Here is a 60401-nt window from a genome sequence, read left to right as displayed (position 1 = left end):
CATCATTACATTTGTGAAATCAGAATTTATGGCAGAGTGTTGTGATGTACTGCATCACATGTTTAAAGTGTTCGTAACAGAGTTCTCAGAGTATTTTCTTTGTCACGTGTTTGAACAAAGGACTACCAAGCACACACACAGTGATGTAATGGCTTGTGCTTTAGGCCCACAGTTACCTGTGTTTCAATTCCAGTCCAGGACCTGTTTGTGGAGTTTGGATATTCTCCCCTTGCCTGGGTTTCCTTCCACAGTCTCAAACATGCACTTCAGGTCATCTGTTTATTGTAAATTAACCGTAGTTGTGATTGTGAACGTGTGCAATCGTCTGTCTGTTTAATGTGTAACCTGCCTTCACTTATATATAACTAGTTAACTGGGATTGGCTTCTGCGCTTCTTGACCCTAAATTAGATAAAGTGGTGTAGAAGATGGATGGGTGGATGATGCCACTAAGCATGCATTATGTGAGAATCATGTATACAGAAAGAAGCAAAAAAAAAACCCACAGCAAATGGAGTCTTGAAGAAATCCTCCATGTAAGAAAATACAACCGTGTATTTTTACATTTTAACTGCTTTTTTTTTTTACCAGGGGTTGAAATAGCAAATTGCATACATTTGTGTTACTATAATTCATTTGTATTTTGAACATTTGTTTTTAATAAGATAAGTTTATAAACTACTTTTAAAATACTGAGACTGCTCGGAATGAGAATTTCTTTTTCATCCACGTTTTGTAGCCAATATGCTTTTATTCCATGAAGTTGCTATTTTAAATCCACATTTGTTCTCCATGCAAATATACACGCCGTTTTCTACACTGAGGAATGTACTTTGAAGTAGATATTTCACACTGCGAAATGAAACAGAATATCTACTTTGACCTGCAAATGAATGCTGTCAACTGTGCTTTACACTCTGTTCATTTTAACAAACGTGCTTTTACATGTAGGAGTGAAATTTAACCAATTGTTCAATTTCCATTGCTCCTCTGGAATGTGTAAGGGAAGATAGGGGAAATTAGTAATTAATCACAGATGGCTACAGACTGCAGGCTTCACCTGCAGGAATTGGCTGAGGTGACAAGTTAATTATCTGCAGGAAGTGAACTGTGGCAGGTTTACCACTTTTCTGCTTGAGCAGGTTAATATAAATAATAGAAAGCAAAGGAGATTTTTATCTAATCATTATACTAGGTGTGTTAACTCCCATCTAGAATATCCTCCTGGAAAGGCAAGTCCCTATAAAAACCCACATATTCTAAAATGTTTATGCTGGGATCAGTTTTACTGGAGTGTTCTTTTAAATAGGGGATCGTTGAAGGTTACAGCTGAAATACTGCGTAATACAATGACATCTGTTCACACACAGGAAGGTGCTGGATGACTAAACTTTCATCAGGGCGCTATAATCGAACTGCAGCAACAGTAAACAAATGTGACCTATAATAAAAAAGAAGCCTGTGATAAATAGGCTGCCAGCAGAGGTGCTTGGAGTCTCTCCCAGGAAGAAGGAAGAAAAAAAGATAACAAGTACTTGATTATACTTTCAGTTTCGATAGATAGCCATGCGACATGTTGTTGTTTTTTATTTTCTTTTTCATACATCATGGCAATTAGTTGAAGTGAAAATAATTTCATCTCCTGTCCCAGCAGCAGTGGGCGTTCAGCCAGCACGAACCAAACAAGTCTATCGAGGGGGAGTCGCAGGATTATACCAAGTCAAAAAAACTCACTGGGTGCACGGTAGGTCAGTGCTAAAATTAGACGCTGCTGCTTCTTCCGCTACTGCGGCCAAACTGCGATGCATAAAGTCATGCAAAACCAGGGGGATACACATATCACAAGGGCTGGCAGCGAAGGCAGGCTTCCCATGGCTGACATTTAACGCCACGCGCTGTCGGGGAAGAGAAGCTCCGTGCGTAACGCGGGGACGTAGCGCTGGATGAACATTGCGCGCAGCATGAGTGTTTGGTAGTGAGATTCTTTTGGAGACGCCATATGCACGCGCTGCAGCGCACGGCTCCGTTTGTGCAAAAATGTCCTTTCTAACCATCCCGGGCCAAGAGGGCCTCTTTCGCACGATCAAAACCGGCAAGTCAGGCGAGGAGGCGGAGGGCAGGTCACCGGTGGAGAACGACGATGACGACGAGGAGGATGACACCGAGAACGTGCGCCTCATCCCGCGGTGCTCGCCGGTGCCCAGGAAGAGAGGCCAGTCCATCATCGACGAGAACGCAGAGTACATCCGGAGCCACTTGGGCATCGCGGCCGGGAAGAAGGTGCTATTTGCCGACACAACAGGTGGGGACCTGGTGGATGTGAAGGAATTTGTAGCCTTCGACTCGGATGATGAAGAGGTGAGCGCCAGGTGGGAGGAAGAGGAGGCAAAGTACAGGAAACCCGAGCGGGAGCCGACCTACACTGTGCTCCCAGAGTTCCGTGCGCCCACCGACAGTGCCCTGCTGCAGGCTGTGCAGGCTCGCCAAGTGGAGGTCGAGCAGATGTCTGCCGTAGAGAACGAGCCACTGGCAGTGAGTGGGTTAATACGGGTCCTAAACGTCTCCTTCCACAAATCAGTTTACATCAGATCCACCATGGACGGCTGGGTGACTTACTTTGACCACCCAGCAGAGTATGTCCAGGGATCCCATGATGGGAGCACTGACCAGTTCTCCTTCAAGCTGTCCTTCGCACCACCTTACATCACGCACGGCTCTCGCATTGAGTTTGTGGTCCGCTATGAAACCTCCGATGGCGATTACTGGGCCAATAACTCCTCTATGAATTACGTGGTAACTCTGCTCCTGTCCTATGAAGATGACACAGCTCAGACTAAAGTGGACACGCAGCACATAAGAGGCATCCTGAAACCTCCCAAAAGTTACAGGTACATCACACCTACAACACTTAACTTGTGTGTGCAGTGTGTTTTCTGTCTGACAAAGATTTGATAACTCACTGGTAACTGCAGACAGGCCAGCTTTTTTATTGTTGGTCAAACTTAAGCCAACACAATGCAAGCTGTTTGTACTTAGATGGACTTTAGGATGCTCAGATTTGGCTCCAAAGTAGGAGATAAAATAAATTGCAACCTGATGCCATCATGGTCACGGGTAAAATGAGTGACATTGATTATTTCTTTAGCATGACAGCTGTTAGTGGAATGTGTTATTCATAAAATAAATATTTTGTCTTTAAAGTTCACGTAAAAATAAGGTTTGAGCAGAAGGTTAGAAGAATCTACCAAATTGCAGTTGAACGTGGCGACGGAGCTCCATCAAAAGCGGTTAACTGGCAGCCTGGGCTGATTGATGCATGTAGCCCAATAGACACTTCACCTTCCAATTTACAACAGGACTTAAAGGATTTTCTGTTCATGTCTTGGTACCAGATGTGACGGCACACCTCCAGCTGTCTAGTGTCGTCCATACCTCAGTGGAGTAAGGCTGCTCTGGAAGACAAAGATGGGGGAGGGATACACACGATCAGACAGGAGGTTGAAATGTAAAGGCTGATGGGGGGGGGGGGGATCAGAATGGTCTCATTATGGGGGTAAGTTTCACATTGAACTCATAGGAGACAGAGATAGATGTAACTGAGACACAGAAGCGGCGCAGCAGCCACAGAGCTATACTTGCCTACTAATTCTCTGTGAGGTTTTGTGTCTGAAATAAAGATTTGGCTTCATTCAGCGGTTCTGCCCGGATACTGCAGTGAGCGCAGCAGGAACTCCAGTCTGAGGTGTTCCTGAGCAGAGTTACACAGTCTGTGGCAAGATTGAGACATGAGGGTAGTGTCAAAAGCTGTTTAGTTGGCGTAGGTTTTCTATGACTGCCTCCGCTCTGCACAATCTGTTGTGAGCAGCTTCTGCAGCGAGATATGGGACAGGTCTTTTTTAGAGAGAGTGCACGCCCCACGCAGAATGCCAATCTCCCAGTGGTGTGTGAGACGATCAAAATAGTCAAAGGGCAGGTGTCATTTTCAGCCCTGTCGTTTCCCCCCCCCCCGCACTAAGATCTAACTCTGACCTTTCCTATCGCGGTCACAAGGGAGGCCAAAGTAATTTCAAAGAAATAAATTGGCTTCTGTCCCTTGTGTAATTAGAGGAACGACACACGGGCTACTTTGCATTCTTCTGTACTCTATTAAAGTCGGCTAATCCCACGATTTATCATAGCATCATCATGAAAGTGTGCGATGAGTCTCGCAATGCTCTGTAATGGAGAGAGAAGATAGTGAGCAAAGGTCCCCGAGCTTGACGGGCTCTATAAAAGGAGTAAACCAGGCATAAAGCAATGCAGTTGTCATGTAGGCCTTCGCTGCTGCAGCTGTTTGGAAGTAGGAAAGGGGGCAGGCAGGTGGGCAGTTTGGATGGATGAGTCACTGATTGCAAATGAGAAGTTTGAAGAGCAGAGAGTGTACGAGTGTCTCCATAACAGCCATTACAGATTGATTAGGTACTTTTTAACATATAAATAAGACAGCCAGTGGGTGGAAAGGTAATCACGGCATGAAGGCACGTCTAGACGCTAAATTGTATTTAACGTCTCTTTATATTAATTACACGCAAGGTAGTTTGTGCTGATTGGGTTTAGTTAAAACATAGTCACACCAAGTAAATGCAGATATAACAGAATAAAGTGGTGCAGTCACTATTAAATGTACTGACATCAAGCACAGCTGTCTATTTCAATGCAGTGTAGGCTCATCACTATAAACTGCTCGGTCCTGGATCCTTTTCAGCTATTTACATGTCAATTTGCACATGCTGGAGTCTAGTTATTTATTGTTATCTGGACCATATTGAGATCAAGGCTAAGTAAAGTTTAGAATAGAATAGAAATTACGGTATTGATTGATATTCTTGTAAGTTTGGAGAATAACTTGCATCCGAGCAGATTATAGGTGAAGGCAGAGGACATCCTGAGAGGGAGAGTCACCACACTCGTATCTACTCATACAGTCTGGGAATCACCACGTAACCTGAAATGCATGTTTTTGGTCGGCATGTAAAGGGAGAACATGTGAATGTAACACGTGTCTTGTTGTGATGTCAGAGTGCATGCAGATCTGCAGAATAGCTTATGTTAGCTGTGTCTCTATTAAACTTAAAACTCTCGCGTTTGTCCTAATCGTACACCGGAAGCTCTGTTTTTGGTGGCGAGTGTGTCCTGTCTTGGAAGGATGACGGAGCGCTTTGATGTGAACACAGCAACAGGAAAAATAAGTTTCTCTGCATGATCTTTTTTTTTTCTTTTTAATTCTCAGGCAGAAATTAAGATAAAATTATTAATATCTTATATTCAATTTAACGGAAGTGCAATGATGCGTTGTTGAAATTATAGACCAGAAGTTTAACACTTAAAACAGTTGCAGACTACGTATGAAGACTTTGCAAATTTAAAGAGTAGCGCGCTTTATGACAAGAGCTGTTGGCAGTAATACCTCACAATGGGGAAAAACATGAGGAATTCTCCAACCCAAATAATTTCGAGCTGCTGTGAGACGTCTCCAACACGTCTGTACTGGAGCCCTAGCGTTTAATTATCACTGTCAATACCTCACTGTGCGGGTGACGACAAAGGTCAAATGCCTCGTGAAGTGACCGGGCTGTGCTTTCCAAAAGGCTTTCACATCACCAAGTGCAAACATCTGTATCAAAACATGGTCTGTTTTTAATTCTGCCCCTTTGATATGAAGGTGGAAGTGCACGAAGCACGAGCAGCACAAATAGCTTCAGTAGCTCTTGTCACATGCTAATCACGCCTCTTGACCTTTACTTTCTTTGGCATCCTTCACGGGACTCTTGGCAATGTTGCATAATCCCCCTTTCGACAGACGTACCTCCTCACTGTGATCCATCATCATTTTAAGCTCCTGCCATTAATGTCAGAGGGGCCCTGATCATGTAACCAGGAAAGGTATTTACAATAGTGATCTTACTCCGGGAATTAATTTCTCCATTGTTCCGTTTTACACTTAAAAACTTTCCATTAGGAAAATATGAAGCTGCTGCTTGCTTAAATTGTTGTGCCTCCATTTAGCCTTAGTCAACAAAATCTTGCTTGGCAATTTGCCACCTCGCCTTTAACGAACAATCCAATGAAACGGGTCATTGCTGAGGCTTTTGGTTTTAAAAGACAAGCCTGACTAGACAGGCTGTGCAGCATTTACAATAGCAACAATAATTGTTTAAAAAAAAATAAAAAGGAGGAGGAGTGATGTTTGATTCAAAACAACTCGCTCAGCACATCAGCAGCTGAACAGCAATGGCGATTAATAGGTGTAATTATCCCAAACAGGTGGTGACCCATACCGCAAATATTTCTTTCCTTTTATAATTTGCACCTTTTCAACTCGCAATTCTTTTTTTTTTTAGCTGAAAATGGTGGAGCCAGACTTCTTTTCACAGATAAAACACCACTGCGTCGGTCAGCCGGCTCAAATTTGGCTTTTAAAGCACAAAATGAGATGAAAACACCAAACTGTCGGAGAACTAAAAGATGAGGCTATAAATTCACCCTCCCGCTGTTCAGCCTCGTCTCACTTTACCGTCTTTCTTTAATAGGCCTCACCTCGCGCACCTCCCCACGGTTCATTCAGATCAGCACTGTTTACTCGCTCTGCATTTTCAATGCGCGTTATGGAGCCTCGGTTGTCACATCATTATCACAGTGTTGGTATCTGTACATACGGTCTCGGCGTGTGCAGTCATGTCATGCATTCTTAGGTGTGTACTATTATTAAATGGTTTTGTTGTGATATTTCCTCTTAACTCAAATGTCTTTGACTTTCTTTCAGCATGCAATTTGACACAGATTCAGAGGAAGAGCCAGAAAAGGAACAAGGTACAAAATAAAAGCTTTTGTACAAAAGAATCCCCATGGTCGTATAATTTTACCACCTGAACAAAGGAAGCCCTAAAGTAATATTAATATAATGGGCCCTTATACGCGGTGTTAAGATGTGTAGTTGATGAGTTCAGTTGAAGGGCGCCCAGGAGATTTAGTTGTACACATTTATAAAGTTCAAGGACTTGCTAAGAGAGGCAGATTAAATCCACGACGGTTCAAAGTGGTGGAACAGATTCTAATTTATGTCATCGGCTAAACTCCAAAAGTGCAGTTACCATAGTCCCATGTAATTACCATTTACTGTAGATGCCCACAATTCCAGTGTGTAGATGACTGCAATGATAATTTGAAGTCTGCCATCACGTTAATTCAACCAACCAACCATCCAACACAAGATGTAGTTAATAAAGAAAGGAGATAAACTGATAACTGCACAATAAAGGATCTCAGGTTTACCATTTTTTTTAATTTGTGTCATGAACGTGAGGAAACATGAAGACAAGTTAAAAGAATAAGTATGTTTTTAGGGAGTGTGAGTAAAGTATCTAATTTATATCGTACAATCTGAAGTGTGCATCATCGACCAACTCCAGTTTGTCATCTACCAAGTAAACTCTGCTTAAGTTGCTTATTTTATTGACACATAAGGCAATAAAACCACCAAATAAAAGATGCTCAAACACATTTCAATACACAAAATATAAAGTTGCATAAATCACTGAGACGTCAAAAGTATTCCTGTTCAGGTGGTTTTATATTATTTAGATGGGAACAAAATGCTGCCAGTGTTTTCTTATTCTCTTTTCAAACTAATCAGGATTTCACTGCTTATGTTTCCCCATTTTAACATTTTCAGAACAAGCCGAGCGCTCCAACGAGGGACTGATCCGGCCCAAAGCTGTGTGTCCAGTCATCATACAACCAGAGATCGATGTCGAGGTGAGAGTAAATCATAAGCGACTCGGTGGCCTGGTGAACTTTCTGTTCTGTAGAAAACTTGAAATGGTGCTTCATGATTTGGATTACTCTCCCGTGAATTGAAATGCCAAATGATGACGCGCATCTAGAAAATTCACCCATTGGGTTCGGCTCAAATCGAAATCTGCATGCGGTTGTTGACGTGTAACAGGTAAGCAGACTCGGCGCTTCCTCCCCGTCACACGAGTCACGAACCCAAGAAACGTGAGAAATGTTCCTGTTGGACTTTTAAAGCTTATCATTATTGGCTTGGTTCTTTATATTGTTCACAGCTCATTGAAGCTTCGGCAACAACTTAGGTAATGTCTCGCTTCTCCACGTTGTAGCACGAGCACTGTACGTGACGTACTTCCTCTGTCAGCATCTCGTTGTTTTCATCTCATAACGCATGCTGGTCAAGTTTGTGCACTTCAAGTCACAATGTCCTTTTTTTTTTTTTAAAGTTTTTAAGTAATTCTGAACACTAATATATTTCACACCATGTGTAGTCTCGTCTGATGCCTTGTATGTTCTCAATTTTTGGGGGAATTAATGTTTATGTTGTATTTTTATGAAATTGTTACTGAGACTCATTCAGTGTTGCTATCACAGTGTAGAAAGTAAAACAAAACAAAACGGTTACATTACAGTAAATCTGCTTCTATCTTGATGGACAAAATCAACTTTTCTGTAAATCTCCCCATTTGTGTTTGTCAGGGGAAAAAATTTGCTAAAAAAGTTGAACAACCGTTTGAAATGTTGAATTTGCATAAATGAATAAACTAGTTTTTGTGATTGCAGCACTCCCTGTGACTCTGTAAGAGGCCAGAATGTAGTGAGGATTGAAAGACATGATTTTATTAACGGACATGACCTTAATGAACGATCGAACATGTCTGGTGATAATAATTGGGGGGGAAAAAAGCACTACATTCTCTGCTACAGTCTGGCGCCTTGTTTTCTTTCTTCAGGCGTCTCGCAATTAGGATAATGAGTGTTATCACATCGAGGTTACATGTGTTTGATGCAGCACTGACACAACTACCTCAGACGACCCAGAGTCTGTCTCATACGATGTTTTACGTCTTAACATGACGATGTCACTGATGCATGAATGTATCTGTCAGGCAGGCTCTTATCCATGTTTATGTCATGTCAGGAATCAGATGCATCCGTTTTCCTCTTGGTAGAGTATTAATATTAAAGGTGAAAGAAGTAACTACTGACGGCGAAAGCGGTTTTCTCTACCGTAAAGGTTTAATTGACTTCATGTAGTCAAATTGTATTTTTTTTGGGGGGGGGGCATAATTCAGGGGCAAACGCCTCTGCCTGTACCCATATTTCTAGTGAATCGCTTGCTGAGTGTTTTACTCTGCACTAAAGTTTGGTTCACAAAAAGCTTCCTGGAAAACATTGCGTTGCCACAGAGTCGTTTTTTTTTATTGATTTGGTAGAAAAGATTCTTTTGAGTCAAGCTAAAGAAGAAAAATAGTTTCTAAAAACCAAAAAAAAGGTTATGTGCACAGTTGATTAATGCTTGTTAAACTGTTTTTCTCCCAGAGTGTACTTTTGTATTTTTCTCAAGAATACAGTACTCTATATGTTATAGTTCTAATCTATCCGTCTTCTCCTGCCTGACACCGACATGCTCAATCTTGCAGTTGTTTGTGTTTTACGTGTGTTGCTCCTGCATTTGTTCTCCTGAGTGCAGTTTTTCTTTTCTGCCTTTATGTTTTACATTGTAATGTCTTCATCTTGATATGACCTTGGGTGTTTGTGACAGCCGCCTCATAAGAGCCACGGCGCTTTGCTACTTTATTGGCTGTTTTCCTTTCTTGAATAAAATGAAATGAAAATACTTTTGGAGGTGGGGGGTGGGGGGCATTAGTTCCAGTTTATGCTGCTTAAAGGAAAATCACTGCGCGGTTGATTCGGTGCAAATCAGTTCATTGGGTAAACTTGAGGCTAAAATATCAGCTTGTGTGTTCTTCTCTCATTTTAATAAGTCTTTAGTCTTTACCCTTTGGTAGTCATGACATTGTTAACCTGAAGATTTTGACATTTGTTGTCCGTCTTGTCATAACTGCTCATGTTTTGTTTGCATTTCCAGAGTTACAACGTCAGCATGTGGTCCATTTTATAGAAAAGCATTAGTATGCACTGAAATGCTTTTTGTCCCTCCTGTGTGCAACACAAATCTTTCCACCCTTTGTCTTTACACTCTCCTCGCTGTCACTGTTGTCTCGCTGCTTTACTTCAACAGATTACAGCTCACCCACCTGGTCCTCCTGTCCCACCCAACCAAGAGCCTCCATCTGCCGATGGCACGCTGTCCGCTCACACTGTACCCCCAGGTGAACGATCTTCTTGTGCGTCTTCCGAAACGACACCTCAGTCCAATTCATCCTCTGTACTCTGTGCTAGTGCATCATTGCAGCCAAATAAGTCACGGCCTTTACCCAGACTCCACTGTGAATTAGGGAACCAAACGTCAGAGCAGCACATAGACAATAGTCCCGCTGCGCCGCCGAGCGCCTCGACTCCTCCTCCACAACCAGAGCCGACGACTCGATCAGACGACTGGCGGCCGGACAGTGATGAGACCTCTGCCTCAGAAGACTCTACCACCTTGCTTCTTACCTCGAAGAATCTGTGGTCAACGACCGGAGAGGTTGGATCAACTGAGAAATCGGTCGGTCAGTCCGGCCTTGAGCTGCCGGCCGAACGCGTCCCGTCTGTCAGCTCGACTGCAGACTGTGAGCAAACGGTCGCAGCGGCTCCGGGTAAACGATCAGAAGAAATATCAAAGAGTCCCACCAAGTCTGCAGCACATCAGGAAGGCAGTACGTCGACACTCCCTTGCCTCAGTCTCATGGCGGACACCGAGGCACCTGTGGGAGCGGAAGACGAAGCTCCGCCATCACCTGAGCTCACGGAAAACCCCCCGCTGAGCGCAGGTGTCACAGAGGTGAGCCGAAGCTTAGCTCCCTGGTCCGCCTCGCCCCGGGAAGAGAAGGAAAACGCTCCCCATGCTTCCCCTGGCACATTAATAGAGACTGCACCAAACGTGCAGTCTGACGTCTCCGAGGCCCAGTCCGAGCATGACATAAGCAGGGATCTGATGCCAACTGCCGTCTTTATGAGCGGAGTCGTGTCTCTCTCCATAGTGTTGCAGGAACCCAGCGCCCTCTTCTTCATCGGACTACTTTTGGTTTTGCACCGTTTGTGATTCTGCCCCAAAGGTTTATCCTGCTCTGTTTTCCAGTTAAGTGCCTTGTCATGATTCCAGAAGAAGCACACGAGTCTCCCATAGAAAATTATTTTTATGCAAAATAAGAGTATTTAAGGCATTTAGGAAATTAACCGTTTGCCATTGAATAGTAATCAACCCATTTCTACACCAACATTGTGCTGACTTTAGAAACACGCGTCATGAAAAATGTCTTGTAAATGGTCTATTATTCCCTCGTCTAGTATAATTGACGTCTGTGGTGTTCTATTCTGACTGCTTCAATCAGACCTACATAGACTCTACGTAGCCAAGACTGCCATGAGTTTAAGCTTTGTGAATTCCACGTGTTTTATGTCTTGAGCGCAATACAAATGTAGTGGGGGAAAATAAAGAGATTCATTCTTACTGAAGTTGTTTACAAATTACAAAACATGGCAATGTGTAGCATTTTGCCTTAATACTTAATGAAGATAGGATTGACATTGTTGCTGCTTAAAGGACAAAACAAGTTGAACCCAATCCAAGAAATGGTTGTTTATTAGAAATCACCTGCTGCGTTGACGAGCACTACACCTTTTATTTGTCTTCCTGTTACTACTTGTGGTAAACCCATGTTGTTGTTGCACAACACAGAACTTTTGTAACACTAGTCTGACAACCTCACAGCCAGGCGGCAGCACTGTACGACATGTTTGAAGTGATGAAAGTTTTTGCAGGGTATTGCCATTAAAACACGGTGGTGTGCTCCGTAAGCCTTCGTGTCTCTTGTGTTCTTCTGCTTCCTTTCATCCGCTCCGCGAGAGAATCATGCGTGCGACAGTTTTATGCTCCGTAATGACACGGAGCAGAGGATTTTTTTTTATTTTATTTTAGAGGCTCCGACGCACCTTTTTAAAAGAACATCAGAGACCTCGGTGCCTCCGTCACTGGGGGTGGCGTTCAGCTTTGCTTGAAGTGGAAATACAGAGTGTAACATGAGCTGCAGATAGCAGGCAAAGGTCACACATTGCATTGAAGTCGGGGTGTCTTGCAGTGCACACAGGCCATTGGAAGATGAGCTCAGTGTTTGAAACGTCCCAAGAAATCTCAAATGATGAATGACGACATGTTGCAAGAGATTTCTAATCAAACTTGCAATAGATTTGATGTTTGGTGTTTAAAAAAAACCAAACAAAAAACAACTCGGTGTTCTCTTGATTTATGTCATCTTAACTTTATCAAACTCATCATTCATCTTCCAGTGATGGGCATACTCTGCATTATATATATGTCTTCTCTGTTTGGCCTTAAAACTGAATTATTACTCAGCGCACACTTGCACAATCATAGACTTCTGCAGGGAAAATGGTGGGAGTGATTCATTTGTGTGATGGTCACATAGCCTCTGTGTGGAGCGTATTAAAAAATTTAAGCAGACTTAAAACTGACCCAAGGAGGATAATCAGTGTGAATTTTAGAACGGGGCGCTCACTTTGAAATAATTACTGCCTTTTTAAGCAATCTACACCACGGCGAGGCCCTGGTAAGTGGTGATTTCAAAAGGGATTCTGTAAGTGTTGTGACATTATTACCAAACGTCAGTAAAAAGGAGTAGGTACTGTACGTCTTGCTTCTCTGAATCGTGTGTTGTCACTCGGAGAGGCCGCTGATGCGTTTGAACAGTTTATTCATCGCGAGAGACAGTTGAGTACGAGCTTGAACTTAAATTAATCCCTGGTAAAAATCCTGGAAGACAGTACCCTCCTTCAGCATGTCATCGTACTTAAAAAGCGTTGTAAGTGTTTGCCGGCTTTATCTGATCCATCACTGCTGTCATTACGCTCTTAGTTTTCTCACAACTCCATTTCCAATTGCTAACACAGTTTAAAACCTTTATTCTTGGAATTTCTATTGAGATTAAGGAATTTAATTTGTCATTCAGACTACTTATGATATAAATGAATCGGGGGGCGGGGTCTGTCTCTGTCACACTCGTATGTAAGTCACGAGACCAAAAGGTAAGTGAGTCTCCACAGCTGTTTTCAAGAATAGAAAAGAATGTTTCTCCTGTAACTTAGCTCCTTATAAATCAGCTCAGACTAAAGTGAGCAGCAAGAGATGTAGGGTGGCAGTCGATTGACACTTTTAGTTTGTCTTTTGCAGAGATAGGAAGACGGAGTACAGTTACAGAGATTCAAGTGTACTTGATTACAAGTGAAAGTGTTCATGTTTCTCTCAACAAAATGACCAAGTGTTGGTTACTGCATCTGCATTCATTAGCAGTTTCACTAGCAGGCCTTTCATTCAATTTAGCTCTATAGAAATACACAGTATTACTGTACCCAGTATACTTTCAAAGTGTGTATTTCAGCAAAACATCACCTGATTACACTAGACAGAGGTAGAGAGATAGATATTGTCTCTGTTAACAAGATAAATGCAATTGTTTTGGATCAGAGTTTGACTATGAATTTAAATAACTTACAATCTTAAAAGTAGCAAAGTAAACCGAAAGTTGGTTAGATAATGAGATTAAAAAAAAGCTAAAAGTATACCAAAATACCTTTTAATGACAGTAATGTGAGTATCTTACACTATTGATTGGTGGCAAATAAAAGCTGTCGCGAAATAAATTCATGTATTTTGTGTTTTAACTGCTGAATCTAAATGCTAAAGGAGTCGACCTCACAGTATTCATTTCAGACATGGAAAGAAAGTTCACATCTCTCTTAAATCTATCAAATGAATAATTGTGGCGAACACAGAGCTGAGGATTTTAAAGGGTTGTATTACACATTTTTCCAGTGGTGAACCTTTTTCAGCTACACAGTCGAGACGCTGAATGCAGGCAAATGTGAGACTAGATTTTAATCGCTGGGTTAGAAGCTGATGCGAGTATTAAAGTTAATTTCCTTTAGTTTACTGACTCAGCGGTTAGGAAGCTAAACTTGAGACCAAACTTGTCATTTTAGTGGCTGCAACATTTATTCGCCAGAAACCACTATCTACTTTGAAAAGTAGATCCTGCTCAAGTCCTAGGGTTACAGAAAAAATGTGTTTATTTTTCTTAAACATGTATTTATGTCACAAACCATGTGACTGACTGCCTTTTCTTTCAGCAGCAACATTGATTAAAATATGTATTTTAAAAAGAAATATCCATCTTGTTTGCTTAAATACTCTGGGATTGAAACAACCTTATGCTAAACTTATCAATAAATCCTGTCAGTAAGTAATATATTGGTTGTTGGTAGCAACAATACTTGACATCTGTGAACAGCTGGGAACAATTTGTACTCTGACTTAAAATTACAATAAAAGCAGCTCAGTTCAACATTGTAGCCTCAACCTTAAAGTAAAGCATTCAAGTAACAAGTAGTGGTTTCAATTTTGAAATAGCACCCACTAGTGGCCCCATAGGAAAACTACAACATTGTCATTTCTAAACAAGCCTTGTTCTCAAAACGTCACTGTCAAAATGCAAAACCTTTTCTGAAACGAAAACGCAAAAACTTTGCATTTTCAATGGAAACGTATAAATGGGGTCATGATCATGGACGGATGGATGGATGGGTGGGTGGATGGATGGATGGATGGATGGATGGATCAATTGCAAGCAGGTATGAATGTAAGTGTGTTATGGTTTGTCTTTCTTTCTTTCCTTGTTTCTGTCAATGGACCGTTGACCTATAAATGGACATCCAGACAAGACAAAAGTTAACAGGGCCGTTGTCAAGCACTGTGAATTTCCTTGTGCCTGAACGGTGCTCCTTAAATAAATTTCCCTTTCCTTGCTTGAGAAGGGCTACATGACGACGTATGGCTGCAAAAACGACGTAATTTGTCTGGGAGGACCTTGCGGACACGTCAAGCATTAAACAAGCCTCAAACTTGATTGGCTGGGATTAGCTGATTATTACCGGCAACGCTGGATTGGAGAAATAGGAGGAAACACAATGAAACTGAGGAATTGAAGAACAACGGACGAACTCACACAAAAAGTTATTATTAGTCTTATTCTAGAATTTCAGCATAATAAAGCTATATGTAATGTCATTTTTGAGTCGGTGTCTGTTAAAGTGAGGCGGGCCGGGGTTGAGTACGTGTGTTGAGGCCCTCGAGTCTCTGTGTGCGGCCCTGTCGGGCCTGTTCGTGTCACGTCGGGTGCATTCGGGTCCGTTCGGGTCCAGTCGGGTCCAGTCGGCCCTGCCTGTCACTGAGGGCAGGAGACCAATGGAAGACAGCTGGAGCTGCTCTCCGTGTCCGCAACCGGAGAAAACAGACGCGTCACACATGATGCCAGAGAAGATGGTTAGAATAAAACATCACTTTCAAGTTATAGCCCACAGTACTGCACAGATCCGCCTGCCTCCTCCTCCTCCTCCTCCTCCCTCCTCCTCCTCCCTCCTCCCTCTCTCATCCTCCCTCTCCCTCTCTCTCCGAATAAAACCGACGGTTTCCGCGAATGTGCGAGCTGCCTCCTTGCAAGCAGCCATAATTGGGATTATTCAGGAATAATTCGCCTAATCCAGCCGTGCTGTATTTGTTTTTCCGTCGTTTTTTGTTTTTTTTTAAATATATAATAATATATATATAAAGCGTGATCTCGACAGCGTCTACGATGTGAAATCCTGTGTGGCATCGCTGGATTTGTCCCATAAAAAAAGAAGAAGGAAAAAAATGTATTTCTTCTGTCATGGAGGCTTTTTTTTATTATTTTTTTTAAATATGGACCATTAAGATGTAGTCCACCTTCGCTGGATAGCAACACAAAGACTGCATATTAAGAGTTCAGGGTAAATACATCGCCTTTTCAAAAAAAAAAAAAAAGAAAAAGAAAAATTGATTTAGTATCTTTTTGACAGAGAGATGGAGAAAAGAGACGTATCGAGGCTGTTGTCTGTGTGGACTAATTGTCCTGCTGCCACTCGCCAATATACACGCCAAGACGATTCATTTAGGGGATGCGCGATCTTTTTCTCCTCTCCATCGTCTGTGGGTGGGTTTTATTATAAGCATTGAGAATCTGACATCATTTGGATATACGAAGAGAACAAGATATGTTTTTTTTTCTTCTTCCTTGTTTTGTTTTGTCGCCTGCTGGAAAGCCATTCTCGACGTGATGCAACATAAAATGTGTTTTCTCGGATGATATTCCGAGCAGATGAACACATCCTGCTCTGTGAGACTGTAAAAAAAAAAAAGAAAAAAAAAAAAAAAAAAAAAAAGGGTGGCGGTGGATGTTTTTTCCTTTTTTTCTCTCTCTCCTCATATCCTCCCTTGTCTCTTATACATCGACCATCCCGGATTGTTTGATCAGCTGTTGATTATTAGATAGCCTCCGTCGGGTTTTTATTTATTTATTTTTCTCCTCCTAATGTTTATTATAGGTTGCTCATGTTCCTTGCCGTTGGATTTATGCATAACAGGTGTTGTTTGAGCCCGACAGCACAGCCAGAGCATGAGGCTTTATTATGTGCTTTTCTCTCCATTTGACGAACAGTGAGACAAAGCGACTGGGATCTTTTTTTTGTTTTTGCCGTGAGGGAGGATCACATCCAAAAAATGAAGGGATGAAAGGTAGGTTATCATCTCTCTCTCTCTCTCTCTCTCTCTCTCTACCCCCTCACCCCATCATCTCTCACCCCCCTCTCTCTTCCCTCTCTCACACACGAAAACACAGCAGAGGTGATTTTGACACCTGTTCATCTGTTTTTCTCCCCACCCTGTGTGTTTCAGGCCTAGCTGACATGGCAGGCATTTAATCAGGTGAAATGATATTTTGTCAAGGTGGCAGAGGAGCTGCTCTGTTTGAAAAAAGATGAAAAAAAAAAAAAAAACAAGCTTACAGTTACAGCAGATCATATTATGCTTCATGGCCTACATAGACAAGGCCCACCCAGACAAGCACGACTGTGTATTGTCATCATCTCTTGTCCAGAAATGTGCTTTTCGGATCTTAAATTTGGTTTCTATTCAAATTTCCATACTCATAATGATTGTGTTTTCTGTCTGGGCTGATTTCAGGTGCCTCGATTCAACACTGAGGCCTGCCTGTCGTGATCACAGCCATCATTTTCTCCTCCTGTTGAGTAAAACACCACCGTTCACTCACAGGCCGACAGTAAAAAAAAAAAAAACCCAAATGGCTGCCTGCTCTGCCATTATATTCTCCTATTTGTATGTGCTGTGAATAGTATAGAATTCACCCTCTGCTCTTTAAAACGGCTGTCACGCACACGCGCACGTATGCACCGAGCAGTGGGGAGAAAACATAAAAATGTCCTATGCTCATTTACAACATATTTGTTTGTTGGACATGCCCAGTGTTGGTTGTACTGTGTCTGCTCCACCACCACCACCCCCCCCCCCCCCCTCCACCCACCCCCCCAGTACACCCCCATGCATTCACTCAAACACCCACACTTGCACAAAGTATGTGAGCTGTTGTATCTTAGCAACGGGCAAGGTAATTACTGAGAGAGCCAAGGAGCTGGCATGCTGTAGAGCTGCTCATCTGATCCCAGCCTTAGAGGAACAGGAAGGCACTGATTTCTACCTTGCTGCCCGTCACAGCAGATATATAGTATGTTATGGTGTCAAATCTATGTTTTCTTTAAATTTAGTGGACGCCTCTACTGAAGAAATTAAAAAAATCATCTGGCCTGATGCTGGTTTAGCTAGTGCACCACCAGCATCAAAACTAACATAGGTCAATGTCATGCCAGTATAAAATTATATAGACCTGCATAAACTAGAACCAGAACAGTGGAATCCAGCACCAGGGCAGTATAGACCCGTGTTAGACCAGTCCAGTATAGATCAGCATAAGCCAACATATACCACCGTCTGACCAAACATAGAGAGGTATAAGTCAACATGGACCAACGTAGTTAGGCAAAGACCAACACCAGACGATAATATACCAACAGCAGACAGACATAAAACAACATAAACGAGCAGAATTAAGACCAGACCAGCATCAGACAAGCAGAGAATAGTGCCAACATAAAGTCAGGTAAGCCAGAAGCTAGCGACATAGACTGCTGTAGTCCAGCATTGACTGACATCAGACCACCATAGATCAGCACAGACCAACACACCCCAGAAAAGCCCAATATGAACCAGGTTGAGGCCTGCAGAAACCAGAATAGACCATCACAAGAGCAGAATGATTTGGCATAAACCAGCACAAACCTCCTTGGACTAGCATAAACCAGACTAAAGTGGACCAGCAGAAACCACCGCAGACCATGATAGGCTAGCGTCAGACCAGCACAAGGGTAGACCAGCAGGAGAATTGTGTTTGGTTCAATCTCTTTCAACAGGGAAGCAGGTCAGACATCTTGTTTTTATATTCATTCTTTAAAACTGTGTGTCTCTGTTCACAGGTGGTGAGGTTGTGGAAAAAGAGAAAAGATGATTCTGTCATGTAGAAAAGATCCTTACGGCCTCTCCTTGTAGAAACGAGAGAGCCGTGGGTGAAGGCGGCTGTAGGAGGAACAGAACTGTTCAAAAAAGGGCCCAAACGGGGCAGGCTCTCTCCGGGAAGGCGATAGGTAGAATGGCTAACCAGAGCTTTGCCATCGATGGCCCCGGCAGTTTGCTGGCCGTGCTGGCTTCACAGAGTGGACTGTCAAGAGGCGGCAGCAGCAGCAGCAGCAGCAGTGATGGCAACGGTGGAGGAATCTCTGCCACAGATGTGTCTGCCTACTTTAAGCTGGTCTTCTTGGGGTTGATCATCTGTGTCAGCCTTGTCGGCAACCTATTGGTCTCCCTGCTGGTCCTGCGAGACAGGACGCTCCATAAGGCTCCCTATTTCTTTCTCCTGGACCTGTGCCTGGCCGATGCAGTTCGCTCTGCTGCCTGCTTCCCCTTTGTGCTGGTTTCTGTCCACAACAGCTCGGCATGGACTTACAGTGCCTTGAGTTGTAAAGTTGTGGCTTTTATGGCTGTGCTGTTTTGTTTTCATGCTGCCTTCATGCTCTTCTGTGTGGCCGTCACTCGTTACCTTGCCATTGCCCACCACCGATTCTACGCCAAACGCATGACCATTTGGACCTGCGCCGCCATCATCTGCATGGTGTGGACTCTGGCTGTCGCGATGGCGTTCCCGCCCGTCTTTGACGTGGGGACTTACAAGTTCATCCGCGATGAGGATCAGTGCATTTTTGAACACCGCTACCTGAAGACCAACGACACCCTGGGTTTCATGCTCATGCTGGCCGTGGTTGTCCTGGCTACCCACGGTTTCTACGCCAAGCTGCTGCTGTTCGAGTATCGGCACCGCAAGATGAAACCCGTCCAGCTGGTGCCGGCTATCAGCCAGAACTGGACCTTCCACGGTCCTGGGGCCACGGGCCAAGCTGCAGCTAACTGGATTGCCGGGTTCGGTCGTGGGCCCATGCCACCCACCCTGCTGGGCATCAGGCAGAATTTACACAATCAGCACCGGCGTCTGCTTGGGATGGAGGAAGTGAGGTCAGAGAGGCGACTGGGCAGGATGTTCTACACCATCACCCTGCTCTTTCTGGTCCTCTGGGCGCCTTACATCGTGGCGTGTTTCTGGAGGGTCTTTGTCAAGTCCTGCACCATCCCACACAGGTACCTTTCCATCACGGTGTGGATGAGCTTTGCCCAGGCCGGGGTCAACCCCATCTTCTGTCTCCTGCTCAATGAGGACCTGAGGAAAGTGCTGAGAGCTCATTTGCCGACTTACTGGAGGACTAAACAACACCTGCCCCAGGATGAGGCCTATTGCATCATGTGAGGAGAAATGATCTCCCTCAGAGGAATGTTTCAAGTTTCAAAGAGAAATGTGGAGAAGTGTCATAATGCACCTTGATTATAAGCGTCAGTGTCTGTTTTGTTGTTTTGCACAACAAAAATCAAATTTTTGCTAACAAAAGCAGGCACAGTGCCGCCGTACGAAGAATGTTGATATTTGAATAGATGTGTCAGCTGCAAAAGTTGGGGACAAGGCGACAAACGAAGCCCCCGGTAACACTTTTAATGGTTTGTATTTCTGATGATGTACTGTATGATTAATGCATAGGATATCACAACAATCACCGATCCAACTAAGTGTGACAGATGCCATTTTAAAATATTGTTGCCTTATTTCAGAGGGACACGCCCCAGAGCTTTCAGCTGAGATTTAGCTTCTGTGTCAGATAAGGCACAAAAAAAAAAAAAAAAAAAAAAAACCCAGACACAGAGAGGTTTGAAATCCTTAAAGAAATGTGCCGTGGACTGTGAATAGAAAGTGTTGATCAGAGCGTTACTAACTCTGAAACACATCAAGGAACTCAAAGGGTCTGAACGGATTGATAGACCACCCTGGACGCCTTTTCATGTAATTCAAAGAAGACTGCAGAATATCAAGTGGACCCAACAACCTTGGACACATTTAAATAGCTGTTGTGAACCCAGAAGCACCTAACATGCTTGATTTTTTTTTTTGGACTTGATTTAGGGCGTGTCAGGTTTCTTTGTATCATAAACAAAAAAAAAAAACAAACAAACAAAAAAAAATTGCCTGTTTTCCTTTATTTGTAAACAATACATGTTAAGCAGATGACACTATTTTGAAATATGACTTGATTTCATATTGTATAGACTGTACAGGAATGTATATTCCTGCTTGTGTGTTTTTATATAGCATTTGTGTGTATGTGTGTGCGAAAGAAAAATGGAAGAGAGGCAGAGGAGGGAGATAGAGAGAGAGAGGCAAAAATAATGATGATAGAAAACGTTCCAGTAATACTGAGTCAATATGAAAGCAGCCTCATCTTATGGTCTCAAATTTATGCAAAATTGAGCAATCATCATATGGAAATTTATCCTTTAAATGGATTTCTGTAACTGGACAAAAAAAAAAAAAAAAGAAGGTCTGATTCTTAAAACACATGTGACATTCAGATGGAAAATGAAGTGGAGGCAAAATAATTACAAAACAACACTTGTATTTTGCAAACGGGACATGGGATTTGAATGATGCTGTTTATTATGTCATAAAAAAAAAGAAATAAAAAAAAACCTTAGCAAATGCACTTTTATTTGCAAATGATGATGTGAGAATGTTTTGAATCGCTGGTAATGCTCTCAGAAGAATAGAATGGGATGAGGAAATGAAGTGGCACTTAATGTGAAGGAAACTTGAATGTTCCCAGGCCCTCCTTTATTTCCCCCTCTACATAAATGTCGCCATTTAAGAGTCTGGATCACATTATGTTTGAAATCAAAACACCTCCAGGCTGGATACGACCCCCGTGTGTGTGGTGTACGGAAAACTGGCTTCGACTACACCGAGCCGTCTCTCCAAATTAAGATTCATGTAATGCAAATGTCTGACCTACGGTATGTTAGGCATAGATATATTTGTGCAGTCAATTTCTTTTCTAAATGTGGACACTTGCACAGCATACTGTACTAGCATGCATTCCACTGCATTTCGTAGGTTCAAAGACTGGGGATTACAACTTGTACAGATGTTGATGTGGAAAAATGAAGCGGCACGTCCGACAGAGGTCCATAATTTTTACGTCTGGCATTCCTTCGCAAGATGATATTCTGTAACTGTACAGTTTACCCGAGGTGGTTCTTTTGCCCACTCATCAATAAAGACTCTACTTTTGATGCATTTTGAGTCATGACCTGCCTGGATAGCGACATGGCCGCATTCCCACGGAGAGCGCTTCACAGGAAAACAGACCTCTTGGCAGTGCACGCAGCACAAACAACATCCTGTGTGCATTATAGTTTCTAAAACATGCACTAAAGAAAGCCCAATTAATGACACGTCGGCATTTCTTTGTTCGCGTCGCTGCACGACACGAAAGACCCATCGTCAGTATTGCCTCTGCTACCCAACAGCCACTGTGGAGTCCAAAGGATTTGTGATTTCTTATTCCTGTGCCAACCGATTAAATTGTGCAGACAGGAACATAAATATACCAAAATAACCGAGGAAAGGTCAACAAATTTGAAGGGTTATACGAGATTTTACACAAACCCATTTGCAAGAAATTATTTGGATTCTGAAAATTAGTGGAAGCTTCTTGTAATAAAACAAATATCATAAATAAGTACTTCTTGCTCCACAAATGGAAATATCAGGAGACCATAGGAGCCCAAACACATAAAATGTCAGCAAACTTGTAGAGCAGAACAATGTATTTGTTGCATCATGAGATTAGAAGTATTGTCTTGATTTCCTATTCTAAAAGTCTCCTCATTCCTAACTTTAATAATCCGCTCCTTTCCCGCTTCTATATCTTCACAATTTCCCACTCACTTGTATGTACTTATGCAAATTACAAAGCATCATATTGGTCGCTGGTTTTTTAGAATGATAGCACTGTTTAAAAACATTGTTTTCACACCCGGCGTTGCAGAAAAAAACAACTGCCTGCAATGTTGTTATGCATGAGTCGAAAGACAAAGCAAAGACACAAAAAACAAAAAGAACACACATTAGGTAAACAGAAGAGGCAAACACAATGAAATGACTCACGCATTAACATATTAATTGCCAAACACTGTGGAAAAAACCCCCAAAACTCCACAGATGATGAGTTAAGTTCTCCGACATTTAGATTTTCATGTTGAGAGGCTCTAGGAGCCGAGCTCTGACAAGTGACGATCACTGTTGCACACCCGGAAAACATCACCTCCAATACTACACAAAACGGGAAAATGGTGACGGTGAAAAATTGCGTGCATGAAAGTGGCCACTTCTCTCCGCCGGGCTTTTTCAAGTGGCAGCTGTTGAATCTTTTGTGCACACCGAGGAATGGGTTTAAGGCGGTATCCGGGCCCTGAAACAACCCGGGGAGAAAAAAAAAAACCCCAACACATTTTTATTCTTCAGAACCTACAGACTGCACATTGCACGATTGTTTGAATGAAGGTTTTCTTTTTTTCAGTAATCCCAAAGAACATTCACGATCATATAAATCACCTTGGTAGAGATACTGAATAGGCTCCCAAACAAACCTCATGCAACCAACTTGACTGCACTATTATGCTCCTGACTCTATAGAATACATAGAATACAATAGATTGAAGGTGATGATGTATTTTCCTTGTTAGGACCGGATTGGAATCCAGCTTTTACATTTGAATGACAGATCATGTCCATTGTTGCACTGGAGTAGATGTTTCCCTCATCTGTGTGAATATCCTCCAGTCAGTCCAGGTGGAGCAGGTCGAATCCTCCCCGTCTCCCAACAACTGACGCCCAAGATTCATTCTCAGTGCTTATTTTTAGTTTGTCTTCCCACTTCTCTCCAAGATACACCACAACAAAAGCCGTCTGAGCTGCACAGGCCTCGCTGCATTGTCACGTCTGGACAGGCGGGTTTACAGAGAAGTTTTGTTCTTTTTGGTTGCATTTGCATATTTCCGGTCCGATTCTGCCCTGTCCTCACCCTCCCCAGTAGCAGTCGTTCACTTTCACAGCTTTTATGTCGACTTCAGCTGTGGTAAGAAAATAATCAAGTCTAACGTTGCTGCATCTGATAATATAAAAAAAATATATATATATATATTTTTTTTAGGGCAGTGACCTTTGTCAACCCATTTATGCTGTTTTCAGTGGATTATTTATTTATTTCTCCTGCACTGAGATGGTGCGAGCGGTGTGGAAATTGCAGTGTGAGAATAATGTCCTGCCCCGTCATGATACATTAGTCTGACAATGCAATACTAATGTATCATTTTTATAGCATGTCTGAGCCCAGAAAATAGAAATTCTCACATGTGCAGGAGCTTCCTGACGTGCAGGCGATCCATCGCAGCCGTGTCCAAGTTGATGGATCGAGGCCCCGCGAATGCTCCCGTGTGAATTTCTGTATCGCTTCGGACAAACATCGTGCATTTCTTTCCGGTTTTATTGTCGTTTGTGGTCAGAAGTTTAGCGATTTCTTTCAAACGGAAAATAACAACACATCAGATAGAACATATGGCAATGCAAAGGCTTGGAGACGAGACATACGGAGGATAAACAATAATACAGTTATGTAACCGCGTGGCGGCTAATCTCAAGACGAAATCCAATTAAGCCAGAAGAATAATTCTAAATAAGACCAAATGAATTAAAAGGGAAGGCAGAGATGCCTACACAAGACAAGCGCGTTGTGTTCATTGTAACTTATCAATAGTTTAGAAATGAAAGAAAATGTGGAAACTGTCCAGAACAGGATTTATTCTCCTCCTACTGTTTGTAATTCAATAACAGTCATTTAATTTCATGAAGATATTTGACTGAAAACGACAAGGTTTCTAGCTGATTTCAGAAGATAATGGATCATCAAGGTCAGTATTTTTTCTTTTTACAACGTTCAAGTTTTCACCAACATAATGGATCAGATCAATTACAACTTTAACAATGTGAAACGTTTAGTCGCTCAGTCTGTATTTCTCTCAGCTTGACGGCTCTAAAAATGTTCATATGGGTGATTATTTAGATTTTCCATTCTTCGATTATGGTCAGCCATGAGAAAAAAAGAAAGAAAAAAAAGTCTGAAAGTGGATAAAAATGATTAAATTATGTTCTTGAGTTAAGCTAATGCTAAAACGAGTCAGATTACATTTTTTTTTAAAAGTTTGTTCTTTTTTTTTTTTTTTTTTAAATGATTTCCCATAGAGCTACACGAGACCATTGTACAGCCACCGGCCGTCCCCGAGCAGTTATGAATCATTCGAAAATGGCAGTAAATGATGTCAAACAACTTTAATTCAATTTCAAACATGGCAGCTTATTTTGTCTCGCGCGTTTAACGTCTGTGGGCCGCCTCATCTTTACTATTTTCAATAGGTCACTATATGAACCACTATTATCCGTAAAAACATGCAACGAAACAAGAACGCAACCGACGCATAGCAGGAGTAATTAAAACCATGGAACAAACGGGTGTTAATCGAATCATGAGGAGCTGAAATGAGTTTCCCCGATGTCTCAGCCCTCCATGGATCGTACATGTAGGTTTTGTTGTTGCCCTCCTGAGAAAATGAACTGCTCACTGACGATCTACAAATTTGGAACGTTTTGTTTCCTCTTATTATAATGCACCTTTTTGAAAATTTTAAAATTATAAATTGTAAATATATACTTGAGGAATCTTGACAAAAGACGGTTTATTTTCAGGTCAGACACTATTTAAAAAGTACATGTTGACTTTTTAACTGTGCACAATGTTCTCAACCCCATCAGAGCGCGTTGTAAACATATCGGGGTTGACCCGATGATCAAGCATAATATAAACATTTTGTACAACCACGAGGGCGATCTGTAGGTTCCAGGTTGAAATAGGTTTCCTGACTTTGGTTTAAAGACGACGGATGGAGGCTTTACGTGTCGTCACACGAAAATCTCAGATCACATTATGGATTTATTGTCCCGCTCCAGTGTTTCTCACACACACCACTGAATCATTCATGTAGGGGGAATCCTGTGTGGATCTCAAAGACCCACACAATGACTAACACTCCTACACGTCAGGCTTGACCACCCTACTACTGAGTATTTCCATTTTTAAATCTTCTTTCTCACACACACAAAAACTCTGTGAACGGACACAACGGCGAGCGACAATTACAGCAGTTTATTATGTATATGTGTTAAATAAATTATATGAATCTGCAACCAGCGTGAAGGGAGTACACGCACACGCATACACACACACACACCCACGCACACACACAGATAAGTACAAACACATACTTAAGAGACACGCGTGTTTATCTTTTGTGGTGATCGATTGGATATGCCTACTGTCTGATACCAGTTTTCATGCAAATGATCTCAAATGCAAACAGGCGACTGAAAGCAAACAAGGCATTTTTTTTTTTTTTTTTTTTACACTTGATTACACTGCTTGAATAACAGTTACATAAATAGTGAGCTCGATTTATGCCAGAGGGACTGTCAGTGTGATACAACTGCTTATTTTTTCCTTTTTCTGGAAGATTATGTTGCATCCTCTTCACATGGATTCAGTCACATCCACACAGGTTGGAGGTAAGCCATGACACATGCATGGTTGTAGTGCTCGTTCTGTCTTTACCGAGATCTGGAGTATTGAAACACACACTCGCACCCCACCGCTCTCCCTTATTTAAATTTCTAAAACATACCCACCGCCTACACGGCATGGCGTTCAATCGGATTGCACTTGAGTATCATCACATTGAACATTTGACGCAGCCGCTGACATTCCAGTGAAAGATTTACAGACGTGTTATTGGACGGTTTTAAAAGGAAGAGCCCATTTTTTGTTTTTCAAACGCGGTGGAAGGAAGCGAGTTTCATCAGTGGATCAAGTCACTTTTGCTCCCGTCTCCAGATGATGACCATGCCGGTGGAATCGGCGGAGGCCAGCAAGCTCTCGTCGCAGTTGAAGCTCACGTCTAAGACGGGCCCGCCGTGACCCTGCAGCTTGTTCACGATCGCCTTGGTGTTGCGCTCAACATCGAAGAAGTAGACGCAGGCGTCCTCGCTGCCCGTCACTGAGGGCAAAGGATAGAGAGAGAACGACAACAGACGAGAGATGTGGGTTTCCACAGTATTATTGTCCTACTCTCCTGATGGAGGCATGAATATCTCTGCTTCAACATTTTGCATGTTCTCCCGTTTGGCTCGTGTGGAGTTTCTCTGGGTACTTTTGTATTTTTTACCCCACAGAAATGTGCGGAAGATTAATTGGCGACCCTGCACTGCCCGTCGGTGTGAATGTGAGTCACTCTGTCTTTGCCCTGGATGGACTGATGATCTGTCAACAGCGCATCCTGCTGGACTCACCTCTTTGAACCAGAGTTCAATAAAGCAGTACCGTAGATGGACACAATAAGTGCAATTACAAATATTTTCCACTGGGGGGGCAAATCACAACTCTGCTCACTGCTAGTGAAAGAGCATTAGCATGAGAGCCACATGATGGTCTCTGAATTAAAAAGACCTTGATTGTTTTTTTAATTGGAGGAATTCCCATAAACTTCCTAGGTGGAAGAACAAAGCATAATGCAATAAGAATACTGCTTCCAACAAAAACAACTCCGCAAACTCTCTTCAACTGGGGACCACCAATTAACCTCAAGGTAGGTTTGAATTGTGTGAAGAAAACCAGAATTCCTGCACAAAACATACAAGAAGAACATACAAACAGGGATTATTGTAGTTAATCTTTAAAATTGAATCTTAAATGTCTTGGTGGCCAATATTGTCCAGGATCTTCTACAGCTTCTAGAATGGCTGGTTTGTAGACGTGCACAGTGACAACAGTCAAACAGAGACAATTTTATCCCACAGTGGCCACAAAGTGATAATCCGCTCTCCAAAATTGCTCACAATGTCTGAATTTTGCCGCGAGCCATTGTTGGCCAGGAAAGCTTTAAATAGTCAATCCGTGGACTTGGGGTGAAAACCCAAAGCCATTTTTCTGGACAGACGACCGCAGAGTTAACTGCGCTTCTGTCATGATCATCAACGTAGGTCTCAGGAAGGAGAACACTGCGCAGTCTGACAGCATTTCTTCCCCCACAAGACACTCTGGGTGTTTTTATGAGTGAGAAACTTCTGTTAATTGAAGATGCAAAACCTGATAATTAAAACACTGACAGGTGTTAAAAAACAAAAACAACCTGAAAGGAAACAGATGAACAAAATGTCAGGCGAGGACGCGCTCCGAGGTCAAACTGTGTCAGTGTTCATGTTGATAATACTTTTCTCATGTTAACTGTCTAGGCGAGATAAGTTAGTTCATTGCTCTAAAGGTTTTTTTTTTTTTTTTTAAATTGAAACCAGATTCCTATGTTTTTTTTATGAGCCATGTTTTTCCACTCCTTCATAGCCTGTGGTGTGGTCTAATTTTCGATTCTCATATAACAGCAGGAAGACTCGGAGACCACAGCAGGAACGCCGAGAGACGACTTACCCACACAGGCTCCCTGTCTGAAAGACATGAGGGGGCAGAAGATGCTGTGGACGAGCTGGGATCCGTGCTGGATGGGGAAGCTTCTCTTCAGCTGGAGTGTACCTTCATTATCCACCACCCTGCCAGAGAGGACATGGGACAAGACACCTAAGAGCTCGTTCTGTTCATATGAGAACGATACGCTGGAAACACCTTTGAATTCTGTAACGAGTACAGACGTGAACTTTTTGATAACGATCACCAAGTGTAAACATTTAAGCTGCCGTATCTGGCACATGTAAGAAATGATTGATCCAGATGACCTATGAAGTAAATGTACACTTTGTTCACATGATGTTAAATTAAAACCAGTGAACAGATGCACTATGGAGTCCTCCATTGATACTGATCTTCTCGTGCATGTAGAAGAAAGAAAACACCAAACCATTGACAACAACCAAAGCATGCATGTGTCAATATTACATTTTTCAGATGTGTTTTCCCTGTTCAGACGAAGACCTGGTGGTTTTAAAAACAATGACCACTGGAAGCCATTTTTAGAAACTGTCATTTTCAGAGACATTGCTGCTCTTGACGTGTGGAAAAAAAAAAAAAAAAAAAGAGAGAAATTCAGTTTTCACTTAAAAAAAATAACACACACCAAAAAAAAACAAAAAAACAGAGGCCTCCAAGTTGAATAATCTGATTAAATTATCTTTTCATCAGAATTATCCAATGTGATTAAAATTCTGTTCTCATCAGAAGAAGTGCTATAACCCGGTTTATGAGTCGATGTAAAGAGCACATCAGATTGCTTCCCACTGTCTGCGTTTTGTCTTCCTGTCTGTTATGTAACACTGTCACGTGACGCTGTTTTGAGAAAAAAAATGGCAAAAGCAAAACACAACTGGTGGAGGATGGAGAAAATGCTTCACCTAAACATATTGAAAGACCTTAAAATACTCGAAAGGCTCGGTTGACGTAAAGTTTTTTCGTGCTCGTCTCTTCCTGAACAAGGAAATTTATTCTTCGGCGTTACGATTTTGAAAGGAAACCCAACAAGCTTGATTAGTTGAGCTACCAAATCCGTTTCGGAAGCTGGCGAGCTTCCTGGTGAAGCTGGAAGTGGGCCTTTGTGTCAACGTCACTGCTGAACACCAATCTGATGATCAGACTGATCCGAAAGTGACCGTGTGTCTATAAAATATTGAAAGTCAGACTGCACAGAAAGATGACGACCTGGCCTCACGGACTGACCTGTACAGCAGCAGCTTATTGACACAGGCGTTGACCAGCAGGGAGGGGTCCCTGGCCTCGCGGCTGATCCAGGACCGAGCAGATATGCTGCAGATGGAGCTGCCTTCACTCACCACCAGGCGCTTGGCTTTGTTCAGCTTCCCTGTGGGTAGGAGGGGGAGGGTGAATCAGCAGGGAGCGACAGAGACACACCGACCAGTTTCCCTCTCCAAAGAAATTCTCATCGGAAATTCTAATTCGTGTACCTGTGGCCATGTCGAAGAGGAAGGAGAAGATGCTCCCCCTGTCGTCACCGGCCCAGAGGATCCTCCCCGGAGCATCAAAGGAGAGAGACAGCACGCGGCCTGTCAGCTTACTGGAGCCCCCCTTCACCTTCTTCCCAGTGGAGATGTTCACCACCTGCAGGTGGTGCTTGCTGTTTCCCACCTGGAACACAGACGCCGGCGAGAGAACCTTCATTATTTCCACTGAGCAGTGCTGACAAACTGGCTGAGAGATGCTCGGGCTGGTGAAAAATACGGAGGAAAACAAAATCTCTCTCTTTCATGTTGGACCTAATGAGGTGAACATGGACGCTGCCGAGCACGACTCGGAGTAATTGTCATCAAGCAGCAATAGAAAGTTCTAATCATCCCAGACATTTAATGCTTTCCTTTCTCCTAGAAAAACTGACATTTATTCTTAAGTTGGTTGTTTTTTTTATCATAAATGTATGCACATATTAAACATTCAAATGATTATTTTGAGAATGATGAAAGGCTGAGTTAGTATTACCTTCAATACAACTCGCCCACTTAGAACAGAAAAGATTTCCATTAAGATAAATTGTGTGATGATTAACTTGATATTGCCGTGTTTATGGATCTTCAGACATTAATGACGTCTTCATTTTTCTGATGTACTGAAGCTTAGAGAGGGACAGTAACTTTAATTTTAACCGCTTAACATTCAATGAAACACTGACTCATACTTAAACAGAAAATAAATGAATAAAATGTCACGCTTTGTATGAAAAAATCTAATTAAAGCAGATAATTTTTCAGTCCTTGCTACCGTTTCCTTTCTGACTTTTTGTTTAGCTTCATCCAGCTGAAAACAGGACTTGCAAGAAGGACAATTGTTGAAAGGTTGTTCAAGTTTTGCAAATATTATTCAGATTTCAAAATCTGAATGATGACTCATTCACTGTGAAATGAACAAAACCTGTTATTGAAAGGCTTCTAGTCCAGATAGTACTGTTCCCTGAAGTGCAGGAGATAAACGTCTAATCAAGCAAAATGTTGTTCATATAGGCAGGATTATGTTCCAGTAAATACATTTGTTTCATAGAGATTTCGAAGTATTTAAGTATCACACTTTCAGACAACAAGGAGCATCTTCACTGATAATACATGAAACATTACATCGAGCCATGCATCCTTTAGTCGCATGGTACTTTTTGTTGAATAGGATACAATTTAGGGCCGCATATTAACTATTTAAACATACATTTCTTTGTGCTTTATACTTCCAAATACCAGTGGTCTTTCTCTTCTTAGGTCTTTGTCTGATTTTGTTGTTGTTGTTGTGCATCTGCAGTTCCCACCTGACTTTGTGTCTTTAGTCGTTTTATGCTTGCGACATCTGGCCTGTTGTAACCAGATATGATGAAATGTGAAATAATGAGGTGAAATACGATCCGTTGTCAACACAGTCTTGTAAAGAAAGACTCCATTAGGCTGGCCAAATATGTTGACATGCAAAGCATGAATTCACAAGAGCAAAGAAACACAATTTACGGCAGTTCAGTCAGTCTCTTGCCATATGGATATTGTAAATGTTGATCTCATGATTATGGTAAATGTGCTTTATATTGTGCAGCCCTACTAACAACATACAGAAGACTAATGGAAAAAAAAGAAGATTTTTATACAAATATTTATCTAAATGTGTTTCAGCGTTCAGTTGTACACGAGGCTTACGCTGCTTCTTTGTGTGGTACGTTGCAGAAGCAGAAATGACAGCTTGTGAAAAGGTGACTCACCACAGTGAGATTATTGTTCATGGGCTGGAAGGTGCAGCAGAGCAGCTCGCTGGATTCTGGGTCTCGCACTTCTCGGATGCACCGGCCGTCCTCCGTGTTCCAGATGCGGAGGGTCCCGTCGAGCGACGTCGACACGATGATGTCGTTGCTCAGAGACCAGGCAAAGTCCGTGACGGGACCTGCGTGACCTTTCAGGGTCACCTTCACGCTGGCGGGAGGCGGGGACAGCATCATGATGGACAGGGTGCCGTCCAATGAGCAGCAGGCAAGGAGGTGCTTGTCGTCGTTGGCAAACTGCAAACGTGGAACTTAAAGAAGGCGCAAGAGAGATTAACAGACATGCTTTCTACCAATGTGGCAACAATGAAGATCCGAGCTCTTTTATTCACCTGCAGAGTCTACATGTTGGTCAAATATGTGGTGCATGCCAGCAAAGGCATAATTTTCACTCAAGGTGGTATCTCCCGCCATGGCACGACTGGCCTCTGCCACTGAGGTGGGCACCAAGCTGCCCGGAGGCCTGTGGTCAGAAATAAAAGCCACCATGTAAGCATATAATCGATACAACGCACCTTGCAAGGCTCGCCTGCAGCAGACAACTCAATATGGGACATCTCATCATTACTCAGCGCTACCGGAGCCGAATCAAGGCCAGTAAATCTAACAAAACCCAATAACTCAGAGGACAAATAATTCAGAGAGAACTCAATGGCTCAAAGCAATGAGACAAGATGCTGGACCCAAACCGAGGATCTGTCTTTGGGCCTGGTTTGAATACCTCTCATCGTAGACGGCTCTGTTCATCTGGGCCTGGAGCTGGTAGGAGCCTCGGCTGACAGACCGGCGGTGACCACGAGCCCCTTGGGCACGGGGGTCCTCGTCAAAGTCCTGCCAGAGAGGAGAGGGAGGGGAAAGAGAACCTCAACAGGACTCGTGAAAGCAAAGACAATAGCCAACAACAATGTCTGAAAACCTGCTGAAATTACCAGGCATTTTTTGAGTCAATAATACTGCCCACATATGTAGGAAATGCCCGCCATCTCAACCAAGCTGCTCAGCATTAATATGACCACAAAACCAAAGCGTTGCTTGGCTTCTCTGCTGACTGATGAGAACCAACATTGAGCTTTCCAGATGGCTATTATAAGCTGCCGCCTATATTTTCTTTCCAACTCTTGGATATTTTTATAATCTTCCTTTTCCAATCAGTAAACACACCCCCGCCTATCATTTCTATATATCCTCTACTCCCCCCACCCCCCGATCCTTTCTGTTTCTTTGGGTCTGACCTCCATGCGGTCCAGTGTGGTGCGGGAGCTGCGCACACTGCTGGCCCTGAAGCTGCTCTGCTCAGACAGGGGCCCGTAGCGCAGGGCCAGCAGCTGGCTGCGCAGCCTCAGGTACTGCCTGCGCAGCCCCGGCTCAAAGCCACACTTGGCGTTCTCTCTGAGCAGCTGGCTGCGTCGGCGGATGTACTGAGTTCGGAACTGTGGGAACGTAGGCGTGCGGTAAGCATTGTACCTGAAGGAGGGGGGGGGGGGGGGGAGGGCGGGAAGAAAAGGTGACATATAACTTAGAAATGAGCTCTACAAATCGTTATTCATGAACAGCTTCTACATCCGTTTCACACTCTTAAAGACAAAGCCTCACCTTGCGTCCACGGCCAAAACCTGCTGCCAAACTGCTGCCATTCCACAAGCACTCTGGGTAAAGAGGAACCAACTCCCAGGGCAGAGTCCTGTCAAAAAAAAAAAAAAAAAAAATTACTAGAACTGCCGCTCGGCAGAGCGCATACCTTCGCCAACGCCACCTTGCAATGTTAAGGTTAAACGATGATTTACTGTTGCTCCCACTCTTTTTGTTACTTGAACGCGCCGTTAGAGTGAGTTGGCATGTGATTGGCTGAGAGTGGAGAAGGGGAGCGGAGAGCGGAGTTCGCAGTGTGCTAGCAGACAACTTCAGCCCTCCAGTGCGTCTCCATGGAAACAGATGTTAATCGTCTTTGATTTCCTTCATGAGGTGCCCCTCCATTTGGCTTTGTAAGGGCCATTTTTAAAATTTTTAAGTTTTTTTTATTTTATTTAGTTTTTTGGGATTTATTCGGAAACGTTTAGCCATTAACATCCCAGAAACTAATCGATTGGTCCTCGGATAATGACAAATCATCCCTGAAAATTTCATGCAATTCCAATTAATAGTTTTTGCCACAAGTTAGTAAAATACATAAAATAAATGAATGCATAAATAAATAAACGCGGACAAAAACATATTCCTTCGCTCTAACTTTCGACGGCGAACGTAATAAACTTACTACTACTACCACTATCACCATATAAATGTTATATTGAAAGAAGAAAGCGTCCATCAGTTAAAAGCACACTAAAAAGATGTTGAGCAAAAGGTGACAAACAAGTGGCAACTCTGATTTCCTTGGGTGTGTCATTACATACTGATAAGGCCCCGATAGCAGAGGCCCCATGGAATTCTTTACGTTTTAACCTTTTGTTTTGCTATTAATGGAACGTTTTTTGGACAAGAAATAAACAAAGAATAACAAAAATATGTTATATGAACAATAAAATGTGCAGATGAAAAAGGAAAACTGCCAGTAAAATACATTTTGTACGTCACCTACTCTGCTGAATGGAGGAGGCCATGTTTTGATGTGCTACTAATAAAAAACCCAACTCACAACCTCAGCTGACACTCAGCCAGCAGTACTTGAGCGCAAACAATCATGAATTAGTACCTGTTTTCAATGTGTTATTCTTGACTTGCAATGTCTGTCAGTTTATGAGTTGTTAAAAAAAACAAAACTGATGGCACCTTGGTTTGGGTCTCGTGAATTACTTGCCACACCGACCTGCACCAACACCTAATCAAAACACAGCAGCTCTGTCTGTCACAATTAAACCAATTCTAAGAATAGTTCCTACAGGGTAGATTTCATCACACATGAGCATAAAGAGTCACACTCTAAACACATGAGATGAGCTGTCGAATGTAACATTGAGGTTTCTCTACAGGACAGAGTAATACTGACACGAGAGACTGTTGTGTGCAATAACTGAAGAGTGCAGGGCTCTAATGAAACAGCAAGGGTAGGAAGGGAAACAGTAGGTAGATGGGTATTGATCGAAAGTCATTTTACACCAACTGCAGCTGTACAGCCATACATACAACCACAGAACTCTGGATACGTTCAAAGGACTAAAAGGATGTGGTGAATATGGGAATGGCAACTTTTATGCTTTTATGTGAAGAAAAGAGGTGAATTTTAGTCATTCCTCATGATGAGGAACAACATGTCACAGCAACACCTTTATCATGTTTGACCTGATTCTACATTGTTGGAAGACGTACAAGTCAACCCAGTGGTGTTGATGAAAGCCTGGGCCAATTCTGATGATTTCTGATGGGCCTGTGTTTGATTGGAGGATGCAGTCTCACAGTTATAATTTGGTAAAGCAGACTTGGAGTGAGGATGGTTATGAGTTATTGTTGGGTTCAAAAGGAAAATACAGCTAAGAATAATCTGCTGGAAAGTCAAAATAGATATACATGAGTGTATATGGATTACCCTAGAAACAGAGGGGTGACACGTTATAGTTTTACTCAAGTGTATTCTCCCAACATTTGCACTTGTGCTCTCCATGAGGATAACGATCATCCAGATGTCATATTATTATAAATTTACCCACATTCTCTCATATCCAGCTCTGAATTCAGTGACGATGCAACATTGATCAGCACTACAGGCAATGAGATCTTATTTATGAATTCTACGATGCAATATTACCTTGACATCGGTAAACATCCCTCGAAGGCAACCGAAGCTATCAACTAAAACCAAATAAATGAATAATATCGGTTGTGTTGCCTGCAACACCAAAACCAGACGACCCTTTTTGACAGAGCTAGCGTTAGCTACAAATTAGCACGTTAGCCACAACATCATCTGCGTTTTCCTCCAATAAACGCTCGTTGTACGTTTATTCCCCAAAGCAAACAGCCACTCTGTGAGTTAGCAGTTGTATGCAGCGTGTAAAATGTGCAATGTAATGATACAGCGAGGAAACATCGAGAATTGTGAAGGAAAGCGGCTCACCTTCCTTAGCTTTTCTCCATCGCTGCTGTTCTCTCCTCCTCCGTCACGTCACGTGACCGATGTGCAGCTGCACGAGTCAGGGTAAACATCCATGTTCGTCATGTTTACGTTTAATGATACGTGTAAACATTTATATACAACACAGGATGCGACATATAGATATACAGTGATGTTTTAGGGCACAGATATTTCATTTTTAGCTGGAATAATGTAAGCAGTTTTTTAGGGGGGAAACGATTTGGTCGTGATAAAGTGATAGTGTGTGTGTGTGTGTGTGTGTGTGTGTGTGTTCTCATATACTACTACCACCACCACTACTACTACTTCAAAGAACATGCAAACTCCACACAGGACGAATAATATTACGACTGAAAGCTAATAATTATACCAATTTGCCAACAAGTACTACCTTTGTGTTTTATTCAATTAAAAACTATATATTTTGAAGAATTGAGTGGCCTATTTTTGTTGTTTTTGTCTGTTACTGTATATGTGAAAGACTTTTGTGTATGAGAGCTTCTATGTAGATAAAGTATAAATAAAGATTATTATAATTATTCAACGTTTTGGGGATGATTTGAATTATCACCTCAGTTTGTTCTGAAAGCCATGCGACCAGTAGTCACATATTTTTATAAAATGCTGATCTATGTTGAGCGAAATTAACTAATTCATTAACATGATAAATTCACTTTGCATGAGAGGAACAAATCTCTTTTGGATCTTGTTTTTTTTTTTCATCTTTCTTTCAGCACTGAAGGTTCAAAACACTTCAAAACTGAAGGTGTTCTGAGGGACCTATTTTCCAAACTTGAGGTCACATCATACTTTTATTCATGGTTATCTATTTAAAGAAGGTGGTTGATTTCTCTCACTGGCTCGACCTTGTTCTACCTTACCCCTGTTCACGTACACAGAAGAACAGACCAAGAGCAAAAGTACTCTTTATATTTGCTTATGGCGGTGTCCTCGGGGATCACAGGGGTCCTTGAGGGGCAGAATACTCAATTGATTAATATCAGCAATATTTCACTGGTCCACTCAATGAAGAATGCACAGGGTGGCAAATCTGAGTATCACTTAATGATCCCTGCCAAAACTCTCCACTCCTGAAGTTGCTGACAATGCTGAAGACCAATACAGTGTAGTCCTATGCAACAACAAATGCTTCTGTTCTGGGTCTCTAAGGGTAAAAAGTTATCTCCTATACCGACCCCCACTTTGTAAAAAAAAAAAGGATAATCCACAGTTGAACTATAATGTAAAAAAAAGAACTCCACTGTAACTGGGTGAAAATGCTGTCTTGTCTTGCACAATAGGTGAATGCACAGTTCCAGTGAGTTCACAATGGCAGTATTACAAGGTCAGCTCGGAGGTTTCGCCTGGCTCAGCAAAGACCTGCAGAGCTGCGGGGCACGCTGCTCAGCTGACGGGGCTCTTTGCTTGTTCACGGCGCTCTTTCTCGAAGGGGCCCCAGTGACAGAGCCATTCACAAGCACGGGCCATAAATGACCGAGTCGAACACCACATTAAACACTGCATTCTCCCCAAAAAAACAGCATCTGCTCTGGACCACAGCCAAAATGCCGGGAACGAAAGGTAAGTAACAGGCAGCAGAAAATAATCTGTAACAACGTTATTTTTTGTTTGTTTGTTTATTTCACAGTATGAGATGTTTAATAAAGTACCAAATTAGACAAAAAAAGATTTAAAACAAGTAGACCATTTTTACAGAATCTAAAGTACAGCATTGTACCCTTCGTGGTGCGACACTGTCACTCGTATCCATTCACGTACTAAACGTTTATTTATATCATAGATTCTCATCCAGGGTCTGACAGCTAAAAAATAAAAAATAAAACATAAGAAAATAGTGATACTAAGGCCAGTAACGTTGACAGTTTATAATAAAAATGACTAACTTCAATCTGCTCTGCATTAATGTGAATGTTTCCACTGTTTTCAGGTAATAAATCGGACAAGAAGTCAGCTACCAAGGTAGCGAAAAAAAAAAAAGAAAAAACATAAACTAAGCTCTCATTAATACTACCTCAACTAAAAACTAATTTCAGTAGATTCAGTTTTCTAATATTTGCTTTATATTTGCAGCAACCTCAGAGTCCTAAAGAGCAGCCGAAGAAAGCTGATCAGAAAGGAGATGATAACAAGAAGCAAGGAGGTAAGCATTTATATCAACTCATGTCCCCCATGTTATTTTACCCCGGTGACTCAATTCGGTGCGGCGTTTCTGTGCAGAATTGATGTCGGCCTTCTGTGGTTTGGGACATCACCACGAGAAATCCCCCCGTGTGTGACACAGGGTGTGGAAATGAGGTGCTGTGATTGCTGTGTCCCCAGTGAAGGTATCTGTCTGTATTTCCTCCCCTAGCAGGACAGCCGAAGGGAGAGAAGCAATAACTTCCAGGCCTTCGTGAAGATGGCTTTGGAGACACTGTTGGGGTCCTGCCGTCGTAAACATGGGGGTCCTCGGGGCAGACAAGGCTGAGTGCTCCTCCTCTCCCCTACCCTTTCCCTCAGAGCCGGCACACTGTGCTGCGGTGTGGCCTTGCAATACAGCATCTGCTCACCTCTCACAGAGGCACAAAACGAACCTGGTCTCCATCCATCACCATCTGTTGTTCAACCTCTGTTCTTCCCTCCCTGTTCCTAAACCCAGTTTCTGTCCCCGCGCTGTCAGAAATAGACATTGGACCTGACTAAGAAGAAGCGATTCCGCAGTCCTTCCCAAACTCCCACGTACACCGCTGGACTGTGGAACTCTACTTTTGTAAATACTGATTCAAATAAACAACTATTTCTTACCGCAGTGCACATGTTTGACTTCTATTCTTACCCAATTGGTCTGCAGTGGGCCTCCTCGGCCTGGGAGGGACACAGACGGGCTCCCTGCAAAGTGAACTGCACAGGGTGTTCAGCCATGTGAAGTTAGATTTCAAACCGTGGGGTAGGGGGGTGGGGGGTGGGGGTGGGGGTAGGGGTGAGGGGGGTCGTTTCAAAGGAAACTGTGCAGAATGTAGAGAAGAAGTGGACAGTATCTTTTTATGGGAAGTTGGCAAGCAGGGATACTCATCAGCCACCTGGGTCTCTTACAGTAATAGGAAAAATATATTCTCGTTATTGTAGGCTTAATCTATATCCACTGTATAGCTCCATCCACCCATCCATCCATCCATCCATCCATCCATCCATCCATCCATCCATCCATCCATCCATCCATCCATCCATCCATCCATCCATCATCCAGGAGCTGCACCCAGCCGACTTCGGGCAAATCCACCGTTAAACCCTGGATATAAAACCAGTTCATCAAAGGCCAAACACACTCACAATCACACCAAGGGGAAAATCCAAAGTCACCAAGTAGACTTAAATACATTTATGAAAATTCATGCACAGGGAGAACATGCAACCTCCACACAGAGAGGCATTTTACAATTATACCGGCTAAATGTGATTGGAAAATGTAACACAGACAAACATATGAAAGCTGAATGAAATATTGGTGTGGCCAATGGCAAACGCTCACTCTATCATTTTTGTAACTGCAGGAAGGATTGCTGGGTCTTACTGATATAGATTTTTTTTTTTTTTTACAATGAAAAGTACCATCATTTGCTTTTCCTGTGCAGGAAGGAAGAAGTGCTATAAATGTTTTATTAAGCAAGTGACCTTATATGGTACTTTCCACATTACTTATTTATTTAAAACAAACTGTTATAGGTTCATGGTAAATACAAAACACGCGACTTTCTTGCAAATAAACTAGATTCTAGTTATTTAAGCTCGTGAACGCCTTTTCAAGAACTCAATCTGAATTTGATCCCATTTAGAGAATTAGTGAAGTATAAATTATGAAAATGTACCATTTTGGTATATTTTGCACTTTCTAATTATGTTGCATATACATTATATTGGATGCCTTTGTATTTCTTTGTACCTACTGACTTTGAAAAAGTGTTAAAGAAGACTTCAGCAACACAAAAGAGTGACTAAGATGAGTGTCTTATAAAGAGTCATGGTTTTAATGTCATGCAGCTCTGAACGTGTTTCCTCATGAAGTTTTGCGCCACTCTTTGCAATCGGGTGTGTTGAAACAGGATTGCAGTGAAACTGTAGTGACCGCGTCTGCAGCAGGTTAACATCTGGAACAATACTCAATATAAATAAAGACAGGCAGCATTTCACCTTTCGTGTAAAATTTTATAAAAATATCACAGGTGTATCAGTGCTTTCACATTTACAGGGACCAAACATTGACCAAAAGTAAATATCGGAGCGGTATCTAAAGTACTGGTTGGTAGTAGAGTGGTAACGGGTCTGCAGAGACTGAGCACTTGTTCTCAAGCGTTGAACGAACATTCAGGCTCTAATCTAACACTACATCTTAGTCGAGAAGCAAATCCTTTCACGTTCTTGATTTTGTTTTTTCTCAAAAAGATACAGAAGACTGTGATCACAATCTGATACAGACACTCGTGTTCTCTCAATTACATAATCACATCATTAAAAGCAGCCGTGTAATAAAAATCTGTACTTATGGATAAATATTTAATATAGTGTACTGTATAATCTCATTGTGACTCTGCAATGAGAATGAGAGGTTCAAACAGTTTCTCTCTAAGGAAATACAAGTAAAATACCCTGATTCTAAACTTTTATTTTATCGCACTGAAGAGTAAAAGACAGTTTTGTTTTTATTTTAAACCTAATAAGACCTTTACTAAGCAAAGGCAAATTATTCAGGTTCAAGGAGAATATTATCAACACAAAGCAAAAATACAAACACCATTAGGAAATGCCACCACAAAAGAAAAAACTCTTGAGTCTAATTTATTAAAATTCAATATCTAAAATTCAGTAAAAGGGGAAAATCGTTCCTGGTGACTAGAAAGTTGCTGCCTCGTAACCTTAACATGTGCTCTCTCCTTTCAGACGTAAACTCTTTTACATGCTGGAGAGTCTGTCGGAGGACAGCTCCGCTGGTCCTCTTTTTTGACAGCAAATCCCATGAAAAGACCAAAACACATTCTTTTAATCAGGCACGGGCGACTCTGATCACACAAATAAGGATTTCACTAAAAGAAAGATGCAGCAGCGTCACTTATGACGGACTGAGGAAGATTTATAGGAAAGGGTCGCGAGGTCTTGGTTTGTAAACTGCATCTTTTAATCAGTCATACACTCAGCTGCATTACTGACGCTTCACACACACTTTCAGTTTTTTCTCGGTTCAGTTTCGAAAACACATGTTAATTTACCTGGACTGCATGTTTGCTTCCCTTGTTGTCATGGCTCATTTCTCATTTATAGACTCGGAGCAATCTTTCCCTCCCTCCCCTCGGCAGCGTGCAGGACCACAGTTGGACCTCTGCTGAACAATGTAATGTTATGCTTCACTTATTCCAGCTTATTCTGGGGGGGGGGGATTCAGAGTGTTCATCCATGTGCATGTCGCAAATAATCATCCTAATTATTGTGCAACCAGTGTGCATGCACATTGTGTTAATACTGTTACAAGTATAAATTATATAGTTATATCCTCCACGCCTGCAAGTCTGCTTGACAACCAAAAGACTGAAATGGGAACAACAGTTAAGTATACCACCGCAGTGACAATTATTTATACCATTTTAAGTACACTTAGGTACTTATGACAGCTAATTTAATGTGTGAACTGTCTATAAATTAGTTTGAACTCGGCTGCTTTCTCTTTGCAAGGATTGAAACAGCAAGTCATTGCAACTTGCACAATGGAGTTTGGTAGTTTCTAGGCTGATGGCCTTCCTGGCACAAGTGTGACTCCAGAATCAACATGAATTTGATATTTCTCACCTCAAATTCTTGCATTAATACACCGATTACGTTGTGATAGCAATCCTTCCTCTTCCTCTTCACATCGCCTGCAAATCTAATAATTTCATTATCACTTTTTGTGAATTATTTTATAAGCTGGAAAAATTGGGTAAGGTGGGGAGGGTCACATTTTTAAAAGAAGAAATCTATACAAAGAAATGTACTAGTTACTCTTGTTTGAGTAGCATTTTCAGAGGTTTACAGTCGTCAGCGATTTGAGGAATGTTTCAGCCTTTCCTATACATCAGAGCACACTGAGTGAGGACAGAGTCGCATGCTGAGAGATAAGCTGGGGAAATCAGAAAGTGTCAGGGAGATGTACTATTGCATTATTGATCTTGGTTATGTCAGGGGATTTGCTGACTCTAAGAGGACTATCGAATGTCGCCCACCTTATCCTTCAAGGCTAAAAGTACGATTGAAAAACACTTGAGGTGAAGGGAAATCACATCTGGAGGACATCTGCCGCAGCCGCTGCTGAAACCAAGATAATAGGCCTTTATCGTGTGTCCACGGAAAGGAGCAGCCGATTTTCCACCATGCTGATAGGTATTGATTGTGACTCACAGTGAGACATCGGTAACTGCTGTCACAACATGAGGGCTCGACAAACTGCGGCTCAGATATAAAGGATGCGATACGGAGGGAAGAAAGGAGCTATCATTTCATGGATATCAAAACTAGTCCCCAGCAGGTTAGAATAACAGATTACCCAACCGGCATGCGGCAGCACCTGAACACAGGGTGCTGGGTTATTGTTGTGTGCAGGCTCGTTATGTTCTCTTCGGTCTGATGCGGGAGACAGTCACAGTGCAGAAGTGGAGAACCGGCTTTTCATCTCTCATTATTGCTTCCTTTGTTTCACCTCTGTCTGATGCCATTAGAGAATCAAGCGGTAGAATATCCAGCATCCAAACGTGACCCAGTGGCTCGTCCAGCTCAGCTCTGACCACTTCTGAATGGTATGATGGGTGATATCATCCTGTAGAGGGCGACACGTGAACCGTGAGCTCCAAAAGTCGTGCTTAAGATCAATTATGCTGTTATTTATAATAGCATTTTAAGATAACATAAAATTTGTTGTCATTGTTCAGACAATAAACAGCCAACACAGTTTCTCAGTGTGGCTACAGAAGCCTTAAAACGAGCAGTGACACAGATTCAACCTTTATCATAGTTTTGAGTCAGAAAATGTAATTATTATCTATATAATAAAAAAAAGCAACAACAGGTGTATCACGACAGCACCTTGTATAAAACACTATGAATTCCTTGAATTCTTTTTAATTTTGGAGGGCTCTTTATTTTGAAAACTGAAACAGAAAGTCGTGGCATGCAGCCATTATTGATGCGATGCAATGACTCTTTAATTCGTCGACTTCTGCAGCTTCACTGTGGGTATCTGTTACCGTCAGCGGCTTTGATCACTTCACTGTGACTGTGAATCGTCCTCAGAGCTGCTTAAAGAAGCTGAAGGCGCATGAGCAAGACACAAACGGAATAAGAAGTAGTATCACCTGCAATAATCATTCAGGTCTCAAAAATGGTGGCATCAATTATTGAATGCAGAGCCCTTAGTGGGTCCTAAAAGCCCCTGTGCAAGAAAAGGTGTGATTCCTAATATATTTATTCTTTCTTTCTGAACCGATTTAGATCTAAAGCCACCGATCATGCAAAACTATAAATCACGCTATCACTCATCTATAAATATGGCAGCTAAGGATACATTCCTCTGCAGCACTACACATATGTCACATAGTGTGCCGAGCATTATGTGAGAGGATGTGTAAATATAGGCGTCTTTACGGCCTCTGCTGAACACGCTGTGGCCTCTGACTCCAGTATGAGTCTGCAATATAATTCTACTTCAATCAGACACAGCGAGACTCCTACTCGCTGCTCTCGGGTTTATCATGTTTGTATCATTTATAGCGTTAATATTCCAATTACTTGAGCTCAGATTTCAATTTTCTTTTCTCCCCAGTTTGTTATTTTTAGATGTTCTTTCTGCTCTTTTTGTTTTCCACCTCTCTGACCGCTGCGTGATGTGACTATCCGGCGCGGATCGATACGCTCTCATGCCATCTTACCTCATCCTCCTCCATGTAGTCCACGCTGGAGTTGAACACGGAGCCCAGGTACGTCAAGTGGAGTATTGCCAAAGCACTGAAAGCTATGTTAATCATATACACCCATAGCTCCTGCGGAGAAGAGAGGCCGTTATGTAACAGATTCAAGTGCCTCAGACACCACTTCATCGTAATTCACGTGGGTTTCTCCTCCTTAAGTCACCGAATCGTATTCCTGCTCGTTTTCCAACACATTCATGCTGAGACAAATTATCTGACGAAGTTTGACTGTTAAATTGTTAATAAATAATGCCTTCTTTCACCAAACTTTAGTGAAATAGTTGCGATTCGACACGGCCTTCCCTGCGGGCTTCAGTGTATTAATGACTAAATTGTGGTAGGACGGATATCAGCCATGTAGCGCAGCTCCAGCAGGGTGCTTTTTCTGCAAATGATTCATTACTTTTACTCCCTGCTGCTCTGATGCGTGTAACCACTATAACATAAGAGATCTTTGCCGGGCATCACGCCAGCACACTGCCAAATTGTACCAATTGACAGCACAAGGCATCAGACCGCCGCCGCCGCTGCTGCTGCATTTTAACTGCAGCAGATGTGCCGCTACTGAAACCTGATGTCTACTCCTCTTTGGTAATATATTAAATACATGTTTCCCCACATTATTTTAGTCTGGCATGGTTGTTCTTACTAAAGGCAGCATCAAAATGAAACATCATGACGGGATTAATTGGGGAAAGTCTGCCGGAATGTTAACTATGGGAGAAGTGGCCTTTCTTTGAGCTCCTGCTGCTCCGATGCTTTTAGTTCATGGACCCGGACGACCCCTCGCTTTTAGATGCTTCCAAAAGCAGAATAAAAACATTTGGCGATGCAGCTTTTAGCGAAGTCGTTGGAGGAGTCTTCCAGAAGATGTGAGACAGGCTGAAACTATTAATATTTTCAAATGTGAACTTAAAGTGCTTATCTTTAGTCAGGCTTTCATGTGGAGCTTTGTGGAATACTGATTTTGGAGTTTTTAGGCTGAATGTTTATCTGAAGAAGAATTAGACTGAATGAAGGGCTTCAACAGAGGCTAAGACCTTAAAAACATTAATAAATGATGAAAATAAGTTATCAGGAGCCAACTTGTAAACACAGGCAAATGAAATCAAGATTAAGCGCATGAGACCCCGGTCGGCATACTTACTTAATTTACTTCTCTTTAGTATATCTCTTTTAACACATTTATATGACTGTATGTTGTAGAAATAAACTTTATGCATATTGTTCACATCACTTTTATTTAAGTATTTTCTTAAATTATTACGTGTGGTTATAAGTTATTTATGATGACGGCCATTTCTATTGGCGGCTTATATTATTTAACAGTTCTGGCCATGCGCTGGCTCGAGATGTTTGCATGTGTTTTTTTATCATCTGCACACATACTGTATGTGTGTGCCGATGTCTATGTTTGCAATTATTTGTCTTTTTTATTGTTTTTGTCAATCACTTGTGAAGTCTATTGTCTAAAAGGTGCCATATTAGTAATGTTGTTTAACCAAACTAAGATGTATATATACACACACGGACCACAACAGAATCAGTGTGAAACATGTAAAAGCTTCGGTTAATTAAAGGTGCTGTGCAGGAGTTGGAGCACAGCCAGGCTGCTCTCACTATTTCTGCTCGTTTATGCACACGTCTCCCAGCTGTTGCTTGATATTTCGCACAGAGAAGTGAAAGCGCTATCAGTCCTTTCACTAAGAAAACAAAATACGTGTATTTAGTCATTATTCAGCTACTTCCTTTCCGTGTATGCAAATCTGAAGAGCTCAGTACTAATAATAACTGAACAGTAACAAAGGTCTTTTGGTAGGAAACATAAATCACAAAGGATATTTGCCTTTTTGTTCTGGTGAGTGCAGTTTGGATGACATTTCTTTGAAAGTACGCAAGCGTTGAGAATAACTGCGAGCCTCTTCCGCAGAACTGAAACACAAAAAAAAAGAAAACATGAACAAAGCAATAAAATAAAGTCCGTGCAAGAGTTGCTTTTCGACCACGGGAGGAAAATTACAAACACTGCAGTGAATAGAAACACTGCGAGGGTGAAATGAACTAATACTGCAACGCTAAGCAACCTTCTCTCCGTGGAGAAGGAGGAAAACACGCGGACGACTCGTACCGTGTTCGATGTACGTGATGAATGCCAGAGATATGAGCACTGCTCCCAGGTGAAAGCTCAGACCCTGCCGGACACAAGAGGCGCAATCAAAAACACACTACATGTAAGAAAAACACACAGAGTGAGTTCAGTCAAACGTCAGGGCTGCAGGAGAAGTTAGAGATAGATACAGAGAGTTATAGGGAAGAAGGAATAAATAAAGATAAATAAATAAAGGAGATTCGAGTAAGTAAGAAATAGATAAAGAGCATGATAGAGAATTAAAACTACCGAAGGAAAGCAATGGAGAGAGCATTAAATAGTTATCGATAGTTTGAAATAGACAAGGACAGCAATGGTGTTACAAAGCAATAGAGAGCAACACATAATTAGAAATAGAAACGGTGATAGTAAGAAATAGATGTGGTAGAAACAAATACTGGAAGTCAGTCACCTAAATAAAATAGAAATACATTTGTATATGTTAAATATAGCAAAAATACGTCAAGCAAACACACCAATATGTCCATATGTGCAATACGCACAGGTTAGATAAGGACAGAGATAAAAATACAACATATTAATTAGTGAGATGAAAGTAAACACACTACTGAAAATTAAACACACGTATAAAATCAAACACACTATTAAGATGAAGTACAACTGATTTATTACGGTTACATCAACATCCTGTCTAGCTGGAGCTGATCGCGGCTGACTATGAGTGAAGGCAGAGTGCACACTGTGGTCGCCCGTCCATCACAGAGCAAACACACACACACACACACACACACACACACACACACACACACACACACACACACACACACACACACACACACACACACACACACACACACAAAGACACTCGCGTTCACACCTACACGACATTTAGAGTCTCGACTTTGCGTCAGCGGCGTGTTTTTGGACTGTTAGAAGAACTGAAGGTGCACACGGGGAGAACATGCAAACTCCACTCAACACGGCTTCCAGTGGCTTCAACATGTACGTATGTAGACCAACATATCCAAAGGCTACATGTAAAAGGGAAGCATCATAAATAACAACCATTGATTAAAAACCACGATTGTCTCCTATAATCTGCTAACGTTTGCAGGGAGTTCTTTGTCTTTCCCTCATTCTTCACTGGGACTTTCATCAAACCGTACTCACATGCAGGAGGGCGCTGGCCGTGTACGTCACCATGACGGCAGAAAATGTCCCAAACTTGAGCGCGCTCTTAAAAACATCTGTAAGGTCAGATCGTGAGAATTTCCTTTCAGATGAGTCATACATATGTAATAACCGCAAGGAACAGCAGCTGCCATCAAAGACATGCTGTTAACACCATGACTCACAGGTGTGCAGGAAGCGGGACATGGGAAGATTCCAGGACGTCACCACCTCCACCATCGACCGAGGAAACTCAATACTCAGGGGCTTCGACACGGTCAAGTCCCTTCAAATTGAAAGGGAAGGGAGCCAAGTTATGAGTGGGAAAACAAGCAGAAACGTGCGCCATGACAACGACAACAGCAACTTCTGACCATTTGAGGTTGTCCTTCTCCTCGGTGAAGCCGGCCCCAGCAAGAGTGGTGGTGGTTTCGCTCAAATAGCCCACGAAATAATTACTGAAGTGGAAAGACAGCGTGTTCTCGTACGCCAGCAGCCACCTAATGTTTCCAAACAGCAACAAACAGATGGGTAAGATAATTGAATTACAAATATAATCTGCCTAAATGCCAGTAATTATTACAAAACATGGAAAAAAAAACCCAAAACAAAACATACTTTGCCGGAGTACCTCTGAGCAGCGTTGCGGGGAAAACAGAGTAATGTCAGTGAGGCTGTACGGTGATACAGTTTTATTGACTTGCCTTGGGATAAGCTCTCCAAGTTTTTCAAGATGGGGAAACAGTTGTGGTAAATGAGAAGGTGTGTGTGTGTGTGTGTGTGTGTGTGTGTGTGTGTGTGTGTGTGTGTGTGTGTGTGTGTGTGTGTGTGTGTGTGTGTGTGTGTGTTGGGGGTGGGGGGGGGGCTAAACAAATGGAAATGCAAATGGTAAACAGAAAATGCAGTGATGAGCATGTTGGGTGAGTTCAGAGACGCTGTGGTGGAGGGACAGTTGATCACCTGATCTTTCTTCTCTTTTTGCTGTAAACAAATCAGACGACAGAAGCTTTAGCCAACGCAGAGGAACTAAGCCGTGAGCAATCCAAGCCGGAGCATAAACAGAGGATTTTGATTTTGTTCACAGATATCTCTGCATCGCACCCACCTTCGCAGTAGCTTATCGCCATAGACAGGTATGAAATAAGGGAAGAGGTAGGGTGCCACACAGTTGGAAATTACAAGGCAGATCTGGCTCTTCACCCAGCAAAGAGACACTTTAAAAAGCCACGAAAAGCTCTGAGGAGAAGAAGAAGAAGAAGAAAAAAAAAGACTGAATCTTTAATTAATCCTCCTTCTTTCTCTTCGTCCAAAGACACGGTATCACACCTACCAGCTTACGTCCTTCTAAAGCCTCTTTGTAGCTGTTGAAGCTGATCCAGGGACCAAAGATGACGGTGCCCACAAAGTAAATATAGCCCATAAACTCGATGGGTGAGGGCACGCTGGCGACAACACCTCGATCCAAGTCGAAGGCCAAGGAGATGGCCTTCATAGCGACCACCATCTGTGAACCTGGATAACATAAGCAGCACATATGTAGCCACTCGGGTCCAGACTACGACTTACAAAATTAATTGTCGTGGCAAAATATAATAAATTAACATGATGACCAAGTACAGAAAGGATTTCTATTTCATTTTGATATTTAAAAGATTCCTGAGCTACCTCTCATCTTGTGCCAGTTGGTGGTATCCATCATATGCAGCTCACTGACGAAATGGGAGAATAATCAGTTACGATGCAGTCCTCAATGCAGAACAGGCTTTGAAAACAGTTCAGATGAGGTTAGCAATGATGCGTCGGAAGAGGATTCTCTCTATCACTGGGTCCCAGTGGATCTCTGGAGAGTCTCTAGTTGATTCAACATGCTGCAGGGAGCGAGCACTGACAGGAATGAGGAGAGAGATTTGTCCCATATCAGTTTGTTTTTTTCATTTGCTTCCTGTAAACTCTGGAATAGCATTTGAGATCATTTTTCTTAAGGTACGTACGACCAAACAACACGGTTTCATCATATCTCAGTGAACTGTTAGTACCATATTGGCACATTACAAATCTTTTTTTTTTTCTCAAAGACTTTTTAAAAGTCTTATATATAAACTTATATGTGCTGGTTCATTTTCTATTTTGGCTGCTGTAGGTTTAGACTGCTAAGAGACGACTTTGAATTTCTTCAACAACTGCATATCTTTAGCGATATAAGTCTGTCTCCTGTAGTCTGTGCTCTTTCCTCTTTGTCTTCTGTCTCTCTTTGTGCTTCATTTTTGTTTGTTTGTTTTAATCCCTATCCTGTTTCTATCTCGTTCTTTTCTCTGACCCGACCAGTGCAAGTAAAAACCTGAGATCTCTGAGTGTGGATCTACTCATCGTTTCTTCCTGGTGACAGGACGCTGTTTCCTTTCCAATCTCACGCAGACTGGCTCATGAGTAATTGTTCGGATTCTCTCTGCGTCTCAATTCAAAGTAAAGTACTATTTACAGTAGATAAAAAACGAATTTGAAAGAAAAAACCTCCAATCACCCCAGTAGCAGGTAGATGAGGACGGTGATGGAGAGGAAGGTGCCCCGGATGGTCGAGTGGCGACACAGGAAGAGGAAGAGGTAGCAGAGAAGGCTGAGGAGGACCACCCAGATCATGTGGAGCTCAAAGAACAGGTAGAGAGTGTAGAAACCTCCGGCCACCGTGCCCAGGTGTTTCACAAAAGACGGGAGTCCTGGCGGAGCGAAGACCAAAACAAAACATGGCACAGGTGGTTATAGTGACGCAAGCAAATGGATCAGATTGTGCATGAAGTAATGGGACTCTCACCGAGCATCCAGAGGAGCCGGCACAGCAGGCAGATAACCAGCAGCTGCCATACCTGCTCCAGGCCCTGCTGAGCTGTAGGCAGCAGGCAGCCATGAGCAAGCTCCTGGAAAAACTTCTGCCGGCTGAACGCTCCCATCACGAGACTTTGAAGAGGCAAGAAGAAATAAAAGCAAGGGGAAGTCAAACGCTGCAGTGTTACAGTGTGTCCTTGCACTGGGGCTGCCAACACATTGCACACTTCAAATCCCAGCATGCAAAGCGACTGACTACAAATCAGTGCCAATCCATTGAGTGTAGCTGTCAAGACGTTCAGCAATAATGATGCCGTTTCTCACGTGTTTATAATTTCTCGTTCAGGTATTAATTTATTTATATCTTTATGTTTTTGTATTCATTTGGCAAATGCATCAAACTAGGGCTCTGTGATGGTGACTTGCTGGACAAAAATCACGATGAAATGGGTCATGTGTCCTCTGTTGAGAAAACATATGAATACTATTAGACACATGCTACTGCATGCTCTCTCTCCCTCTCTCTCTCTCTCTCTCTCTCTCTCTCCCTCTCTCTCTCTCTCTCTCTCTCTCTCTCTCCGCAATGCAGTCGACCGATGGGGGACGAGTTGACTCACAGCTGCTTTCCTACAACCGCTGCATCTCCAGCAACACTTTGCGCAGCTCCGCACGGGCAGATGCGTCTGAAAACAACGAATCTGGTGGAGGATGTCCGGCGCGCCTCCACTTCCCCAGCGGGATGAACTATTTTTTTTGCGCTCCGCGTATTTATACCCGGACGCCCCGGGCACGCCACTCTATGTTATGATACTCACCGTTTTCAGAGCACCGGCAGCAGGAGGTTCCTCCTCGTAGCTCGCCCCGGCTGCTTCTCCGTCCTCTTGCCGCTCAGTCAAGCCTGCGCGCCGCCGCCGCCGCGGTGTTTCAGGCTCTCTCGGTCCAGATGATGCATATCTGGATGACTCCCATTGTCACAGCATCAGCACCGCTGGCCCGTCGTGTATGAAGCCACGCGAAGACGCGACGGCCAATCGGATCCCGAGCTCGGGGGCCGCCGGCCAATCACGGTGCGTCTTTCCTCTGAGTGACAGCCAAACCAACCAATCAGAGCGCTTGATAAGAGTTACCGGCGCATCCGGGCCAATGGGACATGTACAGCGTGCAGATGGACTCAAGGAGTCAAGAGATGTGGCCCAAGAGGTTGCAGAGGAAAGGAATGCCCTTTGAATAGGATTAATATCATGATATAATCTATGGTCTGGTCGTGTTGTTCATTCAGGTATAAGTTTTAGTTTGTGTGAAATGTGAGGCTGCAGAAATTCAAGACAGTCTATTGCAGATAACACATTAACAGTGGGGTTATCAATATGCTTAATTCTGCTTTTATTGTATTTTGTTTATACAGAGGATATTGGCCCACTCTCATTTTCACCTATGCATTGAAGGGCTTTGAAGGTTGTTTAGCTTTTTTCGGTTAAAACTTTATAAATCATTGAATTTACTTCTGAAGGGTTTTGTTTTTGCTTTTTAACTCCTATTTAGGAAGTAATTGCTTTATCTAATGCTAATGCTAAGTTAAAAATGTTAATAACTTAAATAAAAATCGCATTGGGGAATAAAGTGTTTTACTTCAAAACACTGCAGTATTTGAAGAAGTTTTGCTATTTCAAAAATCACTCAAATCAAACTTCATAGTAACAACAAGGCCTGAGAAATTAAGGCAGGAAGGCACCTTCTTGTTATTGTGCTCTGGGTTTTTCTTGTGCAATCGTTTTTTGTATGCCAGCTCAAAGAACAAGCCAGCGACTTTAATGTAATATGACACGCTGATGAAAAAAAAAGACTGTCGAACAAAAACAGACAGACATTTTTGGGTCAATATAACAATCCCTCTGGTGCCACCATCAGGACAAATCGGAGGGACTTTGTGCTGCTTGGAGAGCCTTGACAGTTTGGCCAGAATTTATTTTTTTATTTCCCATTAATACAATAAAATACAGCATGGTTGTTTCCTTTCAAAGGTATTTACAGACATCGTAGTTTCATGTTGTGATAAGTGAGTCTGCAGTGTCTTTTAACTGCAACCCAGTGTTATAAATACGTCTACAAATTAATTTGTTGCAAGGTCAAACTGACAAAAGCAGCTGTGAAGCAAAGACTGCAATATGTCCAATTAGTGTAATAAAACCACCATTCACCATCTGTTGCAAAACTGTCATTAACTTTATTGAACAGAAAGAAAAAAATAAAGTTTGAGCCATTTGGTTCAACATCACCTGTTCAACTCTTAAATCCAGAGTGGGTGTTGCATCTACAGACGCACACAGTGACGTGAATACAGCAAAAAAAAAAAAAAAAGAAAAAAAAAAAGAAAGAAAAAGCAACGGATTCATCTTGTTTCCTTCCAGTGTCTTCAGCTTAGTGTTTGCCACAGAGAGCGAGGGAGAGAGAGGGAAAGAAAGAAAGAAAGAAAACAGCACTGCAGCAGACAGAAGCAGCGTCATGCCTGCTCTCCATTTAGCAGGTTAGGTGCTTGTTGATGCGAGAGAGACGAGACCGCATGATAGCGTCGACTCTCACTGTGTCACTCTGCTTTCTGCACACAAGCGGATTCTCATACCGGTGTATGAAGGAACTGCTAGAATTCTGTAAATTGCACAACAATGGTGCCATTATTTGCAAATACAGTATAGTTCTATATTATGAAAAATGTGTTTGCAGTTGGCAGAGGTAGATTGGAAAATTCAGTATCAGCTGTTTCCAGTTGTAATGCTGAGCAAGAACCTCTTTCTTTATAACCCAGTGAAGGGATTGTTGCGGCTATATTGTCAAATACAGGGATTAATCTGCAAACCAAACGGTACAATTTGATTATTGCAGGTGAGTCACACCCTGTGACGCGGTCTATTCGCCCGTGGAGCATCGTCAGAGGACGTCCAGGGAAAGCTGTGGATCCCCGATGCGCCATAACTTTACAGTGAAAACAAACACTGGCCGAGGCATCAATTCTTACAGACAACTTTAAAAGAAAAGAAAAAGTTTACCAGGGCTCAATCTGACAACTGTGTATCAAAGTATTACCTTACTTTACATGATGACCAAGTGGGAACTTTTAATAGTTTAATATAAAAAACAAAAACAAAACAAATAGCAGCATTTCAGGCTCAGCCAAGTGTAAAAAAGGTATTTAGTCTCCTGCACCCAAAAAAACTTAATACAGCAGAGCGGATGTTTTAAAACGAAGCACGAATCATTTTCAGAGCATGCACTTGTGTGTCAAGCATCAAGTCATGAATGTGACAGTAATAGTAGAATAAACAGTCACGAGCTTGTACTTCAGCTGTAAAACCTCCAAAGTCTTCGATGAAGCGTTTTTGGTTTTTTTAGCCGAATACAAAGCAGCAGTGAATTATTTTAACAAAACAAACAGGTCAGTCAGACTGTGAGGTTAAATTGTAGTTTAAGTAGAGGCCTGAGTCACTGCCTGTTTCACAAGTGCCCCCCCCCCCCATCCCACGCTGCTTACATCAGAGCACAACCTCAAGGTCGTACGCAACTCTCCGTCTCATTCCTGGTGGATCACTTTCTTCCTTCTTCATCACGCCCTTAAAACGTTTTGGTTTGTTGAAAATGGATTCATAATTTCTCTTAACCTCCAGTAGGGCCGACGTGAGGTACTGAGGGGAGAACATCTTGAGGGAGGGTGGGAAGTCGGAGCATTGGGGCACAAAAGGCTCTTCTGCTGCCGGAGGGTCAGGCTCTTCTATCTTTGGATGAACTGCTGGATGGATGTCGTCACTTGGGTATTTGAGCATTGGAGGAAGAAGAGAATGAGGGGGAGGAGGTGGAGTGGGGAGAAGAAGAGGAGGAGGAGGAGGAGCGGGAGAAGGGGGAAGAAGAGGAAGGAGAAGAACAGGAGGAGGACGGGGCAGAGGTGAGGGCTCTGTTGTCTTTAGAGAGAATTGTGGAAGGATTTCTATGTGTGGCGGTGAGGCTGAGGCCATGCGGCTCTTCTGAAAGACTCCCAGGACTGGGATCATAGAAACCGTCACAACAGGACTGTTTGTTGCAGGTCTGATGAGCCGCACTTTCTTGGAACTGGCCGGTGTTTCCGTCACCCGGCTCGGCTCCGTCTTCACTGGTGAATCTTTCTTTTTCATCAAATCACAGTCAACCTTTTGTGACTCTTCGCCGGCCGCCTCTTCTTCTTCAGACTTTCCCTCGAACTCCGACTTGGCCTTGGGCTGTGGCAGGTACAAAACGTGGTTGTGACGCTGGCAGAACAGCGTGCCGCACTTCAGGCACTTCCTGCCGTCTTTGACGTGGAGCAGTTTGTGACGCTTCAGGTGCCGGATCGTAGAAAACGACCGGTTGCACATGTTGCACGGGAAATACGGCTCGAGCTTCGGGTGGTTCGACTGGTGCGCCGTAAATTCCTCCTGGACCGTGAAGCTCATGCCACAGATCTCGCAGATGAAGTGCGAGTTTTCGTCGTGCACCTCTTTGTGTTTTGCAAGCAGCGGCGAGCTGGTGAAGGTCTCGCTGCACAGTTCGCACCGAAACTCAGTCGTTGGCACGACAAGGCGTTTTAGGCGCACAACGGGATGACGCTTGAGCAGCGCTGTGATGTCCGCTGGCAGTGGAGGCGGGATCCCATTGAGCCCGGACGTCGTTTGGGAACGGAATGACACTTTCTCAGCATCAGTCAACGTCTCCCCTTCCTTGAAAACACACAAACACAATTCACCTAACAGCAGTAAGAAAGCAGGATATGGCAAAAAGGTACATTTGAATATTTTTAATTATACATTTGATGAACTAACGACTGCCGATTTCGTTAATTTAGAAAAAATATTCCATCTGTGAGCTGTCTGGGAACACACTTTACTTCTATACGATCCTCAACCGTTCGTCGCATCTACCTTTAGCACTGATGAAGATAAAGGTGTCTGTTCTTCTTCTTCTTCCGAAAGCTCATTTTGAGCTTCCCTTAAAGCTGAAGGTTGAAGGTCGAGAGGCGACTCCTCGGTTTTCGATCTGTGACGCCTTTTACGAGAACCGAAAATACTGTGGACAAAGACAAGTGAAAATAAACTTATTTGAATCCGTGTGTAATCTAAATATGACTTACTTTTATAGTGCATTGTACGACTTAAGCAGCCTCAACGTGCTTTACAAGATCAGTTGCATTTTGTCACACACACCGATGTGACGGCTGCCATACGAGATGCTCGCCATGAAAGTGTGAATGAGTCCAACCCTGCATGAAACTATGAGACTGAAGCAATGAAAATGCACGACATAAGTGAATGCATGAAAGAGCGTGGCCCTGGCTATGGTCTTGCATCTTCACATGTACAGTATACCATCATTAGTATGCACTGTATCGAAGTCAGCTCTCTATACTGCCCCCTAGTGGGCTGCTTCATATCAACATGCCAAGAAACAATAGCTAGCATCACAAATTTATCTTTGTAAATGCTTTTCACAGCAGTTTGATTTTAATTTAGCATTAATTCCAGGAGTCTCGACAGTAAATTCTCACCAATTCTTTTTTCTCCTGCGGTTCTCTCTTTGTTGAATGCGGATCTTGCTTTCTTGGCTGCGGGTCTGAATCCCCCGGGTGTAGCTCTTGCCTGCTTGGCTGCAGGTCTTACGTAAAGGGGTGTGGGTCTTGCTTTCTGGGGTGCGGGTTTTGCGTTCGGGGGTGCGGTTCTTGCTTTCTGGGGTGCAGTTCTCGTTTTCTGGGGCGCGGGTCATATGTTCAGGGGTGTGGGTCTTACGTTCTTGGCTGCGGGTTTGGCGTTCGGGGGTGTGGGTCTGGCTTTCTGGGGTGCGGTTCTCGCTTTCTTGGCTGCGGGTCATAGGTTCAGGGGAGCAGGTCTCGCTTTTATGGGGGCGGCTCTTAAATGCTTTGCTGCAGGTTTTAATTTTTTGGCCGCAGGTCTTCCTTTCTTGTTTACATGGAAACACAGAAGGCACAAAATCAGGGCTTTCGAAGTCTGATGAAGCTTCTCCTGCAAATCACACAAACAAAGACAAACGTGTTGAAGACAACTGGAGAGATGCAATAATGATAAAACATTGGAGTGAAAGATGGCTCTAACAAAGTGAAACGCCAAGCAGCTAACCTGAAATGAAATGCGCGGCACAGACGTGCAGGTTCACGCGGAGCGTCTCCGCGCCTCCGTTCGCTTCTCGGATAGCATGCTGCCATAAACGCTTCTGGTTGACCAGGAAAGGCGTAGTTCCCGGCGGTAACTGGAAGACTCGAATGGACGAACTTCGGGTGGTTCGATATTTACAATCAGACACGCTACAAAAAGGCATATTTTAAAAATATATTCAACTTTAAAACAGCTTCAGAACCTTGCGGATCACAACACTCCACTTCCGCTGCCAGGACACGCGCGCAACGTCGGTGGCAACGTCACTGGAGATGATGCGTTCAGGTGCTCCGTTGACGGTCGGAAAAAACCGTGATGTGGAATTGTGGCGAAAACACAAAGTGTACGCAGAGATGTTGCGTTTCACTTCATAGATCATACTAACGGGTTAATATGATCTGTAAATTGAAACACAGAGATGTGTTGTGTTTCACTTAACAAATATTAACCATGTTTTCAAAAGACACTACTTTCAGACTGCGGGTTAGGTGGAAATTGCATATCTATTTGAAAATTACTTTAAAACCTATTATTTTTGTTTCTCCATATGCAATCATAGCCTTTCATCAAACAACATACACTGAGGAAAAAATAAATACCTTGTCAATATTAAACACTGATGTAGTGATCAAGATCATAGGTTTCAAGCCCCGTTTACACGGAAACGTTACAAGTGAAAACGCATCATTTTTGCGAGATTCACGTTTACATAGCAACATTCAGAAAATGCTATCTGAAATCAACATACGGTTTGATTTTTAATTAGTAACAAATAGATGATGTACAACACATTGGTTGCTGGTGAAAGTGACAAAGCACTTAAGATTACTCTTCCCTTTGCATGCTTTTGTTCAGGAGTGTGGATAATTTTAAATGGATTTAGGTTTCACTTAAAGTATATTGCTTTTCAATGTGTCCCCCAAAGCACTTTACATTGTTATTCACATTAATTTCTACACTCACACGCCAATGGTAACGGCTTCCATGCAAGGCAACCATTCATCCATTGGGAGCAATTTGGGATTCAATGTCTTGCTCAAGGACACTTCCACATATGGACAGAGGAGTAGTAGGAGTTGGGGTATTGAACGTGCACTCTTGCAATCAAAAGATAAATCACATTAATCAAAAATATCAAAGCCTAGTGTGTTTTCTAGGGGAAATCAGAGCATAAAATCTAGTATACACAATATTTTTAAGTTTTACATGGACCAATATCAAATAAATGTCACCATTTCTCAGTTTGACTTACACCAGATATATTTCAAATGTAACTTATGTAAATGTTGGGTTACGAGTAATTGAGTTCACTACTAGAAAAATATGTTATTTAAAAATGTCTACCAAGAAGTCTTGTCTAAGAAGGGACACTTGCACAATTTTTGTCTCTATTTTTCAGGTCAAATGAACCAACCAAGTGTACCAAAAGCAAAAAACCTCAACATAATAGCAGCACCTACCTCAATATGAAGCATGAATATTCCATAATGTATATCAGAAAGTATTTCCAAAGATCAATTCAGAAGACCTTCAATAATTTACCAAACATGATCAAGTGTTTGATACACCATTAAATATTGATTGCATTTCTTTCTAAGTTTTTATCAGGATGCTGAGAATATAAGTGTATGTCTAAAATGGCAAGGCATGTAATCAAAAACATGAATTTAACAGAATGCTTCAGTGATTACAGTCAGATCTACTAAAAAAGAGTGACGTAAAACGAGACTCTGACAGAATTTTGCTGGTTGTTGTTTTACTGGTCTTCTCCTACTTGATGCACTGATGACACCTGCTGGTACGTGTTACAATTTCTTCTGTGACCATTTAGATTTAGAATTAGATCCTTCAAAAACAAGAAGAAACACTGACATAATATTTAAATCGTCATCAGTGTATTACCCCTGCATCTCAACTTCAGGTTGAGTGTTCAGACAGATCTCCTGTTAACTCTACATCTTGAAATCTGCACATGTGGGTGTAAATATAGAGATCTGTATGCTTTTGCCTCCGATTCTATTTTACAAACAAACCATTTAGAGGAGTTTAGCGCCTAAGAGTATATGAAAATACTGGGACCTGCTATTACTCTGCTGTTTAATTGGCCTGTAAATGCTACCAGCAGTTTCTACAGTACTGTGATGTACAAGGGGGAGAACAATTCTTAAATTTGATAATTATCCTGACAAAAATAGCAATTATCTCAACCCAGGCTTTCAGCAGCTGGTTTGTGAAAACAAAAAAATGTCCACAGGATTCAAGAATTCGGCAGTGATCATTCAATATGATTTCCAAGAAAAATTGGATTACTTAGCGTAGTTTTACACAACTGTGGTTATTGAAAAACAGACTCAACTGATTGTAGCACATCTGCTGTCTTCAGTAGTCTCAACATGATCTGTAACATTAACCCATTTCACGTTCACGCCAATGCTGACAAATATCATGGAAGTTGGAGGTAACTTGCATCAAACCGCAGATCCTGGCTTGTGGACGACAACCCTTCTACCAACAAAATGGACTTTAATGGACCTACATATTCACAAATATATCTACACACCCAAAATGTGCAAATATAGGCTTAGTTGCACTGTGATAACTATAATTAGTTGTGGAATTACCTCCAAATATCCACCTGAACATTTACAGTGATGCTTTTTAACTGTGAAAAAGGGAACAATTGGAAGTGTAAAATGCCTTTTTCTTGTGATGCATTAGTGCTAAAATGTCCCTTTAAACACATGCATCTTTATCAGCACTTAAGAGGCAAAATGTCCTTTGGCCTTTTCAATAAAGGCTTCAGTGACATCACTTTAAATAATCAATGTGGAAGACCTGTGGCACTTCCTGTAATACAGCTTTAAGGACACTTTAAAGCATGAATCCTTTCAGCATTAGTATTCCTCTGCAGTGCCACGCCTGCACCGACTTCGCCAACACACCCTCAGCAGTCACACACAGTCTGACGTGCAACTGCTCCTCACTACCAGCTTGCACCGACTTGTGTGTGTGTGTTGATATTTCCTTTGTTGTCTTGAGTATATTTATATCGTCCATTACGCCCAGAGTGATGCTTTATGTCCATCCAAACATGTCCCCCGACTCTCGTGCCTATTTTCGATACCCCTGCACAGGCCATTACAGCTCCCCGCCTGTCTTCATAGTCAGCACCTTCACCACAGTCAACACTCACTTTAAAACAGTTTTAAAAGTGTCCTTGATGTTATATTTCAGTTGACAATGCAACTTTGAATTGAAGGTGAAAAGCAAACATTGAGAATTATTCAGAACTGAGGATCAAAGGAAAATATTCAGGACACACACGCGCACACACAATTTTAGCCACCAAATAAACTTAAAATGCACGTTTTTGGAAACCTGAGTACCTGGAGAAAATACTAGCTGTATAAAGACTTAAATGTTTACTGTATGAAGAGCATGCGAGCTCCAGGAGATATTCTTGTGAGTAAATGATGCATGCTCTTAAAAATCAGAACTCCATCTTTGTCTCCAGTCTCCAGAGACCGGAGGCGTATCCACACTGATGGTGGGCTGAAAGGAGGGTCTTCTCCGCGACGACATGGAAATAATCACAAAAACATGCATGGAGAGAACATGCAAACTCCTGCTTAAAAACCTGGTGAAAGCTTGAATTTGTTGAATGACTGAGCCTCATTTACTTTTTATTTTGGTATTGTTTAAATGTATTTTAGTTTTGAAGACAATCAGAGCAATATGACAATATATCTGATGTCTGCAGTCAGTTTGAAGTGCATTAAGAGAAAAACAACAAAAAATTTAATCGAAACTCAATTTTTTTTTTTTAAGAAAAAGCATGTTTAATTTTTTTGTTTTTTTTAAGGCCAAATCGCCCAGTCCTACTCTACAGACATTCCAATCTGGGTCTTACTGTGAGGCGACAGTGTCAACCACCAAAACACCTTTAAAATAGCATCATAATTGCAAAGGATTACAGTTTGCATGTTCTTCCTAATTAATTGGTTTAGGCCAGCAGCGGAACTTCATGGATCAGAAATTCTGTTATATATGGGTTTTTTTAAACACTGGTTTTACTTTTTTTTGACATTTTATCCATTTATTTGTATCCTCATATCAGTTTAAAAACACTTTTATTTTAATAATCATTCTTGAATTTTCTTTCATTCTTGTTTACTGTTTTTGAGCTTCTTTTATCTTATCATCACTTTGCCAAATGCCTGTTAAACACATTAATTTATATCAACATGCACAAAAAGAGTTCAATGAATGAAAGGAATAAACCTCATCAGACTTTGGTTTCACGGGCTGTAGTGGCGTGTTGCTACCATCAACATGTAGGTAGGTTTTCTTTGTAAATGTATGAAAGGGAAACATTAGTTGCAGCGGTTAGTACTTTCACCTCACAGCAAGAAATCCACAGTTGGAGTCCTGGCAGGTTACATGTGTCACTGCTTTGGCACAAATGAACCAGTACTAATCTTGGCAAAAAAACAAAACAAAACAAAAGCAATTTCTAAGACTAATTTGCTCCAGTATACTTTAATATATACTGTTTATGTGTTGTAGTGTTTTTTCACTTGTTTTCATATGATAGAGTTTTCTCCAGGTACTTTGCTTTTCTCTCATAGTCCAAAAAACATGTATTTGAGGTTAATTGGAGTTCTCTCTCTCTCTCTCTCTCTCTCTCTCTCTCTCTCTCTCTCTCTCTCTCTCTCTCTCTCTCTCTCTCTCTCTCTCTCTCTCTCTCTCTCTCTCTCTCTCTCTCTCTCTCTCTCTCTCTCTCTCTCTCTCTCTCTCTCTCTCTCTCT

General features: G+C 42.2%; 5 protein-coding genes across 13 annotated transcripts; 2 read left to right on the top strand and 3 right to left on the bottom strand.

The window, feature by feature from the left end:
* Positions 1–1525: 1525 nt before the first annotated feature.
* LOC308113989 (protein phosphatase 1 regulatory subunit 3A) lies at positions 1526–11806 on the top strand. 7 transcript variants are annotated; one of them, XR_013935587.1, is made up of 6 exons: positions 1763–2887; positions 6802–6848; positions 7711–7793; positions 8105–8131; positions 10075–10165; positions 10292–11798. XR_013935587.1 is itself a non-coding variant. In XM_080470598.1 (5 exons), the coding sequence occupies exons 1-5, from the start codon at positions 2037–2039 to the stop codon at positions 11038–11040; spliced, it is 1821 nt and encodes a 606-aa protein (XP_080326724.1). In that variant the 5' UTR covers positions 1526–2036; the 3' UTR covers positions 11041–11794. The 7 variants fall into 7 exon arrangements, 5 of the variants coding, with proteins under 5 accessions (XP_080326724.1, XP_080326722.1, XP_080326723.1 ...); XR_013935586.1 differs by having other exon boundaries at positions 1785–2887; positions 10236–11800; XM_080470598.1 differs by lacking the exon at positions 8105–8131 and having other exon boundaries at positions 1526–2887; positions 10292–11794.
* Positions 11807–15933: 4127 nt separating this feature from the next.
* Positions 15934–20886, top strand: LOC308112942 (putative G-protein coupled receptor 173). Of its 2 annotated transcripts, XM_080468777.1 has the most exons (3): positions 16494–16602; positions 17050–17109; positions 18414–20886. In XM_080468777.1, exon 3 carries the CDS (start codon positions 18587–18589, stop codon positions 19790–19792), a length of 1206 nt encoding a protein of 401 aa, XP_080324903.1. In that variant the 5' UTR covers positions 16494–16602; positions 17050–17109; positions 18414–18586; the 3' UTR covers positions 19793–20886. The 2 variants fall into 2 exon arrangements, with proteins under 2 accessions (XP_080324904.1, XP_080324903.1); XM_080468778.1 differs by lacking the exon at positions 17050–17109 and having other exon boundaries at positions 15934–16602.
* A 3857-nt stretch (positions 20887–24743) lies between these two features.
* Positions 24744–35382, bottom strand: wdr13 (WD repeat domain 13). 2 transcript variants are annotated; one of them, XM_080469709.1, is made up of 10 exons: positions 35324–35382; positions 32866–32953; positions 32505–32736; positions 31994–32103; positions 31605–31735; positions 31216–31523; positions 29438–29618; positions 29193–29334; positions 27957–28075; positions 24744–26532 (listed from the first exon to the last, which is right to left on the bottom strand). In XM_080469709.1, exons 2-10 carry the CDS (start codon positions 32904–32906, stop codon positions 26348–26350), a joined length of 1449 nt encoding a protein of 482 aa, XP_080325835.1. In that variant the 5' UTR covers positions 32907–32953; positions 35324–35382; the 3' UTR covers positions 24744–26347. The 2 variants fall into 2 exon arrangements, with proteins under 2 accessions (XP_080325835.1, XP_080325836.1); XM_080469710.1 differs by having other exon boundaries at positions 24750–26532; positions 32505–32544; positions 32898–32953; positions 35324–35381.
* Positions 35383–39526: 4144 nt separating this feature from the next.
* LOC308113759 (protein-serine O-palmitoleoyltransferase porcupine-like) lies at positions 39527–50378 on the bottom strand. Its single transcript, XM_080470219.1, has 14 exons — positions 50242–50378; positions 49416–49558; positions 49128–49320; positions 48272–48315; positions 47937–48118; positions 47712–47842; positions 47567–47587; positions 46981–47106; positions 46792–46892; positions 46607–46683; positions 45455–45518; positions 45173–45258; positions 43288–43398; positions 39527–42179 (listed from the first exon to the last, which is right to left on the bottom strand). The coding sequence occupies exons 2-14, from the start codon at positions 49549–49551 to the stop codon at positions 42078–42080; spliced, it is 1374 nt and encodes a 457-aa protein (XP_080326345.1). The 5' UTR covers positions 49552–49558; positions 50242–50378; the 3' UTR covers positions 39527–42077.
* A 1253-nt stretch (positions 50379–51631) lies between these two features.
* Positions 51632–55849, bottom strand: LOC308113758 (uncharacterized protein). The gene is made up of 4 exons (XM_080470218.1): positions 55558–55849; positions 54972–55443; positions 54349–54493; positions 51632–54147 (listed from the first exon to the last, which is right to left on the bottom strand). The coding sequence occupies exons 1-4, from the start codon at positions 55754–55756 to the stop codon at positions 52954–52956; spliced, it is 2010 nt and encodes a 669-aa protein (XP_080326344.1). The 5' UTR covers positions 55757–55849; the 3' UTR covers positions 51632–52953.
* Between the last annotated feature and the right edge of the window lie 4552 nt (positions 55850–60401).

This window comes from Lipophrys pholis (assembly GCF_963383615.2).
Source record: "Lipophrys pholis genome assembly, chromosome: 8".
NCBI classification, from domain to species: Eukaryota; Metazoa; Chordata; class Actinopteri; order Blenniiformes; family Blenniidae; genus Lipophrys; species Lipophrys pholis.
The sequence above is the reverse complement of the archived record's forward strand: the minus strand, read 5'-3'. Positions and strand labels throughout refer to the sequence as shown.

Bases quoted from the DNA above. Each gene is read 5' to 3' on its own strand.
- wdr13 (XM_080469709.1), bottom strand. From the start codon at position 32,906: ATGGCAGCAGTTTGGCAGCAGGTTTTGGCCGTGGACGCAAG. The intron at 31,524-31,604 runs GTGAATAAAAGA...GCCTTCTTTAAG, and splicing joins CCAACATGTAGACTCTGCAG to TTCCACGTTTGCAGTTTGCC. The intron at 28,076-29,192 runs GTCAGTCCGTGA...CCTCTCTGGCAG, and splicing joins AATAAGCTGCTGCTGTACAG to GGTGGTGGATAATGAAGGTA.
- LOC308113989 (XM_080470596.1), top strand. From the start codon at position 2,037: ATGTCCTTTCTAACCATCCCGGGCCAAGAGGGCCTCTTTCGCACGATC. The intron at 2,888-6,801 runs GTACATCACACC...ACTTTCTTTCAG, and splicing joins AAACCTCCCAAAAGTTACAG to CATGCAATTTGACACAGATT. The intron at 7,794-10,074 runs GTGAGAGTAAAT...TTACTTCAACAG, and splicing joins AACCAGAGATCGATGTCGAG to ATTACAGCTCACCCACCTGG.
- LOC308113758 (XM_080470218.1), bottom strand. From the start codon at position 55,756: ATGCCTTTTTGTAGCGTGTCTGATTGTAAATATCGAACCACCCGAAGT. The intron at 55,444-55,557 runs GTTAGCTGCTTG...TGTGATTTGCAG, and splicing joins TGCCGCGCATTTCATTTCAG to GAGAAGCTTCATCAGACTTC. The intron at 54,148-54,348 runs GTAGATGCGACG...TGTGTTTTCAAG, and splicing joins TATCTTCATCAGTGCTAAAG to GAAGGGGAGACGTTGACTGA.
- LOC308113759 (XM_080470219.1), bottom strand. From the start codon at position 49,551: ATGGGAGCGTTCAGCCGGCAGAAGTTTTTCCAGGAGCTTGCTCATGGC. The intron at 46,684-46,791 runs GTGAGTCATGGT...CTGACCTTACAG, and splicing joins GTCCCGCTTCCTGCACACCT to ATGTTTTTAAGAGCGCGCTC. The intron at 43,399-45,172 runs GCAAATATCCTT...TCTTCTCCGCAG, and splicing joins GCACTCACCAGAACAAAAAG to GAGCTATGGGTGTATATGAT.
- LOC308112942 (XM_080468778.1), top strand. From the start codon at position 18,587: ATGGCTAACCAGAGCTTTGCCATCGATGGCCCCGGCAGTTTGCTGGCC.